Raw genomic sequence first — 72089 nt, forward strand, 5'->3', positions numbered from 1 at the left:
GGGTTACTAAGCGCGGCCCTGCGCTTAGTAACCCGATGTTTACCCTGGTTACCAGTGAAGACATCGCTGGATCGGTGTCACACACACCGATTCAGCGATGTCAGCGGGACCTCAACGACCAAAAAAAGTCCAGGCCATTCCGACACGACCAGCGATCTCACAGCAGGGGCCTGATCGCTGGTACGTGTCACACATAGCGAGATCGCTACTGAGGTCGCTGTTGCGTCACAAAACTAGTGACTCAGCAGCGATCTCGCTAGCGATCTCGCTATGTGAGACGGGGCCTTAATGTTGGACAAGTCCACAGATATAGATGGGATCGACTGAAGGCCCCGCATCCGTGACATCCGCTGTGCTCTGCTTTACGGCCGGCGCTGACACAGTCAGTGCAGGAAGCTCTGAGCAGCAGCGCGTAACCCTGTGGACGCCGGGGGACGTGACAGACATCAGAATGTGAGTATGTACTGTTTTTTTTTTACTTTTACAATGGTAACCAGGGTAAATATCGGGTTACTAAGCGCGGCCCTGCGCTTAGTAATCCAATATTTACCCTGGTTACAAGTGAACACATCGCTGGATCGGCGTCACACACGCCGATCCAGCGATGACAGTGGGTGATCTAGCGACGAAATAAAGTTCTGGATTTCTAGCTCCGACCAGCGATATCACAGCGGGATCCAGATCGCTCCTGCGTGTCAAACACAACGAGATCGCTAACCAGGACGCTGCAACGTCACGGATCGTCGTCGTTCTCGCTGCAAAGTCGCTTAGTGTGAAGGTACCTTTAACTGTATGGATGTCTTTAGATCAATGATTCTGTTAACAATGTAGCAGTCAAGGCAGCCCATGACCAGACAGGCCTACTGGCATTGTCCAGAATTGCCAGATGGCCAGTCCGGCCCTGTCCGCACATGTCTGATTTTGGATTGCTGTTCCTTTTGTTGTCCCTGAAATAAGCCACCATCGGAGGAATCGAGCAGTGGCTTTCTCATAGACAACACAAGAGCAGAGGCAAAGCGGAGAGACGGCTGAGATGACTGACGGCTGAACAAGCTATCTAAGGTGTATCGGGGGCTTTAATTCCGCTGAAAATCAATAAAAACAATGAAAAAAAAAAGATTAGAAACTTTTTAAAATGTCAATATGGGGAATATCCTGTAATCCATCCTGTAATGGAAGGTAACCTACAAACGAGCAATTCAGACAATGGAATAAATGATGAATTGTCGGGACGTCGGTCTGAGTGGGTCCGAAATCATAAACGGAGGATAAGTGGAATGTGTCAGTTCTGTGCTGGTTTACAAATAGGCAGATGTCCTGTCATCAGACAGTGTCCTCAGTTACATTCATTATGACTCGGACACTCCCAGCTTTTACCACTAATGGAGAAGTCAGAGTAGTGACATGAGACGGATCCACAGATACTGTCCTGCTACAGAGAACAGATTGTAACCCACTGCAGATTATCACACTGCTCCTGCAATATCTGACATCTCCTACTTGAACTTTCATGACTAATCTGCAGTCACTGATACTATATTGTACCCACCCTGATACAAACTGGTAAAGTCACCACCCACTGATTACTCTACCTGGCCACCCCCAGGTGACCACACCTGGAAAAAGCCCTGCCCAACCCAGTGAGAAGACTCAGGGCACAGTCACACTGTGAGCACAAGTCTGCAGGGGAAACGTCACTGTCTGAGGACATCTAGGACAACTTCTTATAACTTCTTCTCAGCTGGAGTCCCCGATGGGGATGAACAAGAGGAGCTACCATGGACTTGTGCTGCTGGGTGTCCTCCTGCAGGTCAGTCATATCTCCTTTATAACCTCATGTCCCAAATAAGTTGACCATTGACAACTTATGACCCTTGGGCTTTTGACAATAGGAGCCATTCGTCTGATCTTCTGTACTCGTATATCTGCTCAATGTATCTACTACTTCTTCTGTAAACTAATATCTACTAATATGACTCCTCTTTTCCATCTGTTAGGACCTCTTATTGATACGTTCAATGTCTTTAGAACATAATTACTGAAAGATTTTTTAATAATATGATTCAGTCCACTCCATTTATTCGAGACACTAAATTGATTTAATATATACATGCCTCTCCGTGTAGGTATAGACGGCCAAACCATAGAAAGACAGCGCCCCTCAACCTTGAACAGTGTCGCCTTCAAACCCCAAGATAAGCTACAGAGAGCTAAAATATAACTTAGGTTATATGAGACTTGTATCTGTATTGAACTCCTTTAATTTAGGCTATATGAGACATGTTTCTAGATTGAACCCCTTTAATTTAGGTTATGAGTCTATATGGCACCCCTAAAATTTTAATCCCCCCTTCAATCATGGTGAAGGAGATAATACTAAGTATTAATCACTAGTATAGCATAGCCCAGAATCCACCCAATAGATTGACCTTCTGCGTGTACCCCCAAATTTATCAATCACACGACTACTGTATAACAATTTATTATACACCCGGAAAGTTCTGATTTTGAGCACCACATGGGAGATGGATATAGTCAAACATATATACTGTTTTTTTTACATATGACTTTCCATGCTAGTTCTTAATTGCAAACCCATGTTCGTCTCTGTGACAGATTGCTGGAGGATTGGCAGAATGGGAGATATGTGTATTCGGATTCACGGATAAAAGTTACCAATTCAATGTGTCCAAGTCCTTGGAAGAAGGAACAGTAGTGGGACAAGGTAAGAATGGAAAGTGGTGGATTTTGTTTTCCACTTGACCAGTTGAGGTCTTCCAAAAATGGAAACCCAATTTCATATGCTCCATTAAGGCGTGATCTGATTATTGGATGAGGCTGTGGCACAAGCACAGCATTGAAAAACTAAAGTGTTTTCCAAGGAAGCCCTGCCATGCTTTCGTTTTTTTTTCTAAATTGTTATTTAAATTGGACAAATCCAATTTTCAGCAATTTTTTTTTTTTTTATTGAAAATTGGTTTTCAACTCCTGGTCAGTTATTGGGGCCTTTGTATCTGGGAGTATGCAATAGACGTTCATTGTTTGAATTGACGGCCTCCAGTTGGGTCGACCCTATTGGCAAAACATGACTATAAGGGCTTATGATATAGGATGACTCAGGAGAAGACAGAACCTATTCACATACATGATGGTAAGAAATCCGAATTGCATGACCCCCAGCACATTAGTGAATGCTAATAGCCTGGTAGAACTGGTTATCACCCTGATCAGCTAGGTTGGGAGGTCTCCAGTGATAAATACTGTCCCTCCTGTTTACAGTTCCTCTAATGTGTGTGTAATCTTCTCTTTGTCACTCCTGTGCAGTTCAAGCATCCCTTAAATGCCCCCTGGTATCTAATTAATTGTCCAAATTCCTCTGTTCTTGGCAATACTGAAAAGTCTGGGTGGAGATGAAGCCTAATGCACAGTGGTTAAATTTAGTACATTTTGGGGTCTTCTTCAGGGGTGTATGAAAAGAAGGGAGATACATATGGAGGTCCCTTCTAGTGTGGTCTTTTGCTTCTTCTCCCCACCACCATCCTTTATGTTTGTCTAATGGCACCAACCCCAACCTTCATCTCATTAGATATGCCCACCGCCTCTATTCCATATTTTTGGCACAGGGGCAGGAAGTACAGGTGGTGCTGGAACCATTCACCAGTTTGGCTGAGAATTGCCACTTCTACAGCTAGTGCTTCCATGGATAATTTGATCAGTTTTGGTCAACTCTTAGGTGGCTTCTTTATCCAACTGATCATGACCAAGACCGTTACCCAACAGATAGTCACTGGATGCAAGGGAATTGCACTTTTACAACAAGTGCTCCATGGATAATTTTCACCATTTCGGCCAACTCTTGGGTGACGTCATCATACAATTGATGAAGGCTGCAATCCAAAAGATATTCACTGAATGCAAACATAGGTTTGTGAACGTAATCATAGGTCTGAACTGGTGTGTAATAGATGGCTTCTATGGACTTTGTATCTGGAAGTCAAAGCTGAATGGAATCATGTAAGAGCTTGTATGACAACTTTGGCCAATCTTTGGAGTAGACACAGCAGTCGAGTTCCATGTATTGGTAGAAATTGCTTTCTTCCTTCTGCCCCCAGGTTTGGTCTGGGTCAGTTTTTTTAAAATTTTTGCTGTTCCCGTAAAAGAACATTACCATAGCTTCCTAGCATCCGCCTGTCCTGTACCTGGGAGGAACCGTACAACTGAACATAATTTTATCATAAGGACATTGATCAGGTAGAGAGTAGCCATAAAAAGCCTCGTCACATGATTACCATGTATAATTCACAGAGTCATTTTGTAACTTAGATACATTGTGTCCGTTTCTATTTCAATCGTTAATGACTGCAGGAACTGATATATGGTGTTCTCTATAAGATTCAGATCCTCATGTTTCATTTAATTCGAATGTGTTGTCAGGAAATTATCTATTTATTAGTCCCATTGTAGTTCTTCAGATTTTATTGGTGTTTTTTTTTTTTTTCATGTTACTTTATTGAAAGAAAATATTGAAATGATAAAGTTCTCACACTGGTCACTGAGTTTCATAATCTGTAAAGATCACTTCTCAGCAGCCTCATTACACAGGATCCACCATTCACAATAGGTGATATCACAGCTCACCTCCTTCTCCTATACAATGACTGATAACACCTCTATATACAGTAGATAACACAGGATCCACTAGTCACAATAGGTGATGTCACAGCTCACCTCCTCCTGTACAATGACTGATAACACCTCTATATACAGTAGATAACACAGGATCCACCATTCACAATAGGTGATGCCACAGCTCACCTCCTCCTGTATAATGACTGATATCACACCTATATACAGTAGATAACACAGATCCACCATTCACAATAGGTGATGTCACAGCTCTCCTCCTGTATAATGACTGATATCACACCTATATACAGTAGATAACACAGGATCCACCATTCACAATAGGTGATGTCACAGCTCACCTCCTCCTCCTGTACAATGACTGATAACACCTCTATATACAGTAGATAACACAGGATCCACCATTCACAATAGGTGATGTCACAGCTCACCTCCTCCTCCTGTACAATGACTGATAACACCTCTATATACAGTAGATAACACAGGATCCACCATTCACAATAGGTGATGTCACAGCTCACCTCCTCCTCCTGTACAATGACTGATAACACCTCTATATGCAGTAATAACACAGGATCCACCATTCACAATAGATGATGTCACAGCTCACCTCCTCCCCCTGTACAGTGACTGATAACACCTCTATATACAGTAGATAACACAGGATCCACCATTCACAATAGGTGAGGTCACAGCTCACCTCTTCCCCCTGCTGTGCAATGACTGATAACACCTCTATATACAGTAGATAACACAGGATCCACCATTCACAATAGGTGATGTCACAGCTCACCTTCTCCTCCTGTACAATGACTGATAACACCTCTATATACAGTAGATAACACAGGATCCACTATTCACAATAGGTGATGTCACAGCTCACCTCCTCCTGTATAATGACTGAAATCACACCTATATACAGTAGATAACACAGGATCCACCATTCACAATAGGTGATGTCACAGCTCACCTCTTCCTCCTGCTGTGCAATGACTGATAACACCTCTATATACAGTAGATAACACAGGATCCACCATTCACAATAGGTGATGTCACAGCTCACCTCCTCCTCCTGTACAATGACTGATAACACCTCTATATACAGTAGATAGCACAGGATCCATCATTCACAATAGGTGATGTCACAGCTCACCTCCTCCTCCTGTACAATGACTGATAACACCTCTATATACAGTAGATAGCACAGGATCTTAGAGTATACCCACCGTACTCTTCCATAGATGACCATGAACATGTACAGATTATTGTTCCCTAAGACCAATGTGGCTGCCATAAAGCACATGCTTGTATACTGTTAGCAGCTCGGGTAAGATGTCTGTCCTTACCGAGCCTAGTGTAATTATACGTCAATATAAAATGCCTGGTGAATGGGCCACCTGAGCCCATTAGTACATATTAATGGCTGGATTATAGGGAGGGCACAATGGGCACCACCCTAATCATGACTTGTAAATGACATGTGGAGCAGAAGCATGGACCTGTGGTTTTGTCACCTGTTGGGCCATGTGGCCAATTGCCCAACTGCTTAGTCCTCCCCAAGGAGTAGTCACCTGTAGTTCCGCCTGCCCTTAATATAGCCATGTTTATACAATCCATAAATAATCCAGGGCCAACACTAGGTGTGTCAGGGGCCACATGTCAGCTCAGACAGCGTGCTCCCCAGCCCAGTAGACCCTGGCATTTTCCGAGGTTTGCTTGGTGCTGAAGTCTTACCCCTCTAATTGCCGCCATCTCTAATAAGGAGACTTTCCATAAAAACTCCTGACACATATAAACATGTTAATTCATGGATCTTTCATATCACATCGGACATATTTATTTCAGCTTCTTTTCTGCGAACGCTCTCAACATGGCGTCCTGTCCGTCCGCACCTTCTATTTCTCCAGACCTTTGTCTCTTGGCGTGTGCAAAGACTTGTTATCACAGGCCCGATGCGGTCACGGGTGTGTATTGTGGGCCGTGCTGGAACAATTGTAGAAAACCAGTTGTGTGACATTCTGTTTTCCTGGGTGTCTGGGAATTAGGAGCGGAGTCCATGCCTTGCCCTAATCTGAGGGCTACAGAAAATAATATTATACAGCTGTGTTATTACGGGATACATTAGCGTAGTATCAGTCAACATAATTATGGAAAGAGTTAGCCGGATGTTGGGCATTGCCTGGGAGAAGATGCAAAGAAATTGTAGGTTGTAAGAAATAAAATAAATGTGGTTTTTTTTTAGATAAAAACGACGCATTTCAGTGCAGGATCTTTACTGGAACGCGTTGTTTTTCTTCAATAAGCCATCTCTTATTTCCTTCCATGACTTCACGTCATCCATCTACAAGTGACTCTCTGACCTTAGAACGCTTCCCGATTCCGCTGACAGCGGATAGCCCTTCGGAGAAGCAGCCTACACTCGTGGGGACGTGCAATCATCCCACCCAGCCGGGCTTTATTTTACCATCCAAGAATAGCACCACCATGACCGTTTCTGTTCAAGCTTGTCCCATAGGATATTGCACAAGGTAGAACCTCCTTTTCTTTTTGCCTTTTTAAAAAGCACATTTATAATACGGGAATTGCTACATATTTCTCTGGATGAGTTATGCGGGGGTTCGCTGTGTTCTCATGTTTCGCCCATGTGACGAAATCTGTGATGGCGGCACAATATTGGAGCCGCCATCACATATTTTGTCACAGGGGCAAAACATGGGAACATGGCAAACCCCGGACAAAGCCTAAAGCTCATCATAGGTAACTATAACCCTGTTCATCTATAAGAAGCTGGAGATCCACATTAATTCCCCCTGTATTCTTTTTCTTTGGTTGCATCATTTCTTCTCATCGCTTGATTTTAAGAGTCAGGGAGAGATGCAGCTTGTGACGCTTTAAAATCCCAGATCTAAGCAAAAAAAGCTATAATAATCCAATGCAAAAGTGATACATACACTACAACACTACAAGTCATGTGTAGGATCTCATCTACAACAATCATAAAAGTAAATTACACGTAGACGCGACTTAGAAAAGTTTTATTAATAATTTTCTATAAGAAATGGTTGTGCACAATAAAAGTCATATATACAGTATATAATTAACCAAAAAAATAAACTAAATTGCCTTCTTAGTGTCCATAAAAATATGTCTTCATTAAAAAATAGATAATACATAAAATGGAAAAGAGATATGACAACAGTAGTATCCAGGTGCCAGATACCTTTGGATGAAGCTTTTCTCCTGCAGAAACAAAAGGATTGGGCATATTGATATCCAACATGCCCCACCTGTCTTCTCCCTGACATCTATTTTTCGTAGGACTGTCAGCACAGCAGTAGACCTATTAGATAATAGTCTAGTCTTACCAAAATCAGTGGCTTCGGCCGACATTAATCTAAAGAACATCTGTATGGACATGTTTTTCTTTTCGATTGTCTCCTCCAGCTCCAACATTCTGTGTAATTTTTCTCAAATTTAATATCCTCGGTGAAACTTGCCTTATTGAATTCTAGATTTCTTTTTGGATCTAGAATCTTTATCGAAGTTTGGAACTGAGAGTCCTCAGTGGCTCTTACCTTTTAATGGCTAACTGAAAAGATGGTAACAAATTGCAAGCTTTCGAGACTACTCAGGTCTCTTCATCAGACCTGAGTAGTCTCGAAAGCTTGCAATGTGTTAAAAGGTATCAACCACTGAGAACTCTCAATTCCAAATATTTTTTCTATCTACTGGCTAACACAGTACCAAGATATATATCCTTCCTTTATTGAAGTCTGTAATGTATTGTAGGAGCTATAACTCACATTAGGGCAATCTTTAAAGGGCCACTGTCACCCCCCCCCCCCAGCCGTTATAAACTAAAAGAGCCACCTTGTGCAGCAGTAATGCTGCATTCTAACAAGGTGGCTCTTTTAGTTTTTGATTCATTTATTAGCTCAATAAAGCGTTTTATAAATTGGCCACACATACCAGATATTATACCTGGAGGCGGTCCGAAGCGTCCTGTATGAATCCCCCCAACTGCCGTCACTCTTCTCTTCAGGGCCGATGGTACCCGCCCCCTTCGCGTTGCTTCTTAAATCCGGCGCCTGCGCTGTGCGTGCCTGCCTGGGGCCTGCGCAGTCTTCATTATCAGTAGCAGCTCAGATGCAGGGTGCCTGACTGCGCAGGTGCGGGCAGTGCGGCCGCCCTGTTACTGAATCCCCGCCCCGCACTGTGTTATTCATTATGCACAGTGCGGGGCTGGCATTCCTGGGCATGCGCACTGCGCTTGTCAGACGCTCCCCCGGTCCCCCGCCTTCCAGCATTGCCCGAATATACAGGTTTCATTGCCGACGTTTGGAACAGCCACAAAGAACAACGCTGGAAGGCGGGGGACCGGGGGAGCGTCTGACAAGCGCAGTGCGCATGCCCAGGAATGCCAGCCCCGCACTGTGCATAATGAATAACACAGTGCGGGGCGGGGATTCAGTAACAGGGCGGCCGCACTGCCCGCACCTGCGCAGTCAGGCACCCTGCATCTGAGCTGCTACTGATAATGAAGACTGCGCAGGCCCCAGGCAGGCACGCACAGCGCAGGCGCCGGATTTAAGAAGCAACAACGCGAAGGGGGCGGGTACCATCGGCCCTGAAGAGAAGAGTGACGGCAGTTGGGGGGATTCATACAGGACGATTCGGACCGCCTCCAGGTATAATATCTGGTATGTGTGGCCAATTTATAAAACGCTTTATTGAGCTAATAAATGAATCAAAAACTAAAAGAGCCACCTTGTTAGACTGCAGCATTACTGCTGCACAAGGTGGCTCTTTTAGTTTATAACGGCTGGGGGGGGGGGTGACAGTGGCCCTTTAAACTTCAGGACATCTTAGGTCATAGCCTTTTGGAGGAGAGGTGCAGATTTATTTGGTCAAGGTATTTCTCCAGAAGGTTTCTCTTGATCTCGGAGATTTCTTCTGGAGATATTTTTTGGTTTATTTAGAAGTGGAGACAGAATGGGGAATATCACTTTTCTTCAGCTGTTATGAGTTTGTCCAGCCCTGGGAACATTTTTGAGAAGCACAGAACATGTGTAATTAACAATCTGTTAGGTTTCAGGTCTTGCTTGCCGGTTCGCGTGGTCATCAAGTGACCTCAATTATGAGATTTGCCGCCTGGCGGTCAGGTGCTGACTAGCTTCTCAGCCTCTTCTCTTCCATAGAATTTTCAGAGAAGCAGATGAGAAGCTAGTCAGCACACGATTTGATACTTGTGGTCACAAGACGACTGCTAGGAACCGGCAATTAGAGCCAAGTTCTAAAATTGTGCACATTGCATACTGTTAGGATTTGGTAACCTGCACTACTTGTCGAAAAATTCCATAGAGCTGGATACCTGTGAGAATCCCCTAACTTTCCATGAGAAAACCTAATGGATGCCCATCCTCTTCTTCAGTTTCACTTTTTCTTAGTCTCAAATTCCAGTAAGTTCTCTAGCATCGGAATGATCATAGACAAAGTTAGAGGCAGGGGTGTAGATAAAGTGACTGGAGGGGCTAGAGTCATGCTAGGAGCTTAGGGAGGCCAAATGGTCCCTTTGACCCATGTGAAAAGGCCAGTAGTATAGAAGACCCTTAATAGTTGATCTGGTATAATTTGCATCCTACCAATCTTAGGAAGTCATAATTTATAACCGGGCTCCAAAATCATGCAGCATGAATCCAGTCTTGAGTCAATGTGACCAAAAGCCGTGAATACGTAGTTAAATATCTCACACCTAAATGTCACCGTGTAGATAAACGATCACCTTTCTCCTAGTCCTGTGTTTCCTGTAACTCCAGTTATGACAAAGGCAGGGATATGTGATTTGTTCACGCTAGCAGGTAACATTAGGGGGCTTGAGATCGGTAACATTAGGGGGCTTGAGATCGGTAACATTCGGGGACTTGAGATTGGCCAACAGTGTCTTGTCTTTGCTGGTGTAGTTGAGGAGCAATTTTTCATGGTCCCAGTTCAGGACGATGATGCTGGTTAGTCTGGGCGAATCGCCCACATAGTAGTCAAACACTTTCTGGCCTCCGTTCAGCCTGATTTCCTTAGGAACACACAGCCAGGCACAGCTTGTTGCAACAAGGTTAAAAGTTGAAAAAGTCCAAGTTGTCTGATCCTCTTCTCCCAACATCAGCTTTTTGGTACCATAGACCAAAAATCAAATTAAAGGGATACTCAGAGGTTCTGCATTTTAGGCGGCAATATAATATGAACATTTATAGGGAGCGCTGCAGCGCATAAAACTGCTAACGACGCAGCAGTAGCCCACATTTACAGGATTTATTTTCCTATACTTGGAAAAGGTTGAATAGTGCTTCAGTGACTGGCGGACGCAGTATTAGGATTCCTGTTGGCCTGAGACAGAGAGCAATTATCAGGATTATTAGTGACACGGCTGCCGGTGGGATTCCAGCAGGTCTACAGATTCCTGAGCCATTATAAGGCTCCTGCAAATCGGCCATAACTCAACGTGCCTCCACTTGTCTTCATCTTGCACCCTGCTGCTGGGATACATAGCTTTGGTATTGACACATAATTTGTGTACATTGATACAGAAAGCAAATTAATTCAAAGTTATCATCTCAAATCTTGTTAGGTTTTTTTGTTGCTTTTTATTAAATAAGAGTTCAATATTTTGGTAACTTCGCCATTCTGGTCCTACACCTGGGATCCCCTTTGTTTAGCAAGGTATATAGGTATATAGACTAATACCAGCCCAGGGACGGACAGAAAGAACTATTCTGGCCTTAGACAAATGAATAGGGATCTAGGGATATGTGGTAGAAATTGATTTGGTGCAAATTGACTCACATTAACCAGTGTCTCGACTAGGAGAACTGCCTCTTAGCAGACAACATCCGAGACTCCTCTTTTGATAACCCAACATTGTTACAATCTTGCAATTTTCACTCTGGCCACTAGGGCGTTTTTAGGTTCATACTTCCTGTAGTTTTAGGAAATTCACATGAACATTAGCAGCAAAAAAAATGACTCTGACTCTATCTGATTTGAAGCATCTAATGAGTGTGTGCAAAAGTAATTGTGAAGACCTGTGACAAGGCCTATTGTGATGTCTGCACCATGTGTTATCAGCTTTGTGTAGAGGTGTCACCGGTCATTGTGATTCTGCCTCTGATGATAACGAGACTGCTCAAAACTGTTCCTGATAGGACAGGAGATATGAGTCCAGTAGTTAAATAAATATCAAGTTTTTATAAGGAATTTTCTGCCCTGGTGCATCGGCTTCTTTGATTCCAGTACTGCTCTTGACCTGGGGGGAAGCCTGGCCGAGATATGCCCAAATCTGATCAATGGTGCTTATGAATCAACTATTGGACTCATATCTCCTGTCCTATCATCAGGAAGAGTTTTCAGCAGTCTCATTACCGTCAGAGGCAGAATTCCAGTCTATCCTGTTCTATATAAGGACAAAGCAGCTTTTCTGAAATAATACTACGTAGATTCTCTTTCTTTTTTTTTTTTTTTTCTCACAATATCCAGACTTTTGAGCAAGTGAAGAATTAGGGGGAAAAAAAAAATCTGTGTATTTAAATGATATGCAAATGATGGAAAGTGCAATCTCATTGGCTGCTCTCGATGACCCGCGGTTTTAGTTGCACAGTTTTTGGGAAATGAAAGCAGAAACTTTTTTTTTCCTGAGCCTCTTATTTCCCACAGTCTGTTTTTAATTAATTTTACATTTGAAGCAATTATCGTATTTTAGTTTTCTCGCTTTTTTAAAATATATTTTTGCAAAATATCTACTATTATTGCCGAAACCTGGTCTATTCTAAAAGTGTAAAGACGAGACAGACATGTGAATAATTAACGAATATAAGTGATTCTAGCTGAGCTCGTTAGTGGACGCTGGAAAGTGGAAGTGAAAGTTTTTCCAGTTATGAAAAAATTAGATAGAAAAGCTATAAATATATTTTTTGCAATATTGACAACAGATATATGGTTATAACGGTTGGGTCCAACTCAATCACTCTCCAATATTGCCATGCTGGAGGCTCTGCATTATAGGGCAGTGATCCCCAACCCAAAACTGCAACTCCCATCATGTCACAGCCTGAGATGTGTATTATCAGACCTTATGGGATGTGCCTAAATATGCTCCAATTCAGGTTGGCTTTGTCCCTGCTCTTTGTTTTCCTGATGTGGTCTGTGGTCATAAATCAGCTGAGAGCATCTTAGAAGAAAAGATAGATAAAAGAGTTACGAACTCCCCCAGAATGAGCTTACTGACATATTCTCATTTAGTTCGTTCTGCAGCCAGCAATACAAATGATATAGAAGCCAAACAGTGAAACATTTGTAATGAAATTTAATTGCAAAAATTAATCTCAGTTGTGAATTTAAGTAAAAAAAAAAAAATTCCCCATGCCATCTAAATGAACACATCTTCGACTGTCCTGCTCGAATGATATATTGAAATGCATTGGCAAGGCCATGCAAAGTGGCTGGCAACTGCTACATTTGCATCATCTGATCGTTTCAGGATATAGTTTAGAAGGAGCATAGTTGTAAGGAATTTTTGTCAAGTCCAGAGTCTGGAAACTATGTGGATTGCATAAGGTTATGTGAGGCTAGAGATCACGCTCAAACTCCCAGTGTTTTAGTTTTGGGCACCGTCCATTGGTCATTCTGTTACTTGTAACCCCCGACCGACCACTTTATAATCCTCTGCCAATATGGAACTATATATATATATATATATATACACATATATATATAGTTGTCCTATATTATGTGACGGCCTGCTAAGGAATGTGGTATATCTCACATTGCACAATGCCATGATGTTGTGCCCCAAGGCGCAGGGAGGGGTATTGTGCTGTGGCCAAACCCAGGGGTTATAAAGGCAAAAAACACATCTCCAGCCAAGCTACCCCACTTCAAAGAGACCTCTCCCATGCTAAAGAAGTAATTGCTGAGTAAGCGGGAAAATGTTCAAAGCGGCTGGATGGTATCTGCGCTCACACTGTAGATCTGTATAATTACACCATAGGGTTATATGGTGTTCTGTATGGCCGCTGATAGGAGCCACTTGATCTAGGATCAAAAGAAACTTTTACTGCTGATATTTGATAATCGGTCCATTATTATCAGGATGCAAAAAAGGGAAGTACAATTAGGCAACGTACAGACTCCATTGAGAATTTTCGGTGTAAATTTCACACTATGAAATTTACACAGAAAAACCTGCGCCAAAAGCATTCAAAGATTGGATAAGAACAATGTAAATCCCATACCCATGTTAAAGGTGGTGTTTTGACTTTTTTTTTTAAAATATGCCCTATTAGTGGATGTTAGAGGGGGGATCCTCTGTTTGAGATCCCCATCTTTTGGCCAGGCTCAGACCTCTCCTGTTCTACATAACACTAGTAGCCCTTTAAAAGGGAGATATTACTCACCCTCCCCCAGTCCGGTGTCAGCTTCCCGACCCTGCTCCTTGACATCATGACTACAGCGCACATCACCACTGCAGCCGATCACTGTGTAGATGTCATGGCCGCTGAGCTCAGTAATTTGCACCATTGCATCCAAAAAAACAGAGACCAGAGCATCGGCAGGGAGCCAGTACTTGACCAGTGGAAGGTGACTACTACCTATGGCCGGTTTCACAAGTCAGTGGCTCCGGTACGTGAGGTGACAGTTTCCTCACGTACCGGAGACACTGACACACGTAGACCCATAAAAATCAATGCATCTGTTCAGATGTCATTGATTTTTTGCGGACCGTGTCTCCGTGTGCCAAACACGGAGACATGTCAGTGTTCGTGGGAGCGCACGTTTTACACGGACCCAATAGAGTCAATGGGTCCGCGTAAAACACGGACCTCACACGGACATTCTCCGTCTGGGGTCCGTGTGCGTGCAGGAGACAGCGCTACAGTAAGCGCTGTCCCCCCCACATGGTGCTGAAGCCGGTATTCATATCTTCCCTGTAGCAGCGTTTGCTATAGAGAAAATATGAAGAATAGTGTTAAAAATAAAGATCTATGTGTCCGCCGCCCCCCCACCCCCTGTGCGCCCCCCCGCTGGTCAGAAAATACTTACCCGCTCCCTCGCTCCTTCCTGGTCTGGCCGCGCCTCCTACTGTATGCGGTCACGTGGGGCCGATCATTTACGATCATGAATAGTCGGCTCCGCCCCTATGGGAGGTGGAGCCACATATTCATGACTGTAAATGATCGGCCCCACGTGACCGCATGCAGGAGAAGCCGCGGCCAGACCAGGAAGGAGCGAGTAAGTATTTTCTGACCAGCGGGGGGGCGCACAGGGGGTGGGGGGGCGGCGGACACCTAAATCTTTATTTTTAACACTATTCTTCATATTTTCTCTGCAGCAAACGCTACTGCAGAGAGGATATGAATCGCAGCTTCAGCAGCTTCAGCACCATGCAGAGTGGGTACCACACGCTCCGTGTGGTACCCACTCGCCATACGGGCGGCACACGTGTGCCGCACGTATGGCCTCCGTGAGTTCCCAGGCACACGGACACGGATAACTCCGGTACCGATTTATTCCGGTACCGGAATTATCTGGACGTGTGGGACAGCCCTATATTTGTATTTTTTTTAATTAATATCAGATCATTTGGGGACCACTTTTCGAAAAGTGAAAAATCCCTTTAATTTGAATGGGTGTCGTGTAATGCACAATTTTTTCTCTTTTGCCACTACGACGAATTTTAACGTTTAAGACCCCCATACACGATAGATAACTATGGGCCAAAAAATGTTTAGGACGATCACTTGACCAACAGCTACATGTACCAACATTCCCACACTCAAAAGTGAATCTGTTGGGTAGAGCTGGGAGCAGATCTGGTGGTGGGTGTACAGTTGGGATTGGCTGAATTTATCTTTAGGGTTTCACATTGAGTTTAGTAGATCAATGGGGGTCCCAGCAGGAAAACACTGATCAGCTGGGACCCTTCTAAGTAAGAATTGTCCAAATTGGAGAACTCCTTTAAATGGGTGGCTCTCGTGTAACAAATCAATAGGACTGACCACTGGACTGGTGGGCTAGATATTATTATAATTATTATTTAATTAAATAAAAATCTGTATGGCAACACAAATAGTTAATAGAGGACTGCATTATGTCTCTACGGCCTTACAGATTGACATTGAGAGGTACTTTCCACTGGCTTTTGTAGAGTTTATATAGTGAGTAATGTTGGAGTCAGTAGACTTTACCCTAGTATTTTTTTATAGGCAGGGAGTAAGTCATGGCTGCTCCCCGTCAAGCGCACACTTTCCCTTTATCCTTATCGCTGCCTTTGTTAATCATTAACTTCCCCATAGCTGATGTTTAAATAAAAAGTTCCTCTTTGACTCCATGATAAGGATGTTTTTTAGAGTCATTTTCCCAGGGTTGTAGGAAGCTGATCTATGCGTTTAAGGGTCATTCCACACTTTTATTTATTGCATTCTAAGTAGTATTTCGATTCCTAGTGTCATTATTTATAAGAATGATCAATTATGGAGCCGACTATGGTCTGCTCCCTCATTAACGCCCCTAACGTTGAGGAAATCTGTATCCTCGTTTGCATTTTTTTTTTAAAGCCATTGGACTTTAACTTTGTATTATTTTCAATTTATTTTATTATTGTGTGCAATATATAATAGACGCAAGAACGTCAGTTTGTTGTGATAAAAACCCTACAATTTTTAGCTGTCAAAACAATTATTTAGTCCATACACATATCGTTTCATCTAACATCCTAGATTACTATGGATGCAGACTTAAAGGGGTTAACCGGGAAAAAGTAGTTATCGCCTACCCACAGGATAGATCTGAGGATGTCTGACCATTGGGCAAATAAAGAGGCACTTTTGATAAGCAGCTGAAACTTGTGCAACTATATACATATTATTGAATGGCGTTAATATATGTTTTCTAGAATTTTAATGTTGTGGGCCCTTTAAATTTCATAACATATAAGTGGATTTAAATATGTTTTTGTATCTGAAAATATCAATTATTTCTAATAAGTAATGATGCTTTTGAGAAATATCTATTACAGGACGCTGTTGTAATCAATACAGTGTAATACATTACTGGCGTATGCACTTAAGAGACTAGTCCTATAAAACATCTTATGGACAAGAAGGAAAGAAATGCAATTACACAGTCAGCAAATGCAGGCTCTGTAGGACTATTGTTTCATTTTTTTTTAAGTTATTTTTCTCTTTTCAGCTTATTTTCATTATGTTAACAGAGGAAAACAAATCTGTTTGTACCAGGAAACCATCAACAAGTAGGCAAATTAGTAAAGACTCTATTTACTCTGCATCTTGTTGCATGCATCCAAAACTCCACCTGTCGTGATGACTTACGGCCGCACGATTTTGAGGACAAATTGTATGGCCCTTGAGTAGGAAGGAGTTTCTGATGCATGAAGCAAGATGCTTCATCACCTTAGATATTTAGCGTTAATTACTGCCATAACTAATGTGCCTTCTTGCTGATGGTTTCTAGGTAGTAACAGATATTTTTTCACTTCACATCATAAAAAAATCAATTAAAAAATGGAGAAAATAACTATAAAAAATATAAAAATATTTCATATAGATACAGGAACATTGAAATAGTCTGACAATTGATTTCCATATTAACCAGTTAATGTAAAAGACTGCAGAGGTGACGTACTCAACGTAGATATGTAATACAAATAGCAGATCTGTAAATGGCAGCATGGTGATGGTTTCCGCGATCGATGGCAAAATAAGCTTTTCTATAAACTAAGGAGTAACCAGCAAAAAAGGTTATAAATGATGTAGACATCACATTAGCTGAGCTTTATTTCAAGATGCAGTCATCAAAAGATGGTGTTGCGTTGCTACGTTGAAGCATGGGGGTCACATTGCGACCCTCAAAGTACCGCAACAAGCAAATGCAAAAAGTAGATTTTTTTTTTTTTGGCAACTTGCTTGTTTTTTTTGCAACTTGTTTGTCACTATCATGGTAACTTATAGGCCACAATGTGGCTTAATTCACTCGTTCATTGTAGTGTACCTAAATGTTCGTTAGTGCGGCCTGTATCACGGTGTAGCCCCAGCCTGAATAGTAAAATATAGGTGTTTTACACCATTTAAGGTCTGCCCACCTTGTTTTTGGAGGGTCTGTATATTGCTTTTATTGCTCATCAGTCTTTATAGGTTTTACTACTGCAGCAGTAAAGCACCCGCCACATAGTAAGAGGTGCCAATCTATAACTCCCAACGTCTCATGAGCGTGAATTAATTATGAAACCTAATAAACGGCGTTAAGCCTCCCTGAGGATGACTCCTGCTGCGGATCAGTCAGCTCTTGTGAAGTGGTTGTGTTAGTCCAGCGCTGACACATTAATATATACAACCGCTCAGACGTATGCAAATATTATAGCTCTTCAAAGCACCACCATCTCCATACAATGAGCTGAGTCAGTGTGGGACATAAGTATTTAATGGCCGCCTTATTGTGTAGGAAGGGACTAGAGTCAGCCTCCCAGCACAATGGTAATGGTAGAAGGAGTAGGACGAAAACACAATGCGCTCAGTGTGCACGCGGAGTTTACTACTATTTCAGCAAATGTGGAATATCACTTTGACAGCTGACATTTGGTACAATGTGTCAGCAGAAGGCTTCAAGTATATGGCAAAGCTGTGTGCACAGTACCAGTACAGTGGAGCATAGGGATGCCATAATTCTGTGTTGCGAAGCCTCAGCCACTACCTATACTGCCATATGGTGCATGTAAACGCATACAGATTCCATATGAATGGAGATACAAGATGGCTGCTGTATTATTGTGTAATAATTTGGTCGCTCATGTCCCTGGGACCAAAGCGAGGGACATCAGTCTGGGGCTGCTCATTGTGAACTGCTTAGATTAATAATAACTAGTTGTAGACATAGGTCTGTAAAGCATTGGAGTATAAACGTGAATAACTCCATTCACTAAAAGCAAACAGTAAGGAAAAAAGGTCTCTGTTATCAAATCCGGCCTTCCTGCCCTTAGCAACCAATCAGAGCTCAGCTTATATGTTTGTTAACCAGGTATTGAAATGAAAGGTGAGCGCTGATTGGTTGGTAGTGGCAACGGGGCCTAGTTTCATAAAGAAGCCTTAATTGATCAAAATGGCAAATGCCAGAACAATAAATTTGGTGCTGAAATCCAGATATATTTCTCCTCTTATGTCAACTGAGGACTGAAAGGGTTTTACATCAATGTAAAAAAAAAAAAAAAAAAAAAGAAAAGAAAGACACATACTGTTAATAAATACGACCGCCTTGGCGTTGATAAAGGTGTGAAAAGTGTGTATAGGACATAATATATTTGGTGCCTGCTGCGTACTCCATGGCCACAGCACAATTTGCTTACTAATTTGTTAAAGTGAGCAGCAGTAAATGCCTTCTTGTCCTTATCAGTGAGATACTTGGGTTTCATGGGGAGGCGGAATTTCCTGTTCTTTTTGTCTCTCCCCCCTGGGCATGGTGATTCAGACCTGGCTGTGTGATTTGCAGGCGCTGATGTCATCGTTTCACCTGAATCGGTGTTACTAAGATGTATGAAAAATGACAGAACAAACATCCTGGAAACTCAGCTCGAAACGCGACAGTATCGTCTCAGGAATGGCCATGTATGGCCAGAGAATGTGACCGGCTGGTCGTACACGACCATAACCCTCCTCCCTACATAATGGGATTAGTCTATTTAGGATCCTTTTTCTTCTGTTATTTAGACATAGCTCTATTATGTAAACTGTTATTTACACACTATACAACTGACATGATAATGTGGGCATTGAAAATCAATATTGTGCAAACTGTATGGCGGTATTATGTGAGCATGATTATGATGGTACTGTGTGGTGCTGTTCTGTAGACACTGTATGGCAATATCGTTTGGGTATTGTATGGGAACTGTATGACACTATTATGTGGGATTGTGTGAAAGTACTATCTGACACCATTATATAGGACTGTATGGCACTTATGTGAAGACTGTGTAGAACTATTATGTAGGTAAAGTATGTGGCACTATTCTGCACCATGTTTTTTTTTATACTGATTATGGAACATTATTGTAATACTGTATGGCACTAATATGTAGGAGTCTATGGCGCTGTGATGGGAAGACTTTATGGCACAATTATGTGAGACTGTAAGGCACTGTTATTTAGAAGATACGTGACACTTATGTGATACTGAAAAGCACTATTGTGAGCACTGTATGTCACTATTATATGGGAATATATGGCACTATTCTATAAACGTTGTATTGCACTATCTTCTCGGTATTGTATGGCACTATTATATGAGGCTAGGGGGCACTGAGATGTAAAGAACATATGGCACTATTATGTGGGTCCTGTATAGCAGTGATATGTGAAGACTGTATGGCACTATGATGTGGGTACTGCATGTTAATGTGATGTAAATACAGTATGGCTCTACAATGTGGGTACTATATGGCACTATGATGGGAGTACCTCATGTTAATGATGTAAAGACTGTATTGCACTATGATGTGGGTATTGTATTGCAATGTGTTGTGAAGACTGTATAGCTCCATGATGTGGGTAGTATATGGCACTATGATGGGAGTACTGCATGGCAATGTGATGTAAAGACTGTATGGCTCTATGATGTGGGTACTGTATGGTATACTATACGGTAATGTTCTGTAGACACTGCATGACAATATGGTCTGTGTGTTGTATGGCACCATTGTATGGGTACTCTAAGACACTATTATGTGGGATTGTGTGGCAGTATTATCTGTAGTAAGTGGCACTACTATATAGAACTGGATGGCACTGTGATGTGACGACCGTAGAACTATTATGTGGGTGCTGTATGGCACTGTTCTGCATGTTTTTATGTTGACTATGGGATATTGTGGCACTGATGTGAAAACTTTATGGCACAATTATGTAGCTCTCTAAGGCACTGTTATATAGATACTATAATGTGAGTACTAAAAAGTAGCATTCATAGCACAGTATGACACTATTATCTGGGTACCTTATGGTACAATTATGTGGGACTTTTAGGCTCTGGTGTTTAGTCACTGTATGACACTATTATGTTGGTACTAAAGAGCACTACAGTGAACACTATATGGCCCTATTATGTGGGCGCTGTATGGTACTATCAAACAGACACTTATGTAATATAGATCAGAAAAACAACTGGACAAGATAAAATTGCCATACAGAAGGCTGCGCCGATGAAGTCTGTTTAAAGACCTCCACAATCGTTTGGCAGCGTGTGTCTGACTGTATGATACTATTGTTGAACAATACCCTTGGGATTTCTACATCTGGTTTTTAGATACGACAATAATCAGCGAACCAATTGATCGAAGCTTGTTAATGTCTACATAAGCCTATGCATATGGAGCCTTTGTACAGAACATTGCAGCTCTATTGTTAACAATTGGTATAAGTTTTGATTTCTTTTTACATTTTTTCTTCATTTGCAATTTCTGCATTAGATGGCCTCTAGATAAGCCTGTAATTAGAGCTGAGCATTCTGAATATTGATACGGGTGCATCATCACTGGGTGTGCCTGCCTTCATTATCAGTAAGTGCTGGTCTCTGCCTGTTTGTACTGTTTGGCTTACGTGGGTGGAGGTGGTCAGTCCTGTTCATGGCGGTGGCCATCTACTCCGGGAAGAGTGTTTGCAGATTCCTGAAACCATATAATCCTACGCAACATGTACACTTCCAACCCAGACACATTGAGCAATAATATACTGGTATTTTATTGATGTACACGTATAATAAGGAAATGTCCTGTCGGTAAAATGTCATAAGGAGCCTTCATAGGTCACCCGGTCATCAGTTTAGAGCCATGTAAGAAATGTCACCCTTCCAGATGCATTACAATGGTTGTCCAGAAGAAATAAATATGGTGAATTTCTTTTAAAAAACAGAGACATGCCTGACCACAGGTTGTATCATAGTGCAACTCATCCTCATTCACTTCACTGGAGCTGAAGTGCAATACCAGACACAACCTGTGGGCAGTTGTGGCGCTGTTTCTGAACAAAGCAGTCCTGTACTTTTATACCACTCTGGTAAAGAGTACTTTGGTTAAAATAAGTTATCAGCTATGCATAGGATAGGTAATATCTGCTAAATCAGTGCGGGTCTGACCAATTGAGACCCCCTAAATTGACAGCGCCAGTGGAGGGGTGTTTAGCCATGTGCACGTCCGCTCAATTCAAGGTCTGTGACAGACGTACAGTGCTCAACTGAGAGGCAAATAGTGAAGGTGTGAATTGGGGCTTCCACATGGGCCCCTGGCTGCCACTAAATAACCCATTTGCCTCCTATGATTGCTTTTTGGGGTCCCATCTAACCTCTTAGATGCTCTGACTGCTGTTCATTACAGCGTCTAAGTAGTTAAATTGCTCCGATCCAGCAGCACCAATGGGTATCTGATGTGCAAAATTGCTTGCACCCACCGGGTCTGGGGTGGAGGTCAGCACCAGGCATCCCTCTACCCATGGACCCCTTAGCAGTCGCGCAGCTTGCCACCTTTGGCTCCGCTATTTCCAGCAGTCCCATAGAGAATGAATGAAGGGTCAGCGCACCGGCATGACCACCACTCCACCTAAGCAGGGAGCACAAGCCCCCTGCATCCTAAGGTAGAGCGACTAACCCGAATAATTGTGCTTTTCTCTAAGTAAACTTGCATTTGCGCTGCTCAGACAAGCATGTTGTCACGCGAGGACCCTTCAGGCTTCTTAATTGTCTTGAAGGCGTTGTGTATATACGGCACTATTTTACCAGTAATACATTTTTTTTCCAATGGGCGAGGACACCGACAGTAGAATAAGTGTTGATTTAAGGGGTTTACATCTCTCACGACAAGAACATTTCATAAGTCATTGTTTTGTTGGGCATTTCTAATAGTAGGTGTTTATAGTGGAGAACGGCTGAAGCTGAAGCAGAACCTCTTCAGTCTTGCACACTCACAATGCCCAGGAATTCCACAGTTGCCATAAGGTACCAGAGCAGGGCGGACATACCGCCAGTGCAGCTGAACAGGGGCCCCAGAAGGAGAAGTGGCTCGATCAGCTGCTGAGACATCTTGCCTATCATAGATCCAGCGGCAGCATCAACACTAAGAGGAGAGGAAAGGCCCGTACCCAAGTAATTTACAGAGAGATGAACCGGGCCTGTACCCGAGTCATTTACAGAGAGGTGAACCGGGCCTGTACCCGAGTCATTTACAGACAGAAGGGCGGCGGGCCGCTCTGCAAAAAACGCTGGATGGGACCTCCATCCTCTCAGTGTTGATGAAACGGAAGTTCATACCCTTATTTGCATTGGGTGCAAACACCTAAAGAGATGAACTGGAATATAAATTGGTATGCATGCAACGTGTAGGAGCATGTTCACACTGGCCTCCCTCTTCTTTGAGCTGGACATTACATTTATATAGCTTTCCATGGCTGGGTGTCTATTAGTCGGGGTATCGCCCCTCGTCTCATCCACCCTGCACATGCACACGCTGGGGTGTCAGTCGCACTGCTATGGTCATGCACGCTGGGGGTGTTAGTCGCGCTGCCATGGTCATGTGCCCACCGTACAGTAGCACTGATTGACAGCACTACAGGTCGTTCAGATACTGTGATTGTTCCCTTTTGGATTTTCATTCTCAAGCGTTGGGAGAAGGACCCCCCTGTGCACCTCTCCCTGATCAGTACTGTATATTATTTAATATACAGTTAATTATATTTTTAAGTGGTGTCAGTCATGGCACTAAAACTCCCAGCTTGATTTAGGGGGGCCCTTCAGAGTCAGCATCCGCCTCTGTACAAGAAGCAATGAGCAGCTTCACCTAAATAGTTGATAGCTGCTGTTTTCAGTAGTCGGACCCCCTACAATCACTTGGCTAGAAGGAATTTTACATCCAGGACCACCAAAGCGTGCGGCTAGACAATGCTCCCATTGTATCATCACCGATTGCATCTTGAGAACAAATTGGTGCCTTATTGACCTCTGGATAGTCCCAGTTAACCTGAGACTGATAAATCACACTACATGGAGCGTAGGAGGCTCCGTCTCCCAATATTATAACACATAAATCACTGATACGCGCCATCTTGGCTATCAATTAAATGGCTGGAATGATTGAGAAGTCGTTAAAAGGAACCCTTCACAGCGGGGGATACAGACTATATGGGACCGGGTGATCATTAAAAGGGTATTCCTAAGTCTGAAATTCATCCTTGGGGGTGCCCAAGCAATTTCGAGAACCAGAGCGGTGAACGAGAATGCGCACTCCTGCTCCATTCACTCATATTGGTAGCGCCGGTGATTGCCGAGCACTTCATTCAGCCGGTTTTCGGCACTCCCATTAGAATGAGTGGAGCAACAGTACGTATGATTGACTTCTGCTCCGCGATCTCTGGGGTCCGCGGCTGTTGAAAAGCAAAGCGCTAATGCAGCGCCCCAGAGTCCTGGTCGTTGCAGTACTGTGGCTCCGCCGCTAAGGGGGGCTATGGTACGTCTGATGGCACTGAAGGAGTTCATCTGACCAGGTATCACAGACACCAATACATTTCACAGTCTGGCCTCCAGGGGGAGCTAAGGGTTCTATTTATTAGGCCACTCCTCACAGTCTGGTAAAACTGGGGGTTAGGCAGGAAGTTAGATGGAAAGCTGGCTGGGTTGGAACCAGGCAACACCTTGTGGCAGAGGGTGTTGTAGGGGAAGATTCAGAGGGGTCCCTGTCAGGGGTGGGATCCTGACAGAGGCCTAGCGAACAGAGAGAACGTTACGGGACCGCGCCTGCACGATATAGCGGCGGTACCCCAAGAAAGGATAAGAAGCGAGATTTATTGTGCGGAGTGAGAAACGAGATCAACGCAACAAGGAGAATACCAGTAGGAGTCGTGCTGTAAGACGAGGCAACATCCTACTGAGGCGCATAACCGGTGGCCGGAACGCCGAGGAAGTATAGAGCTCCAAGCCAAACTTCAAACCTACGGCAGGACAGTCAGTTACAGGCGGGCTGTCTCACCCAGACCCAGGAAGACACAGGGGGGTAACAACAGGAGTGGGGGCGACGCTGGAGTCCCGGAAGAGCTCCGAGCCTCCCCGTCATACGGGTGCGTCTTAACCGTAAGATCAGGGGGACGTAGAGGGAGAACATCAGAATCGAGTTGTGAGGGAACACGAGAAACAGACACAACAGTTGTGGGGTACTATCCCGTAAGCACAGCAGGGGAGGACCACAACACAAGCGCAGGAAGGTAGGCACAGATTTCCACCTGCAAAGGGAACTCTGGAGGTGCCATCGGACCGGCCGGACTTGCGCAGCCCTGTTAACCGTATTCCGGATTGAGGACTCAGAAGCCTTCAGTAAAGAGGTAAAGAGACTGCAACCTGGTGTCTTCGTTATTTACTGCACCGCACCTCCACCACCATCCACATCTATTATTGTACGCCCCTCAGCAGGGTCACGGACCGGGTCTAGCCACCGTGACAACCCCAGAGCAGAGACTCAGAGGCCCGGTACCGGGTACCCCTCGGCCCTGCGACAGTGGGGGCGCTACACTAATTTTTCTGGTCAAAAGTTGCGTTCGACGTTTCCATTTTAGACCTCGATCTAATTCACGTGAGATAAGTTTATGACCTGTATCCAAATCAATATTTTGGTCCAAATTTTGGGGTTTCATGCTTTGTCTTGCAAACAAAGTTGTTGCGTATCCCACTCCCCATTTACATACAACCATACAATCCACTCTTTATGAATAGTGCTACAAACAGGTGACAGGTGCGCTATAGAGCGCCTCCACTGCCGCCGCCTACCAGGGAGATCAGATCTCGTTTACTCGCCTTGCTTCCATACAATACACCTTAGGTATTTTGTTACCCCGCAATCATAGTATATAAGGAATTATCTGTGAGAGTCCAGGAACTTTCCCTGCCTTTATCTTATTTCTCTTGTGATTTTTGCAAACGCCGACGGACGCTATTCACTGCTGGTCTTACAAAGCCAAGACAAGTGGTGCATTGTGCCCGAGACGCCTCAGGTTACAAGGGAGAACTTTGATTGAGGCGTCAGCTTACAAGATGCCTAAGCAGGTACATAGGGATTGTCTTGTCATTGGCACAATGTGTGTTGTCTTAAGCGCCCGCAACTATTAAAAAACTTTTAAAAAGCACCGAGGAACTTGGAGGAGAAGTTGTAGTAAAGGTCCGATAGGCTGCAGACAATACTGATAAGTTATATGCTTGCAATATTACGATACTTAGGCTGTTTGTATAGATATATATACATTATTACTAATATCCTTGCTAACTTCTAAAAGAGGGTAGGAGCATGGTCGTAATGGTGCGGCATGGTCTCTGTACCAATCTTAGTGGCTGAGTATGTCATCACCCATAATGACCGCACACTTCCATTTGTTGTGTTTATGCACAAAAATCTATTAAAAGCGTGCAATTATTTCCTTCCTTGTCTGGGCTCTGCGTTAGGAAACCTCATCTCTTGAGTTGATGCAAGAAGCAGAAGGATTGCAAAAAGCTAATGGCACTGTCGCTGACTTACAGACTGCAAAGGCTCAACTTCTTTTGCAAAGTTGGGTGACATTTTGTTACAAAATTCGATTCGTCTGAGCTACAGTACCACATGCGGATGCGCTGCGGAATTTTCGGAATCCCACTGATAAAAAAAGATTGAGAATTGGGAATATCCAATTATTATGCGATATGCTACAGTGCGCCCTCTGGTGGTGGATGTAAGAGACCAGAATTTTATAATATTGGCTTGTATCACCTGAAAAAATGGAAACTTCTTATAGACCATATTTGTCCCACACAAGAGATACATTCATCATCCCCCATACTACCTGATTTGGGTGCACAGTGTCACATTAAATGTCAATGAATAGGATTAGCAGTAAGTGTTGAGTGCCCCCACCCCATATAATCCCCTGATTTTGTAGAATTATCCATCTATTGTAGGTGGACCACATGAAATAATTAGATCTTTGTGTATCCGGAGATGCCTGATTTTCAAAAACCTTCAAAATTACATCCTGATGCTTGACGCACAGATGACAATGCCAATAGTAATGACTTCTTCCGTGTGCTGGACTGTAAGCAATTCAGGATAAGTGTCATTGGCAATCCTGGGAATACTATTCAACTATTATACCTATTCCTGGGAAAGCTGGATGATCATCATTCCCTCGTTATTCCCCCTGGAAGTATGTGAACAAATTGACAACTTGGTGTCACCATTCTCTTTGTCAATAGGGTGTGCTCCTGCAATGTCTTATTTCCAAAATGTGAAGTTTTGAAAAGCACATTGGTAAAAGTTATCAATTTATGAAAAGATTTGCAGGAGGAATAAAGCAATGCAGAATTGTTGTTCTGAAAACTTTATTGTATCAGGAATATAAGTATTTACTAAAGCAGACATGTCCGGAAAAGGGGTCAGGTTCACTTTACGTCCTCTATAGGGAATTTTACAACATATGTTTGGGTGGGGACGTCTCCAACAAAGCTCCCTCTGGGGTTTGATTTAAAAAAAGCTCCCTCTGGGGTTTGATTTTAAAAAAGCTCCCTCTGGGGTTTGATTAAAAAAAAAGCACCCTCTGGGGTTTGATTAAAAAAAGCTCCCTCTGGGATTTGATTAAAAAAAATCTCCCTCTGGGGTTTGATTAGAAAAAGCTCCCTCTGGGGTTTGATTAAAAAAGTTACCTCTGGGGTTTGATTAAAAAAGCTCCCTCTGGGGGCAGAATAGTCAGTGATAACAGAGTTGGCTCCCTGCTCTACCAATGGATCCAACTGTATCGGTACCATGCTGACGTCAATAAAGTTGAAAATGTAGATGTGGGAGAACCAAGACCGAAATCTGGGGCATGTGCAATTCCAAAGGGGTGCAAAAAATAAGTCATTTTTGGTGTTTTTTTTTTTTTAAATAATTTTGAGCATTTAATAATTTTGATCCCAGAGCATTCGCCTCTGCAGGTCCACCTGCACTACGCCTCTGCGGCCTACTGTGCAACCACTTCTACAGGCTTTGCTACAGACTGTGGGTACTACTATATGGCATCTATTAGGAGAAGACACCCAGGGTGGAAAACAGTATTGTGATGTGGATAAACTGGCAGGAGTAAGTCACTCTGATCAATCTTTTCTCTGTATTTCTTCCAGTGGACTTTGAGAAGTGTGAGGCTCAGATAGCGATAAAGTTTGTTTCCGGAGACCCCAATTTCCAAGTCCAAGCGGACGGTACAGTCACAGTAAAGAATCACGTAAAACTTCGAACACAAAGAAAGTTCCAAGTTATTGCATACGATGAGAAGACTGAAGTTTCGTCCACCACTGTGATCCTGAAGAAGGAGCATGTTCACCACAGACAGGTGGGTGGGCAACATCTGGGAATGATCCATAGGCTGCATTCACACTAGGTTTCGTTATTAGGTGCTTTTTGCTATTTGTAATATGAAGTCTACTCACATGGAGTGGTGTCGTCTGGGTTATGAGCTTACAAAATTTTGCCTCCCGCTCCTTCCACCAAGCTGCTTGCACTATAAAGTGATCAGCACATGGAGGCATGCAGCAGGGGCCCAAGACATAATGGCGCCCACTCCCATCTCCAACACAGCAAGAAGCTTCTTGGTCGCTGCCTATGCAGAGCACAGCAGCCCTTGAGAGAATCTTCTCCACTGCTGCGCTCTGCATAATCAGTGACAGAAATGAGCAAACATTAGGACGTAAAAAATGTAGACAGTATTGAATCAAGTGCACTGCACATGGCTCGATACTGTCATTCCTAAATCTGCCTTTATATTTTTACATTACAAGGGTTAAAGATTGGTTTGGAATTAGACTTACGGCTAGGCTTAGATTTAGGGCTAAGGATTGGGTTAGGGTTATTCTTAGGGCTAAGGATTGGGATAAGGTTATTCTTAGGGCTAAGGATTGGGTTAGGGCTATTCTTAGGGCTAAGGATTGGGTTAGGGCTATTCTTAGGTCTAAAGATTGGGTTAGGGTTATTCTTATGGCTAAGGATTGGGTTAGGGTTATTCTTAGGGCTAAGGATTGGTTTAGGGTTATTCTTAGGGCTAAAGATTGGGTTAGGGTTATTCTTAGGGTTAAAGATTGGGTTTGGGTTATTCTTATGGCTAAGGATTGGGTTAGGGTTATTCTTAGGGCTAAGGATTGGTTTAGGGTTATTCTTAGGGCTAAAGATTGGGTTAGGGTTATTCTTAGGGTTAAAGATTGGGTTTGGGTTATTCTTAGGGCTAAGGATTGGGTTAAGGTTATTCTTAGGGCTAAGGATTGGGTTAAGGTTATTCTTAGGGCTAAAGATTGGGTTTGGGTTATTCTTTAGTCAAAGGATTGGGTTAGGGTTATTCTTAGGTCTAAGGATTGGGTTAAGGTTATTCTTAGGGCTAAAGATTGGGTTTGGGTTATTCTTTAGTCAAAGGATTGGGTTAGGGTTATTCTTAGGTCTAAGGATTGGGTTAAGGTTATTCTTAGGGCTAAAGATTGGGTTAGGTTTATTCTTAGGGTTAAGGATTTGGTTTGAGTTAGGCTTAGGACCAAGGCTATGGATAGGCTTAGGGTTTGCCTTGGGGCTAAAGTAATATAATGGTTACAGAAAAATATGTAAGGAAAAAAATAATGTAGAACTTTTTATTTTTTTGGAAGGCAGAGCAAAATGTAGGAGGTCAAAGCGCAAAACCATAAAATTATAATTAAGTCAGTATTTTCCTCATATTACAATACATGTACTTGGGGGATAAGGGGTTCCATATTGGACTAATTGAAGGGTCTCCGGAAGCACCAATGGCTCGTGGGTGAGAGGGCGCAAAATATTTTGGCCTGGGAGCTGGCAACCCCCACTCTACGTCGCTGATCACATGGGTGTAAAAAATTGTGTGCGCTAGGATAGAAAACACGGTAGATAGATATTCTTACTTTTGATCTTTTCAGTCTGAACCTGGACACCACCACCACAAAAACGCTGAAATCAGCCATAGAAGACAGAAGAGAGACTGGGTCATCCCTCCGGTATTCGCACCTGAAAATGAGAGGGGGCCATTTCCCAAAAGGGTTATCCAGGTGGGTAGTACGCAAATAGAATAATATGTACATAGCTATTACTGCTATTATTTATTGCGGCTGGGGCCCATGTAAGTAAGTAGAGCTTCCTCCTTAACTTAGAAGAAATCTTCCTTGTCTTATATTGTAGATTAAATCCAGCAGAGCCGACGAGATAAAGGTATACTACAGCATCACTGGCCGCGGGGCTGATTCCCAACCTGTGGGACTCTTCGTCATGGAGAAGTCTACTGGTTGGTTAAACGTCACCAAGCCAATGGACAGAGAAGAGATACCGAGCTACACTGTAAGTTTACCATCAAGACACAACTCGCAGATCTGTGATGTGTTCATGGCCTGTGTTCTCTGATGGGTATCTGTATTTCCAGATCTTTGTTTATGCCGTCTCCGAAAGTGGCGTAAGCTTGGAAACTCCCATAGAAATTCTTATCACGGTCACGGATCAGAACGATAACCGTCCGTACTTCACCCAGTCGGTCTTTGAAGGCGAAGTGGCTGAAGGTTCCATGCCAGGTAAAAGCTATGTCCCAAGAGAAAAGTCTCCATGCACAAAATCGGTGGAATCTAATTGATATTGGTGGGATTGTCTAGTGCATATGGGGACATCCCGACTCTTCCCTGACAGATTATGTTGGATTTCCTACAGCCAATCCTTTTGTTCTCTGTGAGATTAACCAACACCAGAGATGTCTAGTAGCGGCTTTCTCATAGAAAATGACAGGAGGGCTTAGCCAAGGAGGTCAGGGTAGATATCTGCCAGCCAAAGAATTGTTCTACAGACAGCCATCTAATGTATAAGGGGGATCTTAAGGCTTGGCATCTATTGTACCACTGTGACAATACATTGGCAAAGGTGGAACGATCAATCGGTTATTTTAGAAGTGCTGGAAGGGCCACAGCCCCAAAGTCCAAAGCATTAAACCCTAAAAAAGGTTTGACCACTTTGGCCAATTTCTACTTTTCATGGTGCCGATACACATAAGAGTAAAGTTGGGACTAGTCATCTATCTCAAGAAGGGTTGAGCATGTAAAACTTCAAGAAGCTCAATCATTTGTTCGTAGTGGAGATAAGCAGCCATCAGAGGAGTTTGGCAGCTTACTCCTCTATCCTTATTAAGAATACATGCACGCTCAACCGAGCGAAGAGTACATGTGTATGAAAGGGTCGCAACATGAAAAAGATTTGTTGACAATAAGCTGATAACTAGAGTTAGTGACCCTCCTGGATCAGCGGTGGTCTCGTCTCCAGGAAAAGCTGACATCAAGAGTTCAATTTAGTTGCAGCTCCATCACATGGTGTAATGCTTAATTTCCCCTGCGGAGGCGCTGCATATAAACTGAACACTTTCTATCGGGTTAACCCACAGTTACAGTTGAACGCTGGATGAATTCTAGTAGATTCACTTCTATGCCCCTTTGTTTTTTAAGGTACATCTGTGATGACGGTGGAAGCATTAGATAAAGACGATGCGGTTACCGTGAACAATGGGATTGTCGCCTACAGTATCACCAGTCAGGAGCCACAACTTCCCTCCTCCAAAATGTTTGCGATCGATCCTCAGTCCGGTGTGATCAGTGTTTTGCAAACTGGTCTCGATCACGAGGTACGAGCCAAATTCTATGACATAAAAATAGAGACGTTCTATTACTGACATGTCTCACAATTTGTTTTTTTTTTTTAAGTCATATTTAGAGAGCCACTAATTAATAAATAAACAGTGTAAAAAAAAAAAACAGCAGGGGATACAATTTTAGTTTTTATAAGCCGCCTCCAGAGTTTTTGGCAGCGACGTTCGCAATAAGAACAGAGAAACACAAGGCAGAGCGAGCATATGGAAGGGTGGGGGCAGATCGTTGCCAGCCGAGCCATGGCTCGTCCTGCAGTTATGTATTGTGTATGGAGCCCCTTAGACTAAGTTGAGTCGGTGTACCGATAAATAGCACAACCCCTGCACGTGTTCCTATCTACTGTATATATGATATCTTTAAAATATTTTGTCCATTTACAGAAATATCCACAATACACCCTAGTCATCACAGCAACGGATCAAGAAGGCGCCGGCTTCGAAACACATGGTAAAGCTGTGATCCTCGTGACGGACGCCAATGACAACCCTCCAATTTTTGATCCCTTGACAGTAAGTAGAGAGACCCCCTTTCATTTCAATGAAATGAAATTTTTTCCGGGGCCGGATGTTCACTTTTTTTCCCCCCCTTCAATTTCCAGTACAGAGCGGAGGTGCCCGAAAATAGCGTTGGCTTTGAAGTTACGCGGCTTACAGTCACGGATGAGGACACTCCCAACACAGACGCGTGGCGTGCCGTGTACAAGATCATCAAAGGCAATGAAGCCAATGTGTTTGGAATAAGCACCACTTCTGACAACATGGGCCTCCTAACAACCGTAAAGGTAAAATTCTAGCAATTGGTAATGTCCCTTGCAGCACAGAGTATTTTAGGAGAGCGCATGAAACATTCTCCGGATTCGCTTTCTTGGCAGGGGTTGGACTTTGAGACAAAGAAGGAGTATGTCCTGCTCGTGACGGCTACAAACAAGGCAAACTTTTCGGTGACACTCCCGACCTCCACGGCTACGGTGACTGTGATCGTTACTGATGTCAACGAGGCTCCAGTGTTTGATCCAATAGAAAAAAGAGTTTCGGTCTCGGAGGATTTGCCCAGCGGCCAGGAGGTGGCATCATATACAGCTGTAGATCCGGACAAGGTTCAGAATCAAAAGATCACGTAAGTTGGTTACATATTATTTCATATATAGACCATTTTATCATTAATAGTCTAAATCTAAAAGGAGGCTCTACTGGCACCCTCAGCGATCAGCTATAATCTGTGGAGAATCTGGTCGTAAGTGTTCAGTATTCCTGCAGCGCCCCCTGGAGGGGTATATAGCATTACTCTTCTTAAAGAAAGCGTCATGCATCTGGTGGATCTGGGTGAGTGCAAGGGCCCACTGTGTCTGCAGAGCCCACTTGACTCAGATTCTGCAGGACAAGCATGGTGGCGTGCTCAGGAGCCGAACCGCTCCATACAGCGATGATGCTGGCTGTATTTTACAGCTGGAACTCAGGCCTACAATACTTGGTGTGATCAGAGCTGTCTCCGATTGCAACTGTTTAACATTGTAATAATATGCAGATACTGAGTATGTTACCTCGGAACAGACAGACCAACAGTTGAGGGGTTTAATAATAGGAATCAGGTTCTCCTCGCAGGGAGGAAGCAGTGGAATATAACTAGCAATAAAACAGTGCAAAAATATGGGAGTCAAACAGTTTAACAGAATTAAGCAGGATTTCTTGAGAAAAATGAACACTTATCAGTCGGATGAGGACTTGCTTGAAGGGTCGTCTTCTCCAACATAGGCACCGAGAAACAGCGGCACTTGTCGTCTCTCTGTTGTCCGTGGGCTGAGTAGTCTCTAGGAGCCCGCTGCCTGGGGTTTCGGGGGTTAATGTGATATGCACAGGCTCTGAGTCTTTAGCTTTTACAGCACAGCCTATCCCGGGAAAACGATGGTCAGTCTATTATTAAGTCTCTCACCAGGAATCAAGGGCTCTGCACCGTGGGTACCAGAGGTCACAGTCTCTGCACGTGCCAATAGCTCTGCACGGGTCTCACAGCGCCCCTCTCCAGTCACAGCAGAGTCCGCTTTCATGTACTCACAAGATGCAGTCTTTCTGGGCAATCTCTTTGTATTTGTCCTCTGAACGGGAGCTCTCTCTCTCTTCCGGTGCGCAGCTTGCCCTGCTCTGACCGCTACTCACGCTGCTCTGTTCCTTGCACGCGCCTTTCCCGCTCTCTGCCCGGCTTCTTTCCTGTCCCAGTCTCTAAGTCTGCCCCCTGGGGAACCTGTAGCACAGCTCAATGGTTCCAGGCATAGAGCCGAGAAGGTAACCGCCCCTGGACTCTTCTTGTGCTTCACCTCCTTACAACAGCAGCATTTAAGAGGTTGGAAATAGGGAGATGTGTCCCACTGTACATCAACAATGCCAATGGCATTGTGATGGCAGCCATATTGTTTGTATAGCAACCTGTGACTCGGTTTAATTGGATATTAGTAATTCTAACAGTACACTGCAATATTATAGTATTGCAGTGTATTGTTCAAGTCCTCTAGGGCATTTAATAAAAAAAATGTAAAAAAACCCCAATGATTAATATTTTAGAGAAAAGATGAAAATAAATCTAAAATGTTCATGCATAACGTCTCTGAACTATTAAATATGATGGTATTTATCCCATACAGTAAATTCCAAATTAGAAAAAAATACACAAAAATAGAAAATTGCTGTTTTATTGTCTTTTCATTAAAAAGAGATTAGAAATGGTAATGAAAAAAACGGCAGCTCGTCGATAAATAAACAAACAAGTTTTGATACAACTCTATCGACCGAAAAAATAAAGTTGTTGGTGAGGAGGAAAAATGGGAGAGAAGAAGAACCCACTGAGAGTCTGTCGCTCAAGGGGCCACACAAACCAGGATGGGGCCTCTATATAAAGACACTAGTTGTAACATTTCACCTCTTTGGTTATAGATAATAAATGTTAGTATTCAGCATTATCTTTGCCAGATAGGTCCCATCGGCCTTCATGATCTCGGTTTATGTCCCCTGCAGATATTATATTGGTCTTGACCCCGCTGGATGGCTGTCGGTGAACCCAGAGAATGGCATTATCACTGGAAATGGCCAGTTGGATCGAGAGTCGATTTTTGTCAAGAACAACACATACAAAGCCATCATCTTGGCTGTGGACAATGGTAACTATCCATTTATACCTAAATTGATATGGAGATCGCATACAGAAGACTTGTAAACAAAAAAGGCCAGACCCTGGCAATGTTGGTGGAAACTGTCAGCAATCTCATGCCCGTAGACCATAACACATTCTGTTGCAAACAGTAGATGCAATCTCATCTATGTTGCCCTAGTCTCATTGACTTGGGCCGACCGAATTCATATGTCCATGTATCACAGATGAAGATGGACGGACTGGCCGCAGCGGATCTCCTGACCTGAAATCCCGGTTGGGAGATTCACAGCTGGTTTGCGCATCGTGACTCGTACCCTGACAGTCTGAATTTGGCCTTAGTTGTGTAACGGAACATTCTTGTTGCTCTCAGTGAATGGAACCCAGTCTTGCCGGGAAACTGACGCAACATCGCTGTATGATGTTCCACATCAGACGTATTGCTGTACCTGACGCTTTGCTCTTCTATACAGGTTCTCCAGTGGCTACCGGAACAGGGACCCTCCAGCTTGTTCTCCTTGATGTAAATGATAACGGTCCCTTTTTGGAAGAGGATAGGATTACATGGTGTCTGAAGAACGCTGATCCTCTGCTTATCAACATCATTGATAGAGATGAAACACCATTTACATCCCCCTATATGGCAGAAATCAACAAAGAGGCCCGGGAAAACTGGACCACCACGGTGGTGAATAATCGTAAGTACAAGATGGGAATTTATTAGTCAATGCTCTTAAAAAGGATAACCCCTAATAGGGAGTTCCAAGGGATATCCAAAATAACAAAAAATAAATAAATAAATTGCCCAAACTAGGCCCCCCATTTCCCCTACAGTTAATGTATATGTTTGTTTTGCGCAATAAACTTAAAAGCATGGCTGAAAAACAGAGAAAGAAAATAGACCAGGACGTCTGTGTACATGGAGTCCCTTCTGCTGAATGATTACAGTAATGCAAACTTTTTTTTTGCTTATTGCAGAGTTTGAGATAAAACCTAAGAAGGAACTGGAAGAAGGGCAATACACTGTGACGGTCACCATCCTTGATGCCGGAGGGGTTAAAAACACGACTATACTAAAGATAGACGTGTGCGAATGTGATCATGGCACAACATGTTCTGGGGCAAAGGCGCTGGCTGGAGGGCTGGGGATCCCTGTGATTCTTGGCATACTCGGGGGCATCTTGGCACTTTTGAGTAAGTCCTTCTCTCCGTTTATATGGCACAAGACATTTTGGCTTAGGGCACGGACAGTGGCTCCAAATAATTAAGATTAGCGTATTCACGGGGGCGCAGGAGTAAGACACATCACATGGCGCGCTCCTCTGTGGCTCATCTTTAAACTGCCATGCCCCACGTCCAGAAATGTATGCCAGGCAAGGGCTTGTGTAAATTTGTTGTAATTTATGCCACTATGATGAATTTGTCGGGCGAGCTAGGCTACGCTCAGTGCCACAAAATTTGGCATGAAAATGGCAAAAGTTATGAATTTACCGCATAGTATTTCAAAGAGGCTACATCCAATTTTAGGCATTTACTGCCATGAGGTTATCCATGCACCTGCCAACCACTTTATGCCATACCATATGGACTGCAGCCTACACACAGCAAGTGCCGACTGTGTTAAACAGAAAGCACCTGCCTCTATTAGCAGCAACCGGAGCAATCGCTGCTGCTGTTTAACCCCATATATGCCACTGTCAATTTATGACAGCAGCATTTAAAGCACAGAATCCAAGTGGCGCGCCATTTTGAGCGCTCATTACCCCCTTTCCCCATAACGTAGTTGAAGGCTCCTGTTACTGCCAACTTGGTACTCCACCCAAAGACTGAAGACTGTCATTTATACTATATACTGCAATACATTTGTTATTACAGTATATAGGATAATCAAATTGAAAATAAAGTAAATTAAAAAATTTTTAAAAATTAAAAGCATTTTTTTCCTAAAACTATAAAATAAATGAAAAAAATATATAAAAGTTTGAAAGTTGCACTTTTTCTTAGTTTATAAAATAAATAAAAAAAATGAAACATATTTGACATTGCTGTCATTGCAAAAGTCCGATCTCAAATATTATTTAATATTTATTTAAATATTTTTTAAAAAATTTATATATTTAAATATATATGTATTTAATATATAAATTAAAATATAATATTTAAAATTTAATATTTTGATCCCAATATCAAAATATTAAATAACATAGCTCATGCAATAACTGTTATAAAGTTAAAAAAAATTAAATACCAGAATTCCATTTTTATTTTTTTTTACTCTACGTACCTCCCCTAAAAATGTAATATAAAGCGAACAAAATGGTACTAAAAAATTTAAGGCTGCATCACAAATAAAAAAAAGCAATCACACAACAATTCCACTAGTTGGAAAGTAAAAAAGTGACGGGTTTCATAAACTAACGACACAAACCAAATGTTTTTTCCATTTAAATAAACAATTTTTTTACACGTTTAGTACTGCCGTAATTGTACCAACCTGAAGAATTGCATTGCCAGGCAATTTTTACTGCAGAATGAACGCTGTAAAAATAAAACCTCAAAAACAATGGGGAAGTTGCACCATTTCATTGCACCTGGAATTTTACATTTTTCAGTGCATTGTATGGTAAAATGAATGGTGTCAGTCAAACCTACAACTTGTAACGCAAAAATAACCTGTCCTCCTACCAGTCATTTCATCAAAAACATTAAAAAAAGTTGATGAAACTTTTTTCTCCCCTGAAAAAGGGGAGAAAAATAGGTGGATGCGGAAAGGGTTTAAAAAAACAAAAACAAAAAACGACAGAGGAAAATATAAACAGACACCTACTAGTGTAATATGTGATGGGAATGAAGAGATTCATGGAAGATGAAAATTGACTATTGATTGCTTTGTTTCTGGTGAGGTCACTTCATATAAAAACAGAAAAAAACTACATAGATAATAATGTTTTTTTTGGCTTTTGCATTTCTAGTTTTGCTGTTACTTCTCCTGCTGTTCGTGAGAAAGAAGAAGCCTGCGAAGGAGCTCTTATTACCCCCAGAAGATGAGACTCGGGATAATGTGTATCACTACGATGAAGAGGGTGGAGGAGAGGAAGACCAGGTACAGTACCATGAGGATCCGCTCTCACAAATGTCCGCTTATTACCGGACGGATTTTTAACGTCCTCCTTTTCTTGAAGGATTTCGATCTGGGTCAACTTCACCGTGGTCTCGATGCCCGTCCAGAAATCATTCGTAATGATGTTGCACCGACGCTGATGCCGGCTCCCCAGTACCGGCCACGTCCGGCCAATCCTGATGAAATAGGAAACTTCATTGATGAGGTAGGAGAGGTTTTAGTTAAAGGGGTTCCAAGAGGTGGTCATGGTTCTAGTAGAGCCGGACAGCCCCCCTTTTTTAAAGAAAATTCAATGTTGAGGACCAAGATCGAGCTTCCTGACAATCCTATGGTTTGGTCAGAGTATCTACTGAGGCGTGTTGTGTATGGCGCCAACCCTATTGTCCTCTTCTCACGATCATACCATGTGTCCAGAGATCTAATGGCCATATGACCATAAGGCTCCTGTAGAGGCGACCCTTTTTCAAGGCCATATACGGATCATAATATCACGGGTCTCCTGACCTTAAAGGCATATATGAGGTTTGTAAGTTTGGGTCAGGAGACCTACAATCACTCTGGACCATGAAATGCGTCCGTCTGGACCCTGACAAATTTAGATATTTGTTTACAGGTGAATATATTCATTTTTAGTGGAGCGAAGGGCTTTAGAATCAGCTCGCTGAGAGGCCCAAGAACACCAATCAAACCTCAAGGGCGTTTCATTTTTAGACTCGTTGGGCTGCACTATGAGGGATTATTTCAGATGAAAATTTCAGTAAATTTTTTAGGACAGTTTGGCCCTGTCCATCTAGCTGGGACCTATCAATTTTTACGAAAAGTAGGAATCAATTCATAAACATTGGAAAAAGTCTGATGTTTTTGCACAAAACTTGCATTAGGCAAAATTTTCAGCTTTTTTGTACCAAAAACTGTCATCCTGACCTCTATAAATTCCCACAAATATGTCCGATCATCGCATGCCAGGGGCAAAAAATGAGCCACGACTCGTTCCAAGAGAGAGCTCTGTTGCGCTGCATCTGTTTCATGAGTGCTCACATTCGCTGACAGCAAGCTGACATCTTGAAAATGGTGAAAAATATTAACACATTTGCAGAGGTTTAGTCTTCAACTGCACAAAAATAAAGAAACAATGGTCCCAATTCAGCATTTGCGGTTTTTAATTTACTTTTCTTTTTAATTTTGTGGTTTCCGTTGACATTTTTTGCATCAAATTCCTCCAAGGGTTAATGAATTCTGCAGAAAATAAAAAAAATGCTCTTTTTTTTCTAATTTGACCTTTTCTGTGCCTTTTTAGAGAGCAAAAAGTGTCATGACCCTTTACAATGTTGCATGTTAGTCGTCAACTGCACATAACAAAAAAAATATTAGTCAGATTTTGTACTCCACTATGGTACTGGAGTAAAACTGAGCGGAAATTTTGTGACATTTCCAAAAGTCGCAAATGATAAATTAGCTGAAAATAGCTGGATTGAAAACCACACACACAAAAAAATTACAAGGATTAAAAAGAAGTGGAGCAAAACAAAAAAGAAAGGCACAATAAAAATGATAAATAGGGGCCGCATATATTCGCTTTATTGCAATATAATGGTGCAAATGATAATGATTATGATTACCGTAATAAATGTAATAAAATGCACTTCTTTTCCCTTAACCAGAATCTGAATGCTGCTGACAATGACCCCACCGCCCCTCCGTACGACTCCCTCCTCGTGTTTGATTATGAAGGTAGCGGATCCGAGGCCGCGTCTCTCAGCTCCTTGAACTCCTCCAATTCAGACATGGACCAGGATTACAGCCGTCTAAGCAACTGGGGTCCACGCTTTAGTAAATTGGCGGACATGTATGGGGGAGACGAGGACTAGATTGTGGCCGACACCTGAGAATAATAACGGCTGAAATTGTGAACTTTTTTTTATCACTTCGCACTGGAAAAAAAAGGGCCTGGATGAGAATTTTCTTAGCTCTGCTGCCCTCTTATCTAAAGCTGGGGTGTCCTCACAGGACAGCGGTTCTACTACTATTACTACTGGATCTCTTTACGAGAAGCAGCCGTACATTCTATCAAATTCTATTCTTTTCTTTGTCCTTTGTGCCTTTTAAAGCAGTGATCGCCAACCTGTTACTCTACAGCTGTTGCAAAACGACAGCTCCCATCATGCCCCGGCAGTTGCAGGTTGTTAAAGTATGCTGGGAGTTGTAGTTTTAAAATGGCTGCGGGTTAGAGAAGCAATGCTGTTTGCCAAACATACAGGTCCTTCTCAAAAAATTAGCATATAGTGTTAAATTTCATTTTTTACCATAATGTAATGATTACAATTAAACTTTCATATATTATAGATTCATTATTCACCAACTGAAATTTGTCAGGTCTTTTATTGTTTTAATACTGATGATTTTGGCCTACAACTCCTGATAACCCAAAAAACCTGTCTCAATAAATTAGCATATCAAGAAAAGGTTCTCTAAACGACCTATTACCCTAATCTTCTGAATCAACTAATTAACTCTAAACACATGCAAAAGATACCTGAGGCTTTTAAAAACTCCCTGCCTGGTTCATTACTCAAAACCCCCATCATGGGTAAGACTAGCGACCTGACAGATGTCAAGAAGGCCATCATTGACACCCTCAAGCAAGAGGGTAAGACCCAGAAAGAAATTTCTCAACAAATAGGCTGTTCCCAGAGTGCTGTATCAAGGCACCTCAATGGTAAGTCTGTTGGAAGGAAACAATGTGGCAGAAAACGCTGTACAACGAGAAGAGGTGACCGGACCCTGAGGAAGATTGTGGAGAAGGACCGATTCCAGACCTTGGGGAACCTGAGGAAGCAGTGGACTGAGTCTGGTGTGGAAACATCCAGAGCCACCGTGCACAGGCGTGTGCAGGAAATGGGCTACAGGTGCCGCATTCCCCAGGTAAAGCCACTTTTGAACCATAAACAGCGGCAGAAGCGCCTGACCTGGGCTACAGAGAAGCAGCACTGGACTGTTGCTAAGTGGTCCCAAGTACTTTTTTCTGATGAAAGCAAATTTTGCATGTCATTCGGAAATCAAGGTGCCAGAGTCTGGAGGAAGACTGGGGAGAAGGAAATGCCAAAATGCCTGAAGTCCAGTGTCAAGTACCCAGTCAGTGATGGTGTGGGGTGCCATGTCAGCTGCTGGTGTTGGTCCACTGTGTTTCATCAAGGGCAGGGTCAATGCAGCTAGCTATCAGGAGATTTTGGAGCACTTCATGCTTCCCTCGGCTGAAATGCTTTATGGAGATGAAGATTTCATTTTTCAGCACGACCTGGCACCTGCTCACAGTGCCAAAACCACTGGTAAATGGTTTACTGACCATGGTATTACTGTGCTCAATTGGCCTGCCAACTCTCCTGACCTGAACCCCATAGAGAATCTGTGGGATATTGTGAAGAGAAAGTTGAGAGACGCAAGACCCAACACTCTGGATGAGCTTAAGGCCGCTATTGAAGCATCCTGGGCCTCCATAACATCTCAGCAGTGTCACAGGCTGATTGCCTCCATGCCACGCCGCATTGAAGCAGTCATTTCTGCCAAAGGATTCCCGACCAAGTATTGAGTACATAACTGAACATTATTATTTGATGTTTTTTTTGTTTGTTATTAAAAAACACTTTTATTTGATTGGACGGTTGAAATATGCTAATTTATTGAGACAGGTTTTTTGGGTTATCAGGAGTTGTAGGCCAAAATCATCAGTATTAAAACAATAAAAGACCTGACAAATTTCAGTTGGTGGATAATGAATCTATAATATATGAAAGTTTAATTGTAATCATTACATTATGGTAAATAATGAAATTTAACACTATATGCTAATTTTTTGAGAAGGACCTGTATACCAGTTGTCTATATTGTGCTTATACAGTTTTTTTTGTCATTTTATACAATGTGATTTAGTCTCTTTATAGAATTTATCCTTGGGCTGTGTTAATTATGTTAATGAAGAAACGATAAAAATTCTATCCAGATAACTATATTTTTATGCCTACAGGATATGTATCTGCAGGTGTTGACGTACCAAAATATTGCTGTTACCTGTGACATTCTAAAACTTTGCAACTTTTGTAACCTTACCCCTATACCCCTGTAACTATTCATTCTGCAACTATTCTACCCTTACCCTATACCCCTGCAACTATTCATTCTGCAACTATGCTACCCTTATCGTTTTACCCCTGCAACTATTCTACCCTTACCCCTATACCCCTGCAACTATTCATTCTGCAACTATTCTACTCTTACCCTTTTACCCCTGCAAGTATTAATTCTGAAACTATTCTACCCTTACCCTTTTACCTCTGCAACTATTCTACCCTTACCCTTTTACCTCTGCAACTATTATACCCTTACCCTGTTACCTCTGTAACTATTTTACCCTTACTCTGTTAACTCTGCAACTATTTTACCCTTACCCTGTTACCCCTGCAAATATTCTACCCTTACTCTTTTACACCTACAACGTTTCCACCCTTACCCTTTTACCTCTGCAACTATTATACTCTTACCCTGTTACCTCTGCAACTATTTTACCCTTACCCTGTTACCTCTGCAACTATTCTACCCTTACTCTTTAATGCCTGCAACTTTTCTACCCTTACCCTTTTACGCCTGCAACTCATCAGTGTATAACTATTCTACCCTTACTTGCAGAATTAAATCCTAAAGCATCTCCTTAATACTTGCACTGTATCTTAGCTATATAAGATAAGTGTGTGGCGTCTGACACATTTGAAAAATACCAAAAGAAACACCTTCACACTAGACCAAGTAACAATTAAAAAGTATGTATAAACTCTATTGAAAGACACATAAAACAATACATAAAAACTGGGCAATGACCACAAGTGCAGCAGCAAAGGTGGGAACCCCACAGGAACAGCGTCTATGTAGAAAATATATGTACATCAGTAACATGGAAATGGTATATAGCCCCAATAAGTGCGACTAAGGTACAATAAGTCATAAAACATGTAGAAAAATCAATATAAATAATCAATTATTTATCGTGATTTTACTACATGTTTTATAACTTATTATACCTTAGTCGCACTTATTGGGGCTATATACCATTTCCATGTTACTGATGTACATATATTTTCTACATAGAGGCTGTTCCTGTGGGGTTCCCACCTTTGCTGCTGCACTTGTGGTCATTGCCCAGTTTTTATGTATTGTTTTATGTGTCTTTCAATAAAGTTTATACATACTTTTTAATTGTTACTTGGTCTAGTGTGAAGGTGTTTCTTTCGGTATTTTGTTATGGTAGTACCTTCATGGCTCTGTAAGGGATATTATTTGGTGTTTTCTGACACATTTGGTAAAGTGTCATTGAGAATTGCAATCACTGCCTGCTACAATGTAGAAACCAAACTGTAACTGTGAATAAAGGGAGCATGAGATGGGTCTTATTAAAAGAAGGCAGTGGTTGAGGTCACATCCATGTTGTGCTGCTGGGACTATGTAAGGAAATCATTAGACTACATGGAGCTACATAGCGGCTGTGGACATGACACAGATCGCGGAGCCACAGATCACTCTGCTGCTACATTGCAGCTTAATGCAGATGTATAGTCATATTGCGACCCACAGGGTACCATGACCAGTAAGTCGCAAGTCAGGACCAGTGGATTTTTTTGTGACCTACTTGTCACACTACCTTGGGAGTTGTACTGCAACCCCAATTACCTGCCATGCAGCAGCAGCCCAGAGCTCTCTTTGACCCCTACGGCCTGTGTGGTAGCCAAAGTCGCCGTTTAGCTATAATCTTTAAGTCTATTACACCTGATGATTCCAGTTTCCAGACCAACTTCAGTTCTCTCGACCCGAACTCAACAGCTTCATAGGCATACAGTATGTAAGGTTATTGTTTTTGGGTCAGGAGGCCGACACCCAGTTTGGAAATCGCGATACATACAAGACCATGAAACAACGGCTTGTGGAATGCCTTGGACCTCGTCTTTACCTTTCACCTCTGGCACACAATCCAACAAAATTTGCTTAGATTTTACAAAAACTGAACATTCCCGAACTAAACATCTCTGTCTACTTCAAAAAAGTGCATTGAAAGCTTTAGATCTGAATTGTTTATACTCGCTTATATATTTTTTGTATAAAAATAAAATTGTTTATATAAAATAAAATGTTTTACAGTGATCATTAGGTCTCTGCTCTATTCACTAAATATAAAAACTTTAAAAGAGCATCTGAAGCCAATGCAAAATCCATGGGGTTTCCATGTTTGAATGTGGTATTAAAGAGGACCTGTTGCCATAAATATGTATATTTCTTTTAACTTGGTGTAAATGCTGCTGTTCTCCTGAATCCGGCAATGTTTTTCTTTTGTTCCTTCTCCTCTCTGTTCCTGAGATATGGCTCCTTCTTTTTTGTATGTTAATCTGGTATTTTTAGCCAACTGGGTGTGGTACTAAAAATACTCCCACAGAAAAGAGTTGATGGCCACTCCCAAACAAAGACCAGGAGCGAACAGGTGCATACTGAAATTAGCCACCTCCATACTGTATATAACTAGCAAAAAACGTTGCACTCTGCAGCGCTATAGTATGCAAACATGAAATATATGAAATTGGAATTGCCTTACTACTCTAGAAAAAAAAGGGGGAAAAAAGATACTTTGCGCATAGATTGACTAATTCATGTGTGCCCAGCGGCCAAGGACAAGGCAATCCTCTTTGCTGGGTACCTAACCTAATGTGATTCTTCTCTTGGGCTGATAAACTATATTTATATGGGTGGATAGGATCCTTCTGTGAGTAAAACCGCCATAGGTTGAGGGTTGCAGTGCTCGGTCAGAGAACCTATGCATAGAAGAAATATCAACAACTGCCTGTCACTTCCAGAGACCAGGTGTGAACAGGTACACACTAAGAGTAGCCTCCTCCATATATAACTAATAAATAAAGTTACACTCTGTAACGTTACAGCATGAAAACATGAAATATATGAAATTAGAATTGCATTACTGCTCTAGATAATAAGAAAAAACGAATATACTTTGCGCATAAATTGGCCAATTCATATGTGTCCAGCAGCCAACGACAAGGTGATCCTCTTTGTTGGGAACCTAAACAAATGTGATTCCTCTCCTGGGCTCCATTGTTTTCCTGGTTATCTAGAGCAGTAAAACAATTCCATATATTTCATGTTATAGCGCTACAGAGTGCAACTATATGTGTTAGTTATACTTGTATAAAAAGACATACATAAGGGAAAAGGAGGCCATATCTCAGCAACAGAGAGGCGCAAGAACAAAAGAAAAACATCACAGGAGAACAGCGACATTTACACCAAATGAAAAATACCTGTTAATGCAAGTGATAGGTACTCTTTAAAGGGTTATTGTGGAGAAACAGGGTCAGTGGGTGCTCTCGTCCGCTGGCCCAGCTGTCTTTAGCAAGACTGCATGGACCATGGCTCATACCACTGAACGCCCGCTCTATCTCCCCGTGGGCAATACACTACACAGACAACACAGGGTTAAGGTAAAACAGTGTGGCAATACTTTATTGAACCACAACACACAATAGCAAACAGAACAATCTCACCATGGCTGGAATTGTTTGGTTACATGGGCGCATATAAAATATCACTGCGTCTCCACGTATTTCCAGTATGACACGATGTCAGAGCTCCCAGGGTCACATGGGCGCATATAAAAGATCACTGCGTCTCCACGTATTTCCAGTATGACGTGATGTCAGAGCTCCCAGGGTCGCTACTCCATCTGTGGATGAACGCACAGAGAAGAGGTAACGACAAGCATAGGGAGATGACCAAGAACTGTCCATAGAGTCCATACAAGGTCCAAAGCCAGTTGACACGAGAGTCACCACCTGGCTTATCTGACCATCTCCATGGCACCAGGCGACCAGCGGGTCCCAACCCTGACTTTCTCCAAACATATCCATGGTGCAGAGATGGTCACTGGATCAGATCTGTGTCCTTCCAACCGGAGCCAAAAACCCCTAGGTTGTTTCCTATAGAATCCTAGATCAGTGTCCCTCGTGATGGTGCCATGATGAATTGGCTGCAGTCCTTTCTCTTGTCTTTTGGGTGGTTTGCAGAATGTGTGGCTGCTAGCTCTGTATTACTTCAGTCTCCCAGGATGTGATCTCTGAGTCTTTTTTTATACCCAAGGCATGTAAGCTATTTTTAGAATTACCCACAGTCTTTCAGTCAACATCAAGAGAAGGTAAACAATGGTGATGGGATTAAGTAGCACTATTAGGCAATGTTCACACTTTGCGGGTTTTACCGCGGATCCGCAGCGTTTCTGCAGCTGCGGGTCCGCAGCAGTTTCCATTGCGTCTACATTAACATGTAAACCCTATGGAAACCGCAATCCGCAGTGCACATGCTGTGTGAAAAATCGCGCAGAAACGCAGCGGTTTACAACCCGCAGCATGTCACTTCTTTGTGCAGAATCGCTGCGATTCTGCACCCATAGGAATGCATTGATCCGCTAACTTCCCGCATGGGGCTGTGCCCACGATGCGGGAAGTAAGCGGATAATGTGCAGATGGTACCCGGGGTGGAGGAGAGGAGACTCTCCTCCAGGCCCTGGGAACCATAATTGTGTAAAAAATAAAGAATAAAAAATAATGATATACTCACCTCTCAGCGCTGCACGCGGCTGTCCGGTCTCAGGGTTGCTGTGCGAGCAGGACCTGCGGTGACGTCGCGGTCATATGACCGTGACGACGACGCGGTCACATGACCGTGACGTCACGAAGGTCCTTCTCGCACAGCATCTTTGGAACCGGACCGACAGCGCCGAGGAGATCGGGACGTCAGAGGGTGAGTATAACCAAGTTTTATTATTTTTAACATTACTATTGATGCTGCATATTGCTGCATATGCAGCATCAATAGTATAGAAGTAAACCCGCAGCGGAAACCGCAAAACTAACCGCGATGAATCTGCAGGGATAACCACAGCGGTTTTGCCCTGCAGATTTATCAAATCCGCTGCGGGAGAACCCGCAGAGACCCTTCCTACGTGTGCACATGGCCTTAGCATATAAGCACACATCAGTAAACAAAGCTTAACCCACTCAATGTACAGTCACTATTAGGGTATGTGCACACGTCAGGATTTCTTGCAGAAATTTCCTGAAGAAAACCGGAAATTTTCTGCAAGAAATCCGCATTTTTTTCCCGTTTTTTTCGCTTTTTTTAGCATTTTGCAAGCGAAATTAGCTTGCAGAATGCTAAAGTTTTCCAAGCGATCTGTAGCATCGCTTGGAAAACTGACTGACAGGTTGGTCACACTTGTCAAACATAGTGTTTGACATGTGTGACCAACTTTTTACTATAGATGCTGCCTATGCAGCATCTATGGTAAAAGATAGAATGTTTAAAAATAATAAAAAAAATGGTTATACTCACCTGCAGACAGCCGATCTCCTCAGCGGCGTCCGTTCCTATAGATGGTGCGTGCAGGACCTTCAGTGACGTCACGGTCACGTGAGCGGTCACATGAGCGGTCTCGCGACCAATCACAAGACCGTGACGTCATCGCAGGTCCTTCACACAGAGCATCTATAGGAACGGAAGAGAGAGCATGCAGCGCTGAGAGGCGGGAACACTTCAGGGGCCATCAGAGGGTGAGTATATGACCATTTTTTATTTTAATTGTTTTTTTTTTTCACCAATTATATGGTGCCCAGTCCGTGGAGGAGAGTCTCCTCTCCTTCACCCTGGGTACCAACCGCACATAATCTGCTTACTTCCTGCATGGTGTGCACAGCCCCGTGCGGGAAGTAAGCAGATCAATGCATTCCTAGGTGTGCGGAATCCCCACAATTCCGCATTTTTAATGAACATGTTGCTTTTTTTTCCGCGATGCGATTTTTTAGTGGAAAAAAATGCAACATTTGCACAAGAAATGCGGAATACACTGTAAATAATAGGAGGCATATGTTAGCGTTTTTTTCGTGTTTTTATCACGTTTTTATAGCGAAAAAACACCAAAAAAACACGAAAAATACTGAACGTGTGCACATGGCCTTATAGACTAAAGGCTGAGTCACACATAACGATATCGTTAACGATATCGTTGCAACGTCACGCTTTTGGTGACGTAGCAACGATCCCGCTAACGATCTCGTTATGTGTGACAGCGACCAACGATCAGGCCCCTGTTGGGAGCGTTGTTCGATGGGAATGATCAGGACCTTTTTTTGGTCGCTGATCACCCGCTATCATCGCTGGATCGGCGTGTGTGACGCCGATCCAGCGATGTGTTCACTTGTAACCAGGGTAAATATCGGGTTACTAAGCGCAGGGCCGCACTTAGTAACCGATATTTACCCTGGTTACCATTGTAAAAGTAAAAAAAAAAAACAGTACATACTCACATTCTGATATCTGTCACGTCCCCCAGCGTCCACAGGGTTGACTGTGTCAGCGCCAGCCGTAAAGCAGAGCACAGCGGTGACGTCACCGCTGTGCTCTGCTTTACGGCCGGCGCTGACACATTCAGTGCAGGGAAGCTCTCGGCAGCAGCGCGTGCATATTAGCAGCGCTCCTGCCGAAAGCAGTTTTAACCCTGTGGACGCCGGGGGACGTGACAGACATCAGAATGTGAGTATGTAGTGTTTTTTTTTTTTACTTTTACAATGGTAACCAGGCTAAATATCGGGTTACTAAGAGCGGCCCTGCACTTAGTAACCGGATGTTTACCCTGGTTACCCGGGTGCTGCAGGGGGAATTCGGCATCGTTGAAGACAGTTTCAACGATGCCGAAGTCGTTCCCCTGATCGTTGGTCGCTGGAGAGAGCTGTCTGTGTGACAGCTCCCCAGCGACCACACAACGACTTTCCAACGATCACGGCCAGGTCGTATCGCTGGTCGTGATCGTTGGTAAGTCGTTTAGTGTAACGGTACCTTTACACAGTATGTTAGATAGTATATCAGTGGGCAAGTCTGTCCTCTTGACCCACCAGACACAAACACCTAAATTCACAAGCCAATATACAGACAAAAAGCCAGTTCTTTTGGCTTTGCAAAAACATGGCTGTCTGGGAAATTAAGATACAATCTGGTTTCTTCACAGTTATAATAGTTATAAAAAAATGTATTGAATACAAACCTTGAGCAGTTTTCAAGGTTTCTTCTTGTAAGCACTCAGCTTTTTTCAAATCTGCCATGACAAAAAAAGGAGATTGTCTTAATTGGTGTGACCTACAACATTAAAGTGCTCAACTGTTTCTACTCCAGCACAGTGTCAGTAAGAATGCTGAATGCATGCCCAGCCTAAACTACATACATCTCCCCACTGTGGTTCTTGCGATCATTGTTAGTCGCAGCAGTTAAAGGAATAATTGGAAAACTCCTTTAGGGTTCGCTCACATCTCCGTATTAAAAATCGCTCTGATGTTCATTCCGAAAATTTGAATGTGTCATGCGTATGTTATGCGACTGTGCAATTTATTTTTTCTCGCCTTGGTTGGCCTAGGCTTGGTTAACCTAATAAATAAAAGAAAAAAAATGTTTATTAAACCAGCAAAGGTAAAGCAGACAGCTGTGAGCTGATATAATCAGGCTGGGAAGGTCCATGGTTATTTGGCCCTTTCCAGCCTATCAATACTAGCCTGCACCTGCCCCAGAAGGGGCTCTACACATTAGATTCTCCAAGTCTGGCGCTTCACCTTCCTTCTTCACAAATGCCCTGGTACATTGACAATTGGGGTAATGGTATTGATGTCAGCTGTCAATTGTCCAAAAACACAGCTGACATCAAGCCTTGGTGTTAGTAGTGGAGAAGTGTCTATCAGACACCCCCATTACTAAACCAGTAATAAAAAGTAAACACACACAAAAGTACTTTATTTAAAAAAAAAAAAAAACACTATGACAATTTCCATGGTTCACAGATTCATTAAAAAGAAAATAAAAACATTCTGGCTCGATGCAGGCCAGGGAATCCAATGTGGTTCACAATTGGAAACCTGAAAAATAGAAAAATAAAAACAAGACACTGTGCCTCGTTCACCAATTTATTATACAAAAAAAAAGTTCACATGTAGCTCCGATGTAGTCCAGCACTTACCACAAAGTTCCCAAAATCCGTCATACAAAGCCTGTAGAGCACAGTTTTGAGGCTCCATAGTCTAACACTACCGCTCATCAGAGCCTCCGGGTCACAGAATGGCTTTCTGCCTGTTTATCAGGGGCATAGCCTTTGATACAGTAGAGTTGAACACTCCCAAGTAATACCTTGGCAAGCGCAAACTCGCATATACCTACACATATAAGGTACAATAAAAACACACAATATGACAACAGACAAATGAGCTGTATAGAGTATGACTATGAAGCTCTTCCCATGCTTTTGGCACCTGACCGCCATGTTTTTAATATATTTACACCAGAAATCTGTTTTAACCCCAATATATAAATCTGTTCTTTTAGACATCTTTCTAACAATGAGCTAGTGGGCATGACTTCACTCATTGAATGCCGTCTCATAACTCCGTATCAATGGGTCATAAAGACACGTGAGCGGTATATATCACAGTCATCATCACTGCTCCTATTTACCACAAGGTGGCGCTCTAATCTTGTACATTCAAATAAAAAAAAGTTTCTGGAATTTTATAAAGTTATATTAATGGAAATCCTGTCTGTATACAGCAATAGGACTTGTATACAGATTGGACGTATAGGGATATTAGAGATCACTGACTGAGTAAATTGCCAATAACAGTAGAGATTAGCGAATGGTCCAGGGGCCACATCACTATTCCTTGGCCCCTGGATGAGAGCCCTGCGAATTGCCTCCTACCTATGGAATCCCCCATCCTTGGTGCTCCCTCTGATAACAAGAATTCCGAGAATTCCGCAGGTAGGAGGCTGATCACAAGGCTTCCGCCTGGTGGCACAGTTGTGTTTGCTAGGAGAAGCTTAGGAAACTCAAACCTCAATTATATATATATATATGGAGCGCCCCCACACCGCCGCAGGGCCGAGGGGTACCCGGAGCCGGGCCTCTAGGTCTCAGTCTTGGGGTTGTCACGGTGGCTAGACCCGGTCCGTGGCCCTGTCTGTCAGTGGGGGACGTCCGGTGCAATAAGTGATGTTGTAGCGGTGCAGTTGTGGGGTGCAGGTCGCGGTAAATAACGAGGACACCAGGTTGCAGTCTCTTTACCTCTTTACTGAAGCTCTCTGGGTCCTCAGTCCGGAATACGGCTCACCAGGCTGCGCAAGTCCGGCCGGTCCAATGGCACTTCCAGAGCTCTCCTTGCAGGTGGAAATCGGTGCCTTCCTTCTAGCGCTATGTGTTGCAGTCCTTCCCTGCTGTGCTTACGGAAAATACCCCACAACTGTTGTGTCTGTTTCTCGTGTTCCCTCACAACAACTTAATTCGCAATGATCTTCCTCGTCCCTCCAGATACTATGGTAGGAACGCACCCGTATGACGGGGAGGCTCGGAGATCTTCCGGGACTCTATCTGCGCCCCTCTCCTGTTGGTACCCCCCTGTGCCTTCCTGGGTGATGCGTGAGACAGTCCGCCTCAAGCTAACTGCCCTGCCGTAGGTCTGAGGTATGGCTTTAAACTCTTTACCTCCTCGGCGTTCCGGCCACCGGTAGTGCGCCTCAGTAAGGTGCTGCCTCTTTCAGCACAACCCTCACTGGTATCTCCTTTTGCTTGATTTCGTTTCTCACTCAGCACAATCTATCTCGCTTCTTAGTCCTTCCTTGGGCACCGCCGCTATGCTGAGCAGGCACGGTCCCTTTACGTTCTTTCCATGCCAAGCCTCTGCCAGGATCCCACCCCTGGCAGAGGCCCTACAGTCTCTCCCTTCACAACACCCTCTGCCACCAGGTGTTGCTCCGTTCAATCCCGTCAGCGTTCTCTCTAACTTCCTGCCTGACCCCCAGTTTACCCACTATGGTGGGGAGTGGCCTAATGAATAGCACCCTTAGCTCCCCCCGGAGGCCCAGCTGTGAAATGTATTGGTGACTGTGATACCTGCTCAGAGAACTCCTTCCGTGCCATCGAACGCAGCATGGCCCCCCTTAGTGGCTGAACCATGCTACTGCAACGACCAGGACTCTGGGGCGCTGCACTCCCCCCTGGTTAAACACAGTACTCCGGGACTGGGAAGAAAAACAACAATACAGGTTAGCAAAAAGACATACAATTTTGTTGAGTGCAAATAACAATAAGTATACTTAAGTAGGCTTCCCTTTATGGGAGGTGAGGACACTTGTAACGTTACAAACATAATTAACCTTATAATTTACAGAGTATAAATAACTTCTGTTACCCAACCGGGTATTCTATTTAGTGCAATTTTTGAAATAATAACTTAACATTGCCTTTAAGAAACTCACACTCTTAGTCTATCAAAGGCCTTCCTATAATCACATTATAAGGCATTTCAACTTTACATTCTCCTTCTTGTGAACCTGCAGGACCGCCTGTCCCTACGGCACCAGGCCTACTGCCTCTCCTTTCTTCTACAGGACCGCCCTGTTCAGCCAGGGCCTACTGCCTTTCGCTACTATACACAGTATAGACATAACATTCCTTTCGGTTGAAGAACTCTGAGCCAGCTCTACTCGGCCCCTTTAAGGACTCACTCTCTAACCCCTACGGGTTCACTCTCTGTCCTTAGCAATAAAGTAACTTTTCAATGGGGACGCAGGGTTTACCTTCTATCCTCACCCTCATTATTACTTCTCTTACTTTCAACTATGCAGACCTCTACTTCTACCCCTACGGGCTCTCTGCATCTTTCCTGTCTTCAAAACATTATTCAAATTTCACATTTTAACAAATTCAACACATATAACTCGGCATGTAAAACAGTTACATTTCTTTTCAAGGCATCACTATGGCACTACTGTTCTGCAACAGCATCTCTCTCAAGTTCAGTTTCTCACATCCCCTTTAAGAGGAGACCAAGTCTTTCCAAGGTAGCTCGTCTCCTCAGCCTACCGGCCCATGCAAAGGTTCCGGCATGGTATCTTCGCAAAGTGTCTTTAACTAGAACCGGTAGGAAGGGTATCTTCGCAAAGTGTCTTTGGCTCAAACAAATAGGGCAAATATCTTCGCAAAGTGTCTTTGGCTAAAACCAGTAGGGAGCACCTTTAAGAAGGTGCAAACTATTTACAAGGGAAGTTCGAATCATGCACAGTCCATGATTTCTGCAGTTCTTTAAACTTCAGGAAAACAACAGTGACCCCGGATCAACAAAGGGGTCACCTTTAACCCTAGACGGGTTTAGCAGCAAACAGGAACAGTTAAAGGAATGAACAGTTAACTATTTACATTTTCATAGTATCGAGGTTTATTCTTTTTCAGGCGGTTCGGGCTCCTGAACCCCGGCCACTGTAGCACGGACACCAGCGGCAAGCTCCGCAGGGACCACCTGGTCGCCTGCTGTCTGAATTTGAAGCCTAACTCTGTCGGCAAGTTCAGGAGCTGCTACAAAGCGTACAGTAGAAACAGTAACAAGATCTGGCAGCCCTGGATTGACCACAGTTGGGGCCACAGGTGCCGTTCTCTCAGACTCGCATCGCTGAACTTTCCGGGCACGCCATCCTTGTGTGTTCCAGTGGCGGGTATATGTCACCTGATCCCCCTCCCGGAGTGGTTCACCTTCTCGATCACAGCAGGGGGTCTCCACATCGTAGCCGGCAACGAAGATGCCAGTAGGTAGACCCGACTCCCAAATGGAACCCCACCCCTTCTTTGGGTGGAATGCCGCCACCGTCCCTCGCCTGACAGCATCCGTCCCATCATAGATCATTTTTTTTGCTCTGCAGTTCCCCTCTTTCAACTTCGGTGCGCTGTCCCCAATGCTGGAGCACGCATTGTTTGTATTGGTCCCAGGTAAGTATCGCAATAGTGAGACCTTCCATTGGAATCCCATCCTGCTCGACCCAGGGAACATCCCATCGGAACATCACCCCTCCTGGGTCCATTTCTATGGGCTCTCCCCACCTGGTTGGCAATGGTGGTAACAACTTCCCCAACGCACCGGGGGTGAGAACCGCTCGGTCGATGGTAAACGCGGGGTTACTGTTGTGGGGAGGATCGGTCGGGAGAGCAGAACCGTCCAGGGGAGTAGGGGCGCCGCCCATACCTGCGCCTGATGTGGTTCCATCGGTGTCGCTCCGGTCCGCTAACGAGGACGCTGGAGTCTGCTGCAGCCCGGACCGGGGCTCCTCCAATGGGAGACTCGGATTCGGCTCCGCTGGCCGTGGTTCCTCCTCCTCTAACTCCGAGGTCGGGATTGGTGGATATACCTCCGCTGTTGGGTCCGCAGGCTTCCGGTCCATCTCCGGTGAAGAAGGGCAGGCCGGAACTGCTTCTTCCTCGCTCAGGCACTCGCCGTTCATCACCGCTGCCTGATAGTCGGTGGCAGTGCATGCACCTAACTCCGCCATTTCTCCGAGGTTGGGCTTCTCCGTCGCCAGCTTCCCGCCGTTGCATCTCAGGGGGTTGTCTTCTGTTTTGGGGCAGGTCATCTCTTTGCAGCCAGAAGTGCAGGGGGCGGTAGCCATTTCTCGCGCCACACTGGGAGTCTCCGCCCATAACACACCCTCCTTCTCCTGGGGTGTAGCAATGGCGGCGCCTTTTGGCGGGAACTTCTGGCGGCCAATGGCGCAGCACAATCTTGCAATAAAGTACAGTAAATCACAGTCTCTAGGCACACATGACCTGATTCTTCAGGCTTAAGTAGATCCTGTTCGTGACGCCAAGTTGGAGCGCCCCCACACCGCCGCAGGGCCGAGGGGTACCCGGAGCCGGGCCTCTAGGTCTCAGTCTTGGGGTTGTCACGGTGGCTAGACCCGGTCCGTGGCCCTGTCTGTCAGTGGGGGACGTCCGGTGCAATAAGTGATGTTGTAGCGGTGCAGTTGTGGGGTGCAGGTCGCGGTAAATAACGAGGACACCAGGTTGCAGTCTCTTTACCTCTTTACTGAAGCTCTCTGGGTCCTCAGTCCGGAATACGGCTCACCAGGCTGCGCAAGTCCGGCCGGTCCAATGGCACTTCCAGAGCTCTCCTTGCAGGTGGAAATCGGTGCCTTCCTTCTAGCGCTATGTGTTGCAGTCCTTCCCTGCTGTGCTTACGGAAAGTACCCCACAACTGTTGTGTCTGTTTCTCGTGTTCCCTCACAACAACTTAATTCGCAATGATCTTCCTCGTCCCTCCAGATACTATGGTAGGAACGCACCCGTATGACGGGGAGGCTCGGAGATCTTCCGGGACTCTATCTGCGCCCCTCTCCTGTTGGTACCCCCCTGTGCCTTCCTGGGTGATGCGTGAGACAGTCCGCCTCAAGCTAACTGCCCTGCCGTAGGTCTGAGGTATGGCTTGAAACTCTTTACCTCCTCGGCGTTCCGGCCACCGGTAGTGCGCCTCAGTAAGGTGCTGCCTCTTTCAGCACAACCCTCACTGGTATCTCCTTTCGCTTGATTTCGTTTCTCACTCAGCACAATCTATCTCGCTTCTTAGTCCTTCCTTGGGCACCGCCGCTATGCTGAGCAGGCACGGTCCCTTTACGTTCTTTCCATGCCAAGCCTCTGCCAGGATCCCACCCCTGGCAGAGGCCCTACAGTCTCTCCCTTCACAACACCCTCTGCCACCAGGTGTTGCTCCGTTCAATCCCGTCAGCGTTCTCTCTAACTTCCTGCCTGACCCCCAGTTTACCCACTATGGTGGGGAGTGGCCTAATGAATAGCACCCTTAGCTCCCCCCGGAGGCCCAGCTGTGAAATGTATTGGTGACTGTGATACCTGCTCAGAGAACTCCTTCCGTGCCATCGAACGCAGCATGGCCCCCCTTAGTGGCTGAACCATGCTACTGCAACGACCAGGACTCTGGGGCGCTGCATATATATATATATATATATATATATATATATATATATATATATATATATATATATATATATATATATTATTTTTTAATTTATTTTTTTTTCATACGAGAAAAACTGATGAAAAACTGCAGATGTGAATTCATCCTCATGGTGAGAAGAGTCCTAACCAAATGATTTACATACTGCACAATGTAGGTGTCCCCAGAAAACCTGAGATGTGCTAGGAGGTACACTGACCTCTGTAATGTGAACTGGCCTTTAAGATTTCATCTCCTTTACTAATAAACTCATTTAATAAGCTGGAATAAAATGGTAAGTTACAGAAATAAAGGATGAATCAGATGAATAATGGTGTGAAGAGTCGAGACTGACATTTCCTCTGATCATAAATGTCAGGAAAACTGGGTCACATTTGCTGTAATTACACTTTCACGGAAGGGATATCCCAAGAAAATTTAGGTTAGACTTCATGGCTGTAAGGCCTCAACGTGGCGGCCGTAATTCAGGGGCATTTTGGCATCTGAAATAAAATTGCAGCTCAATACACACAAAAAAGCCCTCACACAACTCTATCGAAGGAATAATAAAAAAGTTCTAAGTAGAAATTAGCAAATCAAATCTGCATCAAATGTTTGTGAACATGCTGAACCCAGCAAATTCGAACAATTTGCAATTGCCATCAGCATTATACACATTTCAGAAGATTGCAAATAGCACAACCATTCAGGTAGGACTATCAGCCTGTATAAAAATAGAGGAAGGGAATGCAGCAGCCATTATAAGGCGAATCTGTAAAATGAAAGGACGTCACAACTCATAGCCATATAAATAGTGAGAGGAAGCCATAAACACTGAATAAACTAGACAGGCAGTGTGTAACAGCACAGCAGTAATGAATATCAGCGTCTGAGGAAAACAAAATAGTATAATACATACTTTTCTGGGCAATTGGAAGTTTTGAAATAGTTCCGATTTGTGGCAAACCAGGTTATGTCTCATAAAATGGTGACACACACCATTTGTGTTGTACAAAGTTCTTATTTTTTTAATATAACCATTAAAATAACAAAAAATATATAAACTTTTGGTATTGCCAGATATTTTTTACCTCACAATGAACCTTATGAAAAGGAAGATACAAAAAAAAAAAAAAAAAAAAAAAAATGTCGGAATTGCATTTTTTCACCATGTCACCCCACTTTTTACAAAATTTTCAGTACTTTATATGATGAAATGAATGGAGTTCAAAACTACATATTGTCCCGCAAAAAACAAACAAACCAAAACCCTCATACGTATATGTAAGAATAAAAAATGTATAACTTGGGAAAAAAATGAAAGCACATATAAACAAAAGAATGGCCATGGTGGGTAGAGGGTTTAAAGGTTTAAAGCAGTTTTCTAATATATTGAAGTTACAGGCCCAAAGCCTGAGGCTGCGCTACTTCTGCTGACATGTCCTCCTCAGATTTCTGTCAGGAGCTATGTTGTCATGGAGATCATGGCAGATCACCACAATATGTGATATGATATCACATGTACGTTCTATCTGAAGTGTATAATGGCAAATAAATGTATTTTTATGAGGTAAACATGGAAGTGGACGGTAAAATCAGAATCTTATATGTTGTCATCATCAGATTCAGTGGTGCAGCCTAAGGCTAAGAGGCGTTCATTTTAATAGATGGTATCCCAATATGGAAATAATCCACATTTTCTTCAATCTTCTGAGGAACTTGTATCCTAAGGCACAGGTGCTGGTTACATGACAGGAGACGTACCGTGCTTCTCTACCCAACCCCTGGGTGAATTGGCACAAAGCAGACACGCAGGAGCCCTGCAAAGTAGAAGGCCGCTAATTACAGCCGCTCCCATTAATGCGCGTCCACCAATTAACCCTTTCACTGGCTGGTAACCTCTCTCCATAAATACCTCCTTTCTGAATTTCCTTACATTTCTAAGGCTTATCTCGTTACAAGTAATGGTAGCCATCTTTGATTGCGTGAGGCCTTCATTAGCAGTGCGGCATTAACCCTTTACATATAGAATATCTAAACCTCCTGAGAGGCAAAAAGAGACATAAAATGTGAAAATTCATTTCTTCTATTACCCTAGAAAATTCCAAAAGGAAGTTTTCCTCTAAAGTGAGGCATCGTTGAGGCGTCCGTTTTTCACGGATCTTTATAGTCCATGGCGCCTAAAGTGAGGCATCGTTGAGACGCCCATTTTTAAAAATGCAGATTTGCACTCATTTTCTTTTCTTCCGCCATCCGCCACGCATTTTTCAAATCCTAATGCAGCACCCCCACTGCCGCAGGGCCGAGGGGTACCCGGTACCGGGCCTCCGAGTCTCTGCTCTGGGATTGTCACGGTGGCTAGACCCGGTCCGTGACCCTGCTGAGGGGCGCCCAATAATAGATGTGGATGATGGTGGTAGTGCGGTGCAGAGCCGGTCGCAGTAAATAATGAGGACACCAGGTTGCAGTCTCTTTACCTCTTTACTGAAGGCTTCAGGGTCCTCAGTCCGGAATACGGTTAACCAGGCTGCGCAAGTCCGGCCGGTCCGATGGCACCTCCAGAGTTCCCTTTGCAGGTGGAAATCTGTGCCTACCTTCTAGCGCTTGTGTGTTGCGGTCCTCCCCTGCTGTGCTTACGGGATAGTCCCCACAACTGTTGTGTCTGTTTCTCGTGTTCCCTCAACTGAATTCTGATGTTCTTCCTCGTCCCCCAGATGATATGGCTAGGACGCACCCGTATGACGAGTAGGCTCGGAGCTCTTCCTGGACCCTAGTGTTGCCCTTCTCCTAGTATGCCCCCCATGTCTTCATAGGTGATTGGTGTGAGACAGCCCGCCTATAGCTGACTGTCATGCCGTAGGTTTGAAGTATTGCTTGGAGCCTGATACTTCCTCGGCGTTCCGGCCACCGGCTACGCGCCTCAGTAGGATGTTGCCTCGATCTTACAGCACGACTCCTACTGGTATTTCTCCTTGTTGCGTTGATCTCGTTTCTCACTCAGCACAATATACCTCGCTTCTTGTTCTTTCTTAGGGTACCGCCGCGATCAAGTGCAGGCGCGGTCCCGTAACGTTCTCTCTGGTTGCTAGGCCTCTGTCAGGATCCCACCCCTGACAGGGACCCCTCTGAATCTTCCCCCTACAACACCCTCTGCCACAAGGTGTTGCCTGGTTCCAACCCAGTCAGCTTTCTCATCTAACTTCCTATCCAACCCCCAGTTTTACCAGACTGTGAGGAGTGGCCTAATGCATAGTGCCCTTAGCTCCCCCTGGAGGCCAGACTGTGAAATGTATTGGTGTCTGTGATACCTGGTCAGATGAACTCCTTCAGTGCCATCAGACGTACCATAGCCCCCCTTAGCGGTGGAGCATCAGTACTGCAATGACCAGGACTCTGGGGCACTGCACTCCCCCCCGGTTAAATCCAGTACTCCTGGACTGGGAAGAAAACAACAATACATGTCAGCAAAAAGACATACAATTTTGAAAATGCAAATAACAAGTCAGTTTGAACAGAGCTTCCCTTTATGGGAGGTGAGGACACTTACAAACATGGTTAAATACTATAAATAACTTACTATAAATAACTTTTCTTACCCAACCGGGTATTCTACTAAGTGCAAAATTTTTGAACAATAATTTAACTTTGCCTTTAAGGACGTACTCGCTAAATCCACTAAAGACCTTCTTATACAACATTATAAGGCTAATCAACTTTTCTGCATTCTCCTTCTTTACATCTGCAGGACCGCCTGTCCTATCTGCTCCAGGCCTACTGCCTCTCCTTTCTGTTACAGGACCGCCCTTTTCTGCCCGGGCCTACTGCCTTTCTACTACTATACACGGTATAGAACTTATCATCCATCTTTCAGTTCAGGATTACTGAGCCATCTCTATATGGCTCCTAGGAGGACTCACTGACTAACCCCGTACGGGTTCACTTTCTGTCCTCATTCTTCTATCAACATCATTAAACATTTCTCACAATCAACTAGTTAGCTACATTTAACTTCTTCTTTCAAGACATTATTGCCATTTAACCATCTTAAGGCAACACTGTTCATAAGTGCAATATGTGAACATTCCCTTTAAGAGGGGACCAAGTCTCTATGAGGTAATGCAACTTCTCAAGCTGCAAGTCTGCTTGCAGTAAGGACTCCGGTGCTGGTTCCAAGACCAGTGTCTTCGCAAAGAGTCCTTTCCTTGTGTAAAACCAGTAGAGAGCACCTTTAAGAAGGTGCAAACTATGTACAAAAAGTTTGTAATCATGCATTGTTCATGATTCAGCAGTTCTTTCAATGATGAGTAACCAGGAAACAAAAACAAAAAGCAGAAGAAGGGATCCCGGGTAAACAAAGGGATCCCTTTAAGAGTTAACCCTGATCGGGTCATAGCAGCAAAAGCAGGGAAACAAACAGTTAACTATTTACATGTTATAAAGCATTCTTGCTTACTCAGTTTCTGGCTGCGCAGGGAGCGGTCTCTGGTCTGCGGCCGATGCGGTATCAGTGTCAAGGGTTGGTTTCTCGGGTGCAGTCAGGTCACCCGGTGTCTGGATTCGAAGGCTAACCCTGGCTGCAAGCTCGGTAGCCGCAACAAGGCGTACAGTGGCAATAGTAACAAGATCTGTCAGGTCCGGATCAGTCATGGTCGGGACAACAGGTGACACCCCCTCAGGCCCACATAGTTGGACGTTCCGAGCGCACCATCCTTGCGCATTCCGGTGGCGGGTGTAGGTCACCTGATCCCCCCTTTGCAATAGTGGGTCACCATATTGGTTGCGGCAGGGAGTCTTCACGTTGTAACTGGTAACGAAGACATCAGTCGGTAGTCCCGGTTCCTGTATGGAGCCCCAACCCCGCTTTGGGTGAAAGGCCAGCACAGTTCCCCGCTTTACCGCATCTTTCCTGCCATGCGCAGGCTTTGGATGTCGTACTGTTAGTGGATCAGTCTGTTCAGTCTCTTTTCGGTTTTTCCAATGTAGGATCAGACATTGTCTATATTGTTCCCAAGTGAGCACAGCAAGGGTGAGGCCCTCCTCCCGAGCCCCATCTGGCCCGATCCAGGGGGTGTCCCACCGGAGGACCACCCCGTCTGAACTCACATCTATGGGTTCTCCCATCCTGGTCGGTAGTGGAGGCACCAGCTTCCCCATTGTATCGGGGGTGAGGATCACCCGCTCCACCGAGAGGAAACAGTTATTGCTGGGGTGAGGAGCGGTCACGGGAGCGGGATCGGTCAGGAGAGCTGGATCGGTCGGGGGAGCAGAATCGGCCGGGGGAGTAGGGGCGCTTTCCGTACCTGCGCCTGATGTGATTCCACTGGTGTCGATCCGTTCCGCTGACAAGGACACTGGAATCGGCTGCAGCCCGGACCGCGGCTCCTCCGAGGTGGCCTCTTGATGTGGCTCCGCCCTCCATGGCTCCGTGGTTGGGATAGTAGGCTCTGCTCCTACGCCGGCGGCTCCAAGGAGTTCAGATCCTTCACCGGCGGTGGACGCGAGTCCGCCTCTGGTGGGTGAGGGCAAGCCGGGATCACTTCGCCGTCGCTCGGGCACTTGCTGCTCATCGTCGCTGTCTGGCGTTCGGCGGCAACGCATGCACCTGTCTGCGCCATTTCTCCGAGGTCGAGCTCCCTCTTCGCCTCGTTCCCGCCATTGCAAATCAGGGGGTGGTTCTCCTCTGCTGCTGGGCAGGTCGTCATCTCGCAGCAGAAGTCGGAGGGGGCGGTCGCTACTTTTGGCGCCGCTTTGGTGGTCTCCTCCCATGGCACGCCCCTCTTCTTCCTCTGCGCTCCCTGTGGTACTGCAATGGCGGCGGATCTTGGCGGGAACTTTTGGCGGCAAGTGACAATACACAGTCTTTGCAATAAGTCACAGTCCAAGTATAATAAATCACAGTTCTAAGGCACACATGACCCGATTCTTCAGGCTTAAGTAGATCCTGTTCGTGACGCCAAGTTTGCAGCGCCCCCACTGCCGCAGGGCCGAGGGGTACCCGGTACCGGGCCTCTGAGTCTCTGCTCTGGGATTGTCACGGTGGCTAGAACTGGTCCGTGACCCTGCTGAGGGGCGCCCAATAATAGATGTGGATGATGGTGGTAGTGCGGTGCAGAGCCGGTCGCAGTAAATAACGAGGACACCAGGTTGCAGTCTCTTTACTGAAGGCTTCAGGGTCCTCAGTCCGGAATACGGTTAACCAGGCTGCGCAAGTCCGGCCGGTCCGATGGCACCTCCAGAGTTCCCTTTGCAGGTGGAAATCTGTGCCTACCTTCTAGCGCTTGTGTGTTGCGGTCCTCCCCTGCTGTGCTTACGGGATAGTCCCCACAACTGTTGTGTCTGTTTCTCGTGTTCCCTCACAACTGAATTCTGATGTTCTTCCTCGTCCCCCAGATGATATGGCTAGGACGCACCCGTATGACGAGTAGGCTCGGAGCTCTTCCTGGACCCTAGTGTCGCCCTTCTCCTAGTATGCCCCCCATGTCTTCATAGGTGATTGGTGTGAGACAGCCCGCCTATAGCTGACTGTCCTGCCGTAGGTTTGAAGTATTGCTTGGAGCCTGATACTTCCTCGGCGTTCCGGCCACCGGCTACGCGCCTCAGTAGGATGTTGCCTCGATCTTACAGCACGACTCCTACTGGTATTTCTGCTTGTTGCGTTGATCTCGTTTCTCACTCAGCACAATATACCTCGCTTCTTGTCCTTTCTTAGGGTACCGCCGCGATCAAGTGCAGGCGCGGTCCCGTAACGTTCTCTCTGGTTGCTAGGCCTCTGTCAGGATCCCACCCCTGACAGGGACCCCTCTGAATCTTTCCCTACAACACCCTCTGCCACAAGGTGTTGCCTGGTTCCATCCCAGTCAGCTTTCTCATCTAACTTCCTATCCAACCCCCAGTTTTACCAGACTGTGAGGAGTGGCCTAATGCATAGTGCCCTTAGCTCCCCCTGGAGGCCAGACTGTGAAATGTATTGGTGTCTGTGATACCTGGTCAGATGAACCCCTTCAGTGCCATCAGACGTACCATAGCCCCCCTTAGCGGCGGAGCATCAGTACTGCAACGACCAGGACTCTGGGGCGCTGCACTAACACGAAAAAAAAAAATGCTCAAAAGACTGAACATGTGAACTGCAAAGTGCTTTTCCTATAGAAATCAATAGGAAAAATCGCTCCAGAACTTATTTAGCTTTTTTTTCAAGGTGTTTTTTTTTTTTTTTAAATGGTCCTGATCCAAAAAAAATCATAAAAATATTCCAGATGCACAACCCTTTAATCCATCACTCAGCGGAGATAACCAGTAATAAGTCGCACACACATCAGTTTTTTAGTAGTATTTTTCACTCATTCAAATTAATGGGTTAAAAAAAGGTGAAACAAAAACATGCGTATTTTCTGCAACCATGCTGATTTTTGGTGCAGAAAAAAAATGCTGAAAAACACGTGTGAACATACCCTAAAGGAGGCCAAAAGCAACTATACATATTTCAGCGTCCTGAACTACTGATGTAGCAACATATCAATCACATAGGGAGGGAATTTACTTACATAAGTCTTGAACACTAGTGAATTTTTTTTTAATTAGCAAAATGTCAAACCTTTCAGCAAAATGCAACATAAAATGCGTGCATGCATTTTTTTTTCTGCCCATATTTTTTATTTTTTTTTTTCCGTATGCGTTTATTGTGGCACAGTGTTTGGTCACACTACAAGAAGTGGAACATAATATATACAGATCCTATATATCCTGTTCTAATATTTATGACTTATTGTATGTAGAAATGTGGCATGCGGACATTGATCAGCTTCACTGATAACGCGGTGGGAGGTGGCGGTTGTTGGGGGGGATCCATCAGAGCCCCCATTGTGGTAGTCAGACAATACAACCTATGTTTGTAGTCCTTCCCAGGTTGTCGAGCAGGCAGCAGCCTTTCATCTCACCGCTAAGAGGCCTCTCAATAATCATTATTAAAAAATACACTTAGGGCGGTGCCCAGCTTCAAAGAAGCGGCACCTAAGGGGCATTTCACCCAAGGTGAGGTTTATGGAGAAGTGCTGGAGGAGCTTATTATGAGCTTAGGATCACTTGTATAGGAGACATCACCTGTTTTGTCTTTGGTTTTCAGCTTGCTTTTTGTGCGTTTTTACCTTGGATTGGCCATTTTTGATTGCTCATGGTCCTACTGTTAAAACAGGCAAACTTTATCATTGTTTTTAAATCCAGAGATTTGTAGTAAAATCATGTTTTGGTTAATTTTTTAATCCATATTGCGGCTGCACTTCACCTAGGGACAAGTATCCGTACCGATATATTAATGTTACCATACCTCCCAACTTTGAAAGACAGGAAAGAGACAGGTATTTTTTACAGCTAGGCTCACCCATAACCATGCCCAACCCTTTTTGTGTTCCCACAAGGAAATAGTGATGTTTGATACCCCTCTTTTGGCCCTTACGCAGTGTGATGCTCCACAGTGCCCTTCCTTGCAGTATGATTCCCTTCACACACACTAATGCCCCCACAGTGCTCTTACATACATTATGCCCCCACTGCCTGCCATACTAGTGGCCACACACCCACACAAATAAAGCACCCATAGTGCCTCCCTTACACATTATGATTCAGCCACAGTGTCCCCTACATAGTATGATGCCCCTCTGCCACACACACAGTATGATGCCCTCTGTATGCCCCCTCCACAAATTCTGCTGCCCCCACACCTATTGTATAATGCACTCAATCTCCCCCATAGCAATAGTGTCTATCAGATATTATGCAAATAATTAAAACTCGTAAAACTATTTTACAGTAAAACTTGTAGCTAGTTTCCAGGACGTTTCCTGTTCATGTATTCCACTTGTTACCGGGAGGAATTGTGTAATTTTTTTTGCTGCAGGTTATAATGATAATTTTTTATAAGATCTGGAACATGTTTGTTGATGCAGTATCTCATTAGATCTGTTCATAAAAGCTTCAAATTCTCTTACTACATCCCATTTCCGCCACACCTAGAGAAAAGGGAAAGTAACCCTATTATTAATCATGCTGTTGACAGACGGTGCACCGTAGAACTATCTTCATGCAGATGTTGCAAAGAAAATCAAAGGGTCCACACAAATGGACAAACGGAATATCTAAATTGGGGAGCCACAGGAGAATTTGACCGTCTGAGGATATGGCCCGATGGACTGGCCGTGATGCAGTCACGACATGGCTGCCAGCCACTGCTGCAATTTACCGCTACAGTTCAGCAGTGGCGTAACTAGAGTCCGATGGGCCCCGGTGCAAGATTTGGATCCGCCCCCCCTCCTGCATGTTGGTCAGATATATGGGCCCTTGTAGCGTTCTAAATCCTATAAGGACATACAAGTTGCACCCCCTCCTCCATTAAGTGGTAATGTCCACCATGTGTTCGTCCATCCTAGCATATAAGTCCCTCATCCTAACCCGCCATCCTGGTGTATATATTCCCCGTCCTGATAAATATGTCCCTCATCCTAACTCCCCATCCTGGTATACATATCCCCACTTCCTGGTATATATGTCTCCCATCCTGGTATATATGTCCCTCATTCTGCCACTGTTCTTTAATGCCTATAAAAAAAAAAAAAAAAAGATTCTACTCACATACCCCTGCTCCCCCACCAAGCGGCATCCTCTTCTGAAACCGGTAGCTGACTTCAGCGTGCAAGCGACGAGAACGCATAACGTCACTGCCATGTGTCCCCAGTCATGTGCACACCGATGTCAGCTGCTGGCCTCTGATTGGCCGGCAGCGTGTATTGCAGTGCACAGACCCAGCGGGTCTCTGAGCCACAATACACTTCAGCTAAATGTGCGTTGTGCTGGTGTCGGTGGGCCTCTTTCTCGCACGGGCCGGGTTGCGACCTCTGCGCCCACAATCGTTACGCCCCTGCTGTTCAGTGATTGTTTAATAAGTAAACACTTAATTTTGTAAAGTAATGGTTGTTTCACACCAGTCGTGCACCACTTACAATCACACGGTTTCACAGTAGAAATAGATGATCAAAATCAAGAGATGGCTTATTAGACAATCATCAAACAGCAGCAGTTAATTCCCTCTGCCATTTGCAGCCGCGTCATGGCGGCACCATGGGCGTGATCGGCCACTCTGTTGGGCCTTGCCCGTAAGGAGCACAACTTATCTAATTAAACTAAATTGGCAACGTAGGATAATTCAATACATAGCCACAAATTTTAAACAAATTCACGGCAAATTTAGTCAATAATTTCACCGTATCCATTGCAAAAATTTGCATCTCCACAAGAATGAGCATATTGCATACATTCACTGTGGTGTGAACACAGCCTAATAGGGGGAACCTGTTGAGTAGCCATTTTGCAATTTGGTCTTTGACATCCATTGGCTCTATTAAGTATATTCAGTTGGGAAACAATTTCATAGAGAGGAGCTTCATCTGGATTGGACTCCACATATGTAAACTTCCTGAGCGTGGCCGGCTAATCCTCAGCAGCAGCCAGACACCGGCGGAGAGTCCGGAGCGCCACACACTTCCAGAACCGTCCGTCCCGCCGCTGCTGCTCGCTTCCATGGACCATTAACCATGACGGACTACGCCGAGGAGCAGCGCAATGAGCTGGAGGCTTTAGAGTCCATTTATGCGGACTCTTTCACCGTCTTCTCTACATCTCCAGAAAGTTTCTCTATCACTGTGTCATCAGAAGCAGGAAAAGAAGAAGAAAATGTACAAGTAACGCTGAAGTTTACATACTGTATGTGGAGTCCTATCTAAGTATATTCAGGCCTGATCAGTTTAGAAGGTTGAATGATCTTCTATCTCATACAATGAACTTGTGCCTAGACTGTGGTGTGAACACAGCCTATAATTGCAAGTGTCATGATGTAGTATGGAAAATACAAGACACTAAAATGCTACTTTTATGAAGCAATCTTTAAAAATGTCACCACACCACCAGCTGACAAGCCCATTCAGAGGTTTTGTTACATCATTTAATATTGGCTTTGTCATCTTACCTACAAGTCTGAACATCAGACTTCGTAAACTAGCAAGAAAGTCTGAGGAAATGTGGGAAAAGACGCTTTGATGATGACAGGAGTAATATCCTGGGTGTGAGACCATCAGTATCCCATGCTGATTCTTAGTCATTCAGACAGGTGTCTGGAAGCGAGGGGAAAGCCCACATGGAAAACCCTAATAATTTATCTGTCCTGCAACGTTAAAACAGATCCATCACCAAGAATCTGAATGATGCCCTCCCTTAGAGGTTCTGCAGCTCCTATTGATTAAAATGGAAATGGTTAAACCTCTGCACATTATAGGGCAAAATGGGACTGGGTATAATAATGGGCAATCTCTTAAATGATTTCTTTGGAAATAAAAAAGATATTAATAAACAGCAATTATAAATACACTAGATTGTGGCCCGATTCTAACGCATCGGGTATTCTAGAATATGCATGTCCCCGTAGTATATGGACAATGATGATTCCAGAATTCGCGGCAGACTGTGCCCGTCGCTGATTGGTCGAGGCAACCTTTATGACATCATCGTCGCCATGGCAACCATTATGACATCTACGTCGATACTGTGCCCGTCGCTGATTGGTCGAGGCGAATTCGCGGCAGACTGTGCCCGTCGCTGATTGGTCGAGGCAACCTTTATAACATCATCGTCGCCATGCTGTGCCCGTCGCTGATTGGTCGAGGCCTGGCGGCCTCGACCAATCAGAGACGCGGGATTTCCAGGGCAGACAGACAGACAGAAAAACCCTTAGGCAATTATATATATAGATTCTTAAACAGGGGTAAGAAGAAGCTGCTCACACTGCAGTCTACCCTGTATATCTTGTCTACTACTGGAAGTATCAGGATGCTAAAGTAAGAAGAGGCTGCTCACACTGCTGTCCACTCTATATATCTGGTCTAATACTGAAGATACCAGGATGTTAAAGTAAGAAGAGGCTGCTCACACTGCTGTCCACGCTATATATCTGGCCTAATACTGGAGATACCAGGATGTTAAAGTAAGAAGAGGCTGCTCACACTGCTGTTTACCCTGTCTATCTGATTTAATACTAGAGAAACCGGAGATGTTGAGATACATAAAGGCTGCTAACACTGCTGTTCAACATGTCTATATGAGCTATTACTGGAAATACCAGGGGTTCTAAGGTAAGATAAGGCTGCTCACACTGCTGTTCACCCTGTCTATATGTCCTAATACCGGAGATACCAGAGGTGCTGAGGTAAAAAGCGGCTGCTCACACTGTTGCCAACCCTGTCTATCTGAACTGATACTTGAGATGTGAGGAGTTCTAAGACATGAAGAATCTGAACACACTGCTGTCCACCCTGTCTATCTGATCTAATATTGGCAGTAACAGGAGTGCTGAGGTAAGAAGACGTTGACCACACTTCTGTCCACTATATCTATCTGATCTAATACTAGAGACATTGTGGGTGCTGAGGTAAGAAGAGGCTGCTCACACTGCTGTCCACTCTGTCTATCTGATCTAATACTAGAGATACTAGGAGTTCTAAGTTAAGAAGAGGCTGCTCACACTGCTGTCCACCCTATCTGATCTAATACTAGAGAAACTAGGAGTTCTAAGGTAAGAAGAGGCTGTTCACACTGCTGTCCACCCTATCTCATCTAATACTAGAGAAACTAGGAGTTCTAAGGTAAGAAGAGGCTGTTCACACTGCTGTCCACCCTATCTCATCTAATACTAGAGAAACTAGGAGTTCTAAGGTAAGAAGAGGCTGCTCACACTGCTGTCCACCCTCTCTATCTCATCTAACACTGGAGATACTAGGGTTAGTGAGGCAAAAAGAGGTAACTCACACTGCTGTTCACCCTGATCTATTACTGGACATATCAGTGGTGCTGAAGGAAAGAAGAGGCTGCTCACATTGCTCTCTACTGTCTTTCTGAATACTGAGCGATTGCTGTGACTTGGAGAAAGATTCAGGAATAGATTATCCTCAGGTCACAGATGATAAATTCAATATTTGAAATAGCAGAAACATATGTTTTTATGATTTTACATGGCTTCATGTTGGAATGTAATTAATAATCAATCCTCCATAATAACTGTATATCAAACATATTAATAGTAGGGTCAACGCTATGTATTCCTCTCCCACGGAAATACATAATTAGCATGTTAGATTGTATTCTGTGCCCTTTTAGCATTGCAGTAATTGAATTGGATGCCACTGGGCTAAGACTTAATCCAACATGTCTCATTGCACAAATTAAAATGACAAAGACTGCTCGGCCTTGGAGAATTTTCGTCTTTATTGGCTGCTGTACTCTTCTTATATGGCATTTAGATAAAATAAACCTTGAGCGAGACTGTGCAAGAAAGATATTGTCAAATCAATGGCAATGAATGTGCTTCAGTGTATTTTAGTAGGGCGAAAGACACTGCTTTTATTATCTTATATAGTTTTATTATTACATTTTATGAAGTTACTTTAGCAGTATTTTAAATGATTACTTCATCATTTTTCTTTTTTTAAGTAACCCTTTTGATTGTGCGGAAAATATTAATAGCTGTAAGAAAAACAGTGATTTGGGTCCAGGTTCCCCAAATGTCGTCATACAGCGAAGATGAGGACATATTTGAAGAATGGAAAGGCGCAGGAACAAAAGAAAAACAATGTCGGATTCAGGAAAACAGCGGCATTTATGCCAGGTTAAAAAATGACATATATATGCAAGTGACAGATCCTCTTTAAATGTTTTTTAGTTCTGTAAAATAAGTGTCTATAACCAAACTGTTGTGACTTGTATTATTAACAAAGAAATAGAGAAAAATTGGAATTATAACATACAGGCAGTAAATGGTTATGTCTCAGGAGTTGCAGGTGTCCTAGATCCATCTAGGTTGCTCTTAACATTGAGAAATTGGCCAATATTGATCGTCCAATGCGGCCACCCCTTCCTGAGTCAGCAATGTGCCGCTATACTACGCCACTCACTGTCTGTCCCTGAGAGATCAGCCTGACGGACGGTTGTTTCTTTGAATAATTTTACATGTATTATTAGTTGTTAGCTGCCCAAAATACATCAATAGCATCAGAGTCACCAGAGCAATGGAAGGGCAGGTCATAAAGGCTCCAATAAAACACAAGAAAAAGGTGCATTTATATTCTCACTAACTCGGAGAAGTAAAGACCCTGATGTCCACTGAGCTCACTGATTGTCTGCAGCGCTGTCGACGTGATGTCAGCACTGCAGACAATAGCAGACACTAGGAGCGACATTGGACCTGGGAGGGTAAATAATGTGCTTTGTCTGTTATGTTAAACAAATGGGCACCCGAATGACAGTAGTTTTCCAAAACCCCTTTAACTATAATTGAATCCAATAGGTTTCCATCAAGATGTCGGATGCAAATTTTTAATTTTTTTTTGAAGAAAGCGACACAGGTGTGAACATACTCCGAAAGATCTATATGGTAATTCATCCAAACGGACTCCGATGAACCTCATAGGGTGCATCAGAACTCCAATATATATATATATATATATATATAAATATATATATATATATATATATATATATATATATATATATTTCCAGCAAGAACAGTGTCGCAGACCGCATTATTTGCGATGTAAAAAAAAAATACTATAAAGACAAAGTCTCCCAGAGTGCCAACAGTGCCGAAAACGACCTCGGTGATCGCTCAGATCGATGTGTGCATCAGATTCCTGCAGTAAAATATTTGATTTTCACAGACTTCAATCTTGGATCACGCATAGGGAAATGCACATCTATGTATTGCGCATAGGGAAATGCCGTAGTAATGCACGTCTATGTATTAACAATTAATTAAATGCATATAAATCACATATTAGAAAAAAAAAAACATGTTCTAAATGGATATTGTTATGATTAAGAAAAATTCACTTTTATAACACGTGTGTGGACCTGGAACCTAAAAGTGGCTATTTAGGGTTAATTCCGCCCCCGTAGTATGCAGCAGCCGGTGTGAGTATTTTAAGCTTAGTTCCTGCGCCAATTCAATTTCTTAATTACCCACAGTGATAAACTGCCAATTTCTGCCGCTCTGCTCATTTTTCAGCATTGGGGGAGGGCAGAGGACGGGCTCCCCAGGCTTCTATTTATAGGTACACTGCGGGGATGGATGAGATTAGGAAAGTAAATCCCTGTTACAATGAAAGTGTCATTCCAAGAGCAAATGCTGCCGCTCAAATATCTGCTATAGGCCACAACCATAAAGCTCATTAATTAAAAAATTATTGAAGTTCCAAGGTTTTTAACCCATTCATAACCAAGCAATTTTCCACTTTTGTGCATTTATTTTTCCTCTCAAGTGTCATAATCTCCTTTTTTTTTTTTTTGGAGGGTAGTTTTAAATGACTATACCCTATAAGGTACTTTATTAAGGGAAGAAAAATTCAAGTACAGCAAAAAAGGTAAACAAAAAAAATCTAAATTCCGTAATTGTTCTTGGGGACATCATTAAATGTGGGTTAAAAATTACCTGGAAGTTTGATTATCCAAGTCAATATGAATACGGGAATACCAAACTTTTGGATTTTATTTGACTTAAATGGTGAAAAATAAATCAAGAAATCTGTAAAAAATATTTATATTTTCTGAGACCCATTTTCATTTTTTTTCATGAGTGGACCTGCATGACTGCTTGCTTTTTTGCATGGTGAGCAGACCTAGTCATTGATACCATTTTTGGGGTATAAACGATGTTTTGATACCTTTTGTTTGTATTTATTTGGGGGATAGCATTTGTATGCTGTCGCGCTCAGGCCAGGAGAGCTGACAGTCAGTCCGAGCATTGCTCGTGAGTAATATAGCCGTATGACTGCGCCCAAAATGTCATCCACTTGTGTTTTTTTAGATACAGCATGTCTACTCTTTTAGGCTATGTGCACACGTTGCGGATTTTGCTGCGGATCTGAAGCTCTTTTCCATGCGTTGTACAGTACCATGTAAACGTATGGAAAACAAAATCCGCAGTGCACATGGTGCAGAAAAAAACGGGCGGAAAAGTAGCGGCGTTTTTTACGCAGCATGTCAATTCTTTGTGCGCATTCCGCAGCGGTTTACACCTGCTCCATAATAGGAATCCGCAGGTGTAAAACCACAGGTGGAATCCGCACAAAAACCGCGGGTAATCCGCAGTGCGGTTTACCTGCGGATTTTGCAAAAACAGTGCGGAAAGATACGCACACCATTCCGCAACATGTGCACATAGCCTTACAGTTCAGTTCTATGGAAAGTCTAAAAAAACACAAGTAAAATCGCCATTGCACATTTAAATGTAGAATCAATGTGATTTTGCACTAAGAAACGTATTAAAAATTGGAAAGCTCATTAAAAAAGCAATAGTGTGGATTGTTATCCTGTGTGTTTTGCTGCAAGGTCACCTGCAGAAAACATGCAGAAAGAAACCCTGCAGCATTTCCACTACAGGGAAAGATGGTCTTTTATGTAATTTTCATAGTGTTTTTGAAGTTCTATAGGGAAAGACA

The 72089-nt window shown here is 43.8% G+C and overlaps 1 protein-coding gene across 1 annotated transcript; it reads left to right on the forward strand.

Annotated features, from left to right (window-relative positions):
* Positions 1–1644: 1644 nt before the first annotated feature.
* Positions 1645–39908, forward strand: LOC143807197 (cadherin-1-like). The gene is made up of 16 exons (XM_077288487.1): positions 1645–1810; positions 2617–2725; positions 27856–28064; positions 29644–29772; positions 29903–30058; positions 30141–30285; positions 31201–31376; positions 31782–31910; positions 32000–32182; positions 32273–32517; positions 34407–34549; positions 35013–35237; positions 35518–35733; positions 37512–37642; positions 37722–37865; positions 39322–39908. Exons 1-16 carry the CDS (start codon positions 1754–1756, stop codon positions 39526–39528), a joined length of 2604 nt encoding a protein of 867 aa, XP_077144602.1. The 5' UTR covers positions 1645–1753; the 3' UTR covers positions 39529–39908.
* Positions 39909–72089: the final 32181 nt, after the last annotated feature.

The sequence above is a fragment of the Ranitomeya variabilis genome, chromosome 2 (assembly GCF_051348905.1).
Source record: "Ranitomeya variabilis isolate aRanVar5 chromosome 2, aRanVar5.hap1, whole genome shotgun sequence".
NCBI lineage: Eukaryota > Metazoa > Chordata > Amphibia > Anura > Dendrobatidae > Ranitomeya > Ranitomeya variabilis.

Excerpts from the sequence above, each read along its gene's own strand:
- LOC143807197 (XM_077288487.1), top strand. The coding sequence starts at position 1,754 with ATGGGGATGAACAAGAGGAGCTACCATGGACTTGTGCTGCTGGGTGTC. Across the intron at positions 31,377-31,781 it reads AAACTGGTCTCGATCACGAG|AAATATCCACAATACACCCT; the intron begins GTACGAGCCAAA and ends GTCCATTTACAG. Across the intron at positions 37,866-39,321 it reads TAGGAAACTTCATTGATGAG|AATCTGAATGCTGCTGACAA; the intron begins GTAGGAGAGGTT and ends TCCCTTAACCAG.